At 43.5% G+C, this 72089-nt stretch overlaps 2 protein-coding genes, 1 long non-coding RNA gene and 2 pseudogenes across 3 annotated transcripts; 3 read left to right on the plus strand and 2 right to left on the minus strand.

Moving 5' to 3' along the window:
• The first annotated feature begins 3785 nt into the window (after positions 1 to 3785).
• On the plus strand, positions 3786 to 12147 carry LOC115132173 (glutathione synthetase). The gene is made up of 12 exons (XM_029664502.2): positions 3786 to 3945; positions 4426 to 4570; positions 7592 to 7813; positions 9335 to 9474; positions 9646 to 9762; positions 9931 to 10011; positions 10182 to 10259; positions 10436 to 10502; positions 10623 to 10817; positions 10943 to 11024; positions 11131 to 11320; positions 11550 to 12147. Exons 2-12 carry the CDS (start codon positions 4436 to 4438, stop codon positions 11671 to 11673), a joined length of 1431 nt encoding a protein of 476 aa, XP_029520362.2. The 5' UTR covers positions 3786 to 3945; positions 4426 to 4435; the 3' UTR covers positions 11674 to 12147.
• Positions 12148 to 12863: 716 nt separating this feature from the next.
• LOC115132615 (glutathione synthetase-like) lies at positions 12864 to 19003 on the plus strand (annotated as a pseudogene).
• Positions 19004 to 21707: 2704 nt separating this feature from the next.
• LOC115132616 (UDP-glucuronosyltransferase 1A1-like) lies at positions 21708 to 31622 on the minus strand (annotated as a pseudogene).
• Positions 31623 to 33977: 2355 nt separating this feature from the next.
• Positions 33978 to 38056, minus strand: LOC115132174 (serine/threonine-protein kinase pim-1-like). Its single transcript, XM_029664503.2, has 6 exons — positions 37656 to 38056; positions 37329 to 37435; positions 37130 to 37180; positions 36413 to 36779; positions 35860 to 36036; positions 33978 to 35728 (listed from the first exon to the last, which is right to left on the minus strand). The coding sequence occupies exons 1-6, from the start codon at positions 37735 to 37737 to the stop codon at positions 35547 to 35549; spliced, it is 966 nt and encodes a 321-aa protein (XP_029520363.1). The 5' UTR covers positions 37738 to 38056; the 3' UTR covers positions 33978 to 35546.
• A 10565-nt stretch (positions 38057 to 48621) lies between these two features.
• On the plus strand, positions 48622 to 51450 carry LOC115132810 (uncharacterized). Its single transcript, XR_003864122.2, has 2 exons — positions 48622 to 48668; positions 48969 to 51450. It is a non-coding gene; the product is annotated as an uncharacterized LOC115132810 (long non-coding RNA).
• The last annotated feature ends 20639 nt before the right edge of the window (positions 51451 to 72089 follow it).

Below are 72089 nucleotides of genomic sequence, written 5' to 3' on the forward strand. Positions count from 1 at the left end.
TCTACTATTATTCTGAAATTTCACATTCTTAAAATAAAGTGGAGATCCTAACTGACCTAAGACAGGGAATTTTTACTAGGATTAAATGTCAGGAATTTAAACAGAGTTTAAATGTATTTGGCTAAGGTGTATGTAAACTTCCGACTTCAACTGTATATATGGAGGATACAACCATCCCAGCTCTGCAGATTTTGCTGCGAAGAGACTGAATTTCAATAGTGAAGTTTTTGGTACTGTCCATATGTAGCTTGTTTTTGGTCGCAGCTCCAAGAATGATTGAAGAAGTGCAACATTTACCTGGAGCTAACTCTGCAGATAGCGCTTCTGGGTGATTTGAAAAGTCATCGTCAATCGATCAATAATATAATAATACTTATATGTCTATATATTTACCCAAAAAGATATGGGGGACTGGAAATGATAGATTGTAGCTTCCATCAATATAATTGTCTATCAGCAGTATTAAAGCTGATCTACCCCCCAAGAAAATAAAATATATATTTTTTTGTATAATTTTTTCCCCCCAATTTGTAAACTACTACTATGAAGAAGAAGAACTGCAGTATGTAGTGGTTGGGAGGGGGGAATATGGTAATAGTGCAGTTTTACAACCTGTGTAAGATACTAGAGTTGATTGCCCTTGGGAATGTAGAAGGTCAAGATAGGAGACAGATAATGTAGTTTGGGGATTGTAATGCTCATATTACACTCTGGGAGCTGTTTCAGGTTGATATCAGTTCAGATATAGAAACCGCTAATGATGGAGTAAGAGGAGCAATAGTAGTGGCCTCAATGCAGGTGATTACTATGGGTACAAGGGGAGAAAGGGCAAGGCAGGTGATTCCTATTGGTAGAAAGAGTAACGCAGTTCCCTGGTGGACTGGGACTGAGGAGTGTAGAGAAGCAGTGAAGTGTAGAACAGGGCTTCAGAATGTTGAAAAGGTCCCATAATTACCAGCACCTGATTCAGTATAAACAAGCACAAGCAGCAGTAAGGAGGATTGTTAGGACAGCTAAGAGGGATTATTGGCGCTAGTTCTGTGGAAACATAGGCAGTACCACTCCTGTGGGGGATGATTAAGAGGATGAGTGGGGTCTCCCTGTGCTGAAAAGTGGGGAGATTGTTGCAGTGAGAGATGTGGAGAAGGCAGAGATGTTAGCCCAGGCATTTGTGAAGCTGCACAACTCAAATAACCTGACAGAAGAGGGTCAGGGTGGGAGAGAGAGGGTCAGAGGAGAACATCCGGTGGTCCTGGATCAGAGCGAGATGGTGGAGGATACATTGAATGGCCCTTTTACGTTGGCTGAGATGAAGAGAGCATTAGCTAAAGCTGGGATAACATCTCCTGGGAAGGATGAGACGTGTTACATCATGATGGCTCATCTCAGTGACACTGCAATGGGGAAAGTATTGGGCCTTTACAATAAGGTGTGGCAGGAAGGGAAACTGCCTGAAAGTTGGAAGCAGGTTGTAATGGTGCCGATACGGAAATCGGGAAAGACCTTACTAGTCCTTCAAGCTATAGGCTGATAGCGTTGACATCTCACGTATGTAAACCTATGGAAAGGATGACTTACTTTCTGGAGAGTAGAGGACTAATATCACCAGATCAAAGTGGGTTCAGGAAAGGCAGGGGAACTATGGATCCTGTGCTGTGCCTTGAGTCAGTCATATGGAAGGCAAATAAGGAGGTGGTGGTGGTCGTCATTTTCTTTGATGTAGAGAAGGCTTATGATGTGGAAGGAAGGCCTACTTATCAAGCTGGATAACACGGGGGTTGGAGGAAGGGATTTTGACTGGAAAAAGGATTTTCTTTTTGGGTGATCAATACAAGTGAGGGTGGGGAGCTCTATGTCACAAAGCTATGAGGTAGATAATGGTAACCCCAGGGACGTGTCATTCGTCCTGTGTTGTTCTCCATTATGATTGACAATGTATTCTCCCAGGTGAGACCTGATATTGGGAGGTCATTGTTTGCAGATGATGGGGCGCTGTGGATAGAGAGGGATAAATGTTACCCATACAGCCAGAAGAGTTCAAGTAGCGATTAGTGAAGTTGAGCAGTGGTCCCTCAGGTGGGGCTTCAAGTTTTCAGTTGAGAAAATACAGACTGTGTTTTTTTCTAGAAGGAGGGTTGGGGAGGAAATATACTTTAAGCTGTATGGAAGGAATCTGGAGAGGGTGGGAGGGTTTTAGGTTCCTGGGGGTCTGGCTTGACACTCAAATGACACGGGCGGAGCATATTATTAACAGAGTAGCTTTCAAAGGAAAGAAAATATTGAATGTGATGCGTTGCTTGTCAGGAATGGAGTTGGGGGCAGATAGAATGGTGTTGAAAATGCGATATATAGCGCTGTTAAAGTTATCACTGGATTATGGAAGTATAGCACATGGATCAGCCGCTCAGGCGTCTTTAAAAAAGATAGATGTAATCCAGGCCCAAGCCCTAAGAATATGTTGTGGAGCCCTTAGGGCCGCCCAGGTAGCAGCGATGCTGGATGAGATGCTGTTAAAGTTAAGAAGACAACAGCTTGCCATGACATATTGGGTAAATCTACAATGACATACAGTTATGCATCCTACAAAAAAGGTACTCCTAGAGTGCTGGGAACATGAACAAAATCTTAATACAAGCTTTGGGTGGATAGGCAATGGCATGGCGAAAGAGATGGTGTTGTTTGGGAGGGAGTTTAGCCCCTCTGTGGTTCTTCCTGCTATCCCACCTTGGTTTCTCCCTCAGCCAGTGATAGATCTAGGGTTGCTTGAGAGGGTAAGATATGTTGAGGAAGGAGTAGATTCAGTTGTAAGTGAACATTTAAGAACACAGTACTATGCTTTCTTGAATATATTCACAAATGGATCTAAGGGCAGCTTTCAGTATTCCTGAGTTTGAGGTGGCAGTGACAAAAAGAGCAACAGATCATGTATCTGTTTACACAATGGCCATACTTATTGTCTGCAGAGTGGGTGGAGGAGGTGAGGCCAGATAGAGTAGTCATTTGCTCTGACTCCTGTGCAGCACTGATAAGCTTAAATACATTTGTGTCACAGAGCAGACATTATGTATTGTATGGGGTTTTGCAGTGCTTGTATAGTGTGAGACCGGGGGTATTTGTGATGTTCCTTTGGGTACCAGCTCATGTGGGAGTAGAAGGGAATGAGGAGGTGGATGTTATCGCCAAGCAGGCTCTTAAACAGCCTAATGGTGAGATGGAATTGTCAAGCAGTAAAGCCAAGTGGTCGATAAGAACAGTGGTCAAAAAGACATGGAAAGAATTGTGGAACAGGGAGAGAAAGGGAAGACACCTGTACACAGCAAGATCCAGGAAAAGGCGGGGTCAGGGGGGTCCTCAGACTGAGAGAGAAGGGAGGAAAGTGTCATCACAAGGCTGAGACGGACACACAAGGCTCAAAAGTACATTGAAATTGGTGGGGAAACATCTGACTGGGAGGTGTGGTCATTGTCAGGGGGAGATGGAAACAGTGGAATATGTTCTATTTCAGTGCCAGAAATATGGGAGGGATAGGGAGCGATTGTTATTAGATTTTAGGAGTAATGGGATCGAAGAGCCAGGATTAATTGAATTGCCGGATAAATCTTCAGGGGATATAGTATTGAATTTAATTACGTATTTCGTTTCCTTAAGGAGACGAAAACATTGGGCAGGATTTAGACCTTCGCTATCGCTGGTCCACACTCCAGTCCAGTTGGTGGCGGTAATGCACCTTAAAGTTGGTTGCCAACTGCCATATAAAATACACAGAAGAATACGTTTTCACTGTAGTGAGTTTTGAAGAGAACGGAAGAGGCGTAGTCTTTGGTTTGCTCCCAAGTCCATGTTTATCCGTGGTGTTCATTCTTGAAGGGAAAAACATCTGTTTTTTGGGGGGTGTTGCCATTCCAGAGCACATCATCTGAGCATAATCGGCGTATAGAAGGACAGGTTTGTCATTTAAAATGTGGTGGTGCATTTAGGTTGATAGCAAGCCAACGTGTATGTGGATGCTGCTGGTAGCTAACGTTAATTTAACTAGCTAGCTACAGTGTCTTGCTAACTTTAGTATGTAACGTTTTTTAATTTTTTAAAATTAACAACAAATCAATACATAAAGCACATGAGGGAACACAAGCATACATAGATTACAAACAATAGACAATCGAGCTAGGGGGTACAATATCACATTACAAGGACCTTAAGGGACATGCATATACTTACAATTCTAACAGCTTTTTTGTTAGTAGAGCATTTAACCGTCTTTAGTATGTAACGTTACAGCTCTGTATCAGCCCAATGTCCCGTCAGAATCCAGTTGCGGTCGAGGCTAATCTCAATGGGAATCCCTGTCTAAATAAAGGTTAAATCAATAATCTGCTTTGTCATGGTTACAATGCAAATACGTTATGTTGGTCTCACCTTGCACAGGTGAACTGCAATGGCCGCCAACGGGATACCAGAGGATGTGTTGATGGATAATGACCTTATAAAGGACTTAGTGGATGTGGCAAAAGACTCAGCCCTTTTAAACGGAGTGTTGATGCGGACTAAAGAGACACCCAACTCATCAGAGGTAAACCTTTATTCTGCTTGATTAGGCTAAACCGTTTAGACACCATGAACTGTTGTTTGATATGACTATAGAATTCTCTACTATAAGATGGTCGAAAATCACCTGTTTTGGTTAATTTAATTCAAAGGAGAAGTGGGAGAAGGAGAAACTGGGCAGCCATTGGAACTATACTGTTCAAAAAAGGGAGTTTGTAATGCCCAGCCATGCCAGGAATTCTCTCTTTTGAGCCTATGTTGTCTGACTGGATTTGTGGGAATCCAGAGGTGCAACTTTCACCGCGGGGGGATATGTATGCCATTGCATTTTTGTACCCCCCGCCCTCTCCCCCGTTTTATCATTGGAATGTGATACAGAACAAGGTAGCGGTGTGCTTTAGGAACATGCAGACACCTCAGAGTGGTCGGGTAGGCTGTTTGGAGTGGTTATCTGACTGGTAACCTCCACTTCTAAAACCAAAGTTGCGCCCCTGTGGGAATATATTCTGTCTCAGTGGTCATGTTACATGTTTTTCTGATTATTTTTCACTATACCAAGTATCTAATCTACCATCTTAAATGTTCAGAGAACAGAATGCCAAGACAGTTAATGCAATTCAATTGCTTACCTGTACATTGTACATGTCAATCTGTTGTGATAATCAGAGAAATCCCAATAACATCAAGTTAGTAAATTCATTCTAGGTTGCGCTCTGGTCGTTTTGTAAATTCAGGATGTTGTCAGATTGTCCTGTTGTAAATTGGGAGCGTTAAACTCTCGGAGCGTTCAGAGCACTCACTGGACGCTCTGGCCGAGGATTAGGGTTGATCCTAGCGTTTTGACCTCGGCGGCAATCTAGCACTGGGGCTGGGACTTTCCAGGTACCTCACGATCATGATATATAGGGCTCCCGAGTGGCGCATCGGTGTAAGGCACTGCATCTCAGTGCTAGAGGCGTCACTACAGACACCCTGGTTCAAATCCAGGCAGTATCACTACCGGCTGTGATTGGGAGCCCCATAGGGTGGCGCACAATTGGCCATGCGCCGTCCGGGTTTGACCGGTTTAGGTCATCATTGTAAATAAGAATTTGTTCTTAACTGATTTGCCGAGTTCAATAAAGGTTACTTTTTAACAAAATTTTATTAAACAAAGTTTGGACACACCTACTCATTGTTATTTTTACTTGTATCTACAGTGTAGAATAATAGTGAAGACATCAAAACTATGAAATAGTTCTCTTGGCATTCTCTCAACCAGCTTCATGAGGAATGCATTTCAATTAACAGGTGTGCATTAAAAGTTAATTTGTGGAATTTCTTTCCTTAATGCGTTTGAGCCAATCATTCGTGTTGTGACAAGGTATGGGTGGTATACAGAAGATAACCCTATTTGGTAAAAGACCAAGTCCTTATTATGGCAAGAACAGCTCAAATAAGCAAAGAGAAACGACGGTCCATTAAGACATGAAGGTCAGTCAATACGGAAAATCTGAACTTTGAAAGTTCCTTCAAGTGCGGTCGCAAAAACCATCAAGCGCTATGATGAAACTGGCTCTCATGAGGACCGCCACAGGAAAGGAAGACCCAGAGTTACCTCTGCTGCAGAGGATAAGTTCATTAGAGTTACCAGTCTCAGAAATTACAGCCCAAATAAATGCTTCATGTAACAGACACGTCTCAACATCAACTGTGCAGATGAGACTGCGTGAATCAGGCCTTCATGGTCGAATTGCTTCAAAGAAACCACTACTAAAGGACACCAATAAGAAGAAGAGACTTGCTTGGGCCAAGAAACACAAGCAATGGACATTTAGACTGGTGGAAATCTGTCTTTTTCTCGGAGTCCAAATGTGCGTGGCTTTGTGAGACTTAGAGTAGGTGAACAGATGATATGCGCATGTGTGGTTCCCACCATAAAGCATGGAGGAGGTGGTGTGGGGGTGCTTTGCTGGTGACACTGTCTGTGATTTATTTAGAAATCAAGGCACACTTAACCAGCATGGCTACCACTGCATTCTGCAGCAATAAGCCATCCCATCTGGTTTGTGCTCAGTGGGACTATTGTTTTTCAACAGGACAATGACCAAACACACCTCCAGGCTGTGTAAGGGCTATTTGACCAAGAAGGAGAGTGATGGAGTGCTGCATCAGATGACCTGGCCTCCACAATCACCCGACCTCAACCCAATTGAGATAGTTTGGGATGAGTTCGACCGCAGAGTGAAGGAAATGCAGCCAACAAGTGCTCAGCATATGTGGAAGACTGGAAAATAATTCCAGGTAATGCTGGTTGAGAGAATGCCAAGAGTGTGCAAACTGTCAAGGCAAATGGTGGCTACTTTGAAGAATCTCAAATATAAAATATATTTTGTTTAACACTTTCTTGGTTACTACATGTGTTATTTCATAGTTTTGATGTCTTCACTATTATTCTACAATGTAGAAAACAAGAGAAAAAAAAAACTTGAATGAGTAGGTGTGTCCTAACTTTTGACTGGTACTGTATATGGCTGTTCTCACGATTCTATACGTTCTTTGAATTGATACTGTGATTTTATAGCAATTTGATGTTCCAAACATTGCTCACTAAATATATCTGCAGCAGAGTCTTTGATCAGTTGTAGAAATAAGTGCTGGATTTTTTTAATTTTTTTTTATAGTTTTGGCAAAAGTACAGCCGATTAGCGCATGCTAACGCTACCTAGCAAATCAAAACTTTGAGTCAAAGTATCGCTATATCATCCAAAATAATATAAGCTTGCTATTTTGTGTCTGGAAGAAGCTTTAACACCTCACTCTGAACATTTTACTTGCCCTAGCAGAGCTAGTTAGGCTGTTTTCATGTTATCTAGAGCGTTGGTGACTAACTGGGTTACTGGCAACAATTGAATTCAGTTTCTTTGCCGATGTTTACATATCTGCTATAACAAGAGTTTAGGGCTTTCGCAAACTCCTCAATTATTCCACATTCTGCCACTCTCACATCAGTGTAAATTGCCATGGGGAATTTACGAAGGCACCCTTATTGTGTGTTTGGTTTCAGGTGGTGACCTATGCCCCGTTCACACTTTTCCCCTCGCCAGTGCCCAAGGATACCTTCTACCAGGCTCTAGCAGTACAAACACACTACAACAGACTGGTGGACAAGATCAGCCAGGACTCAAGCTTCCTGGAGGAGGCTCTAGCCACCACCATCAAAGTGGATGATTTCACTGGGAGGTTGTTCAATATATACAGACAAGTTTTACAGGAAGGCAAGACCCAGGTAGGGTATTATTGCTTTCGAACAAATCAAATGTTATTGGTTGCACACATTTTTTGCAGGTGTTGCGAAATGCTTGTGTTCCTAGCTCCATCAGTGCAGTAATATCTAACAATACACACATCTAAAAGTAAAATAATGGAATAAAAATATATATAAATATTAGGATGAGTGGTATTGACTAAAATACAGTAGAATATAGTATGTACATGAGATCAGATTTTATTGGTCATACACATGGTTAGCAGATGTTATTGTGAGTGTAGTGAAATGCTTGTGCTTCTAGTTCCGACAGTGCAGTAATATCTAACGATTCTAAAACGACTACCTAATACACACATCTAAAGGGATGGAATAAGAATATGTACATATACATATATGGATGAGCGATGGCCGAGCGGCATAGGCAAGATGCATTAGATGGTATAAAATACAGTATATACATAGATGAGTAATATATGATATGTAAACATTATTAAAGGACTAGTGATCCATTTATTAAAGTGGCCAATGCTTTTGAGTCTATGTAGGCAGCAGCCTCTCTGTGTTAGTGACGGCTGTTTAACAGTCTGATGGCCTTGAGACAGAAGCTGTTTTTCAGTCTCTCGGTCCCAGCTTTGATGCACGTCTACTGACCTTGCCTTCTGGATGTTAGTGGGGTGAACGGACCTTGGCTCGGGTGGTTAATGTCCTTGATGATCATTTTGGCCTTCCTGTCACATTGGGTGCTGTAGGTGTCCTGGAGGTCAGGCAGTGTGCCACCGGTTATGTGTTGGGGAGACCACACCACCCTCTGGAGAGCCCGGTTGCGGGTGGTGCAGTTGCTGTACCAGGCGGTGATGCAGCTCGACAAGCTGCTCTCAATTGTGCATCTGTAAAAGCTTGTGAGGGTCGTAGGGGCCAAGCCAAATTTCATCAGCTTCCTGAGGTTGAAGAGGCGCTGTTGCGCCACCTTTGCCACACTGTGTGGACCATTTCAGATTGTCAGTGATGTGTACGCCAAGGAACTTGAATCTTTCCACCTTCTCCACTGCATTCTCGTCAATGTGGATAGTGGCGTGCTCCCTCTTCTGTTTCGTGAAGTCCATAATCAGATCCTTTGTTTTGTTGAGGGAGAAGTTATTTTCCTGGCACCACTCTGCCAGGGCCATCACCTCCTCCCTGTAGTCTGTCTCGTCGTTGTTGGTAATCAGGCCTACTACTGTTGTCAACTGCAAACTTGATGATTGAGTTGGAGGTGTGCGTGGCCATGCAGTCATGGGTGAACAGGGAGTACAGGAGGGGGCTGAGCACGCACCCTTGTGGTGCCCCCTGTGTTGAGGATCAGTGAAGTCCAGGACCCAGTTGCACAGGGTGGGGTTCAGACTCAGGGCCCTGAGCTTAATGATGAGCTTGGAGGGTACTATAGTGTTGAAGGCTGAGCAATATCAGATGCTATGTTGGAATGCATTTCAAGTTGCAATAATCAAATACATTTAGGATGAGGTCAAAGACCTCGCTCATTTATTCATTGTACATTTCCAGTCCATAGTTTTGGGTCTGAATCGCTCAGACTACATGCTGGACCAGAATGGGGATGGGAGTGCCTCCCTGAAGCAGATCGAGATCAATACCATTGCTGCCAGTTTTGGTGGTCTTGCCTCACACACGCCAAACGTCCACCGGTATGTGAACCACAACAATACTGCTGGTTTTCCCTGCTGAAGGTTTTTATTCTCCTGCTGTAAAAGATACAGGACGATGGGAAAGGGAATTGGAGAAGTATGTTTGGTTTGAAGACAAAGTTGTAAACAATTGAATGCCCTGTGAATGACCCTGTCTGTCTGCATCAATAGACACATCCTGAAGGTGGCTGGTCGGTTGGAGGATAGCAAGCGTATCCTAGACAATAACCCTTCTGCAGGTCTGGCAAAGGGTTTAGCTAAGGCCTGGGAACTCTATGGCTCAGAAAGGTGGGTTTCTTGGTTAGGATTCAGATGTGTGAATGCATTTGAGATCCGTCAGTTTGTACAAAGAAAAAAAGGATACGGAAAACTAGGACGTTTTGTTGGTTGTCTATGTCAGTAACAGAACACAAAGTAGAGCTGAGCTTTTAATATGGGTAATTCTGTCATTTAAAGGGCAGTAGTCTTGTATCTGGTTGAAGAGCTCCAAAGAAACATCTTCGACCATCGATATGTGGAGAATGAGCTATGGAAGAGGTAAGGTAAAGAAGAGGTAATCAACTCTGACGCAATCATCCGATTTTTATCCTGTTGATGATGCTGTGATGGAGCCTCCTACTGCCACTTTTGTAGCCATGGTAGACAAATGTAGTTTACCATTGGTATATCAAAATGGCGTGACATAAAATATTTCTGCTTGTTTTCAGAAATATTCCTGTTATACGAAGACAGTTTGAAGATGTAGCTAAGACGGGATTCCTTGATCAGGATAAGAGGCTGTTCGTGTAAGTGTTACTTTCTTTTAAAAAGTTTATTACGGTCATTTGCGTGCTCAACATATACTAATGTTTTGATTTTGCAACATCTGTTCCTGATAAAAAAGACTGTTGAACATTGCCTTACTTTCAATGTAATGCCATGCTCATTGTTTCATTTAAAAAATAAAAACATTTTGTTGCAGAGATGGACGGGAGGTTGCTATTGTGTATTTCCGCAATGGGTACATGCCACAGAACTACACAGAACAGGTTTGAACACAATCATCTTCATTTTTTCTTCACGTTCTCAGAGTTTTGCTGTGGTTGTGTCATCATGAAAATGACGCAATCACTTATTATCATGACAATGTGTGTGATTTATTTTTGTAGAACTGGGAGGCTCGTCTCATGATGGAACGCTCTATGGCTGTGAAATGTCCAGATATCAGTACCCACCTGGCTGGCACTAAGAAAGTCCAACAGGAACTGGCCAGACCGGGTGTTCTGGAGAGGTTCTTTCATGGTGAACCTGACGTTGTGGACCAGATCCGGGCCACCTTTGCTGGGCTGTATACTCTAGACATGGTAAGAGAACAAAACCGGGCTCTTTGGACTCTTGATAATGTTTGCGTACATACCTCTTTCTTTATAAAGCCTTTCCTAGCAGTTTGCTTTTCTGCTTCAACTTTCTTATTCAATCTTACTAACAGGGACCAGAAGGTGACAAGACTGTGGCTATGGCTTTGGCAAAACCAGACCAGTTTGTCCTGAAGCCACAGAGGGAAGGTGGGGGTAAGAGGACCTCGGCTCTTTATTTCACATCTCTCGTGACCCTGACCTCTAACCTTATCATGCTGTGGCCTGTCTGCTAAAGTGTAGATTTTCTCTACTCCTGTAGGCAACAACCTCTATGGAGCTGAGATCTGTCAGGTACTGGAGGGTGTGAAGCAGAGCACAGAGAGGATGGCCTATATTCTGATGGACAAGGTTAAGCCCCGCCCTGTACACAACTATCTCCTGAGACTGGGGACGCCACTCAAACTCAGCACCTGCCTAAGTGAGCTGGGTGTATTTGGGGCCTACGTCAGGTACAGTCAAAGACCCTTCTGTATACATTCCTGTCTTGACAACTTTATAGAAATTGTGTATGTGAGTTGAAATGAAGTATACTGTAATTGGAGGTGGTATACATTTTGGCCCACTGAAAACTATTGCGTCAAGATGTGGTGATAACAATGTACTCCTGCAGAGTAATGAAGATGCCTTTGGTCTCTTCTCTGAATGGTTGTGTGTGTCATGATTTCTGTGTCCACATAGGCATGGGCAAGACATGGTGCTGAATGAGTGTGCTGGACATCTGCTGAGGACCAAAAGTGATGAACACTCTGATGGAGGTGTGGCTGCTGGAGTGGCAGTGCTAGACAATCCACTCCTCGTCTGACCTATACTGCCCTCTGTCACATTAATAGTGAAACTGCACAGAAAGATGGTAATAAGAAGAGTTCAACACACAAGTGCTCTTCTTTGACTGCAGAGACAATTGCTGCTCCCCATCTATTTTAGATGTTTATTTGATACTTTTACTGTAGAATCAAATGTGTGCTCTTAGAGCTTGTGCAGATCAGGAATGAGCCTGATGGACGAAGAATAGCTGTGTGCGGACACTATGAAGTCTTACTGGCGCAATACATTTCTATCACTGCTCGGTAGACTTAAACAGCCAAGAAATGAATGGAAACAGAAAATACAGAACTATGATTATTTCACACCAAAAACTAGTATTCCAGATGTTGAATTGGAGAAACTGTTTTAATCGGGAAAGAAGAGAACCATTGCGAGGTGATATCCCTAGAGTAAATGATAGTATTAAGATTGTTTATGGGAATAATAGTAATAAATTGTTTTATTACTTTCAGACTTTTGTTTTTTTGTATTTATTTTAATATGCATTTATAATATACTGATGGGATTTGATGCAGTGGGTTACTATATTGGGATTAGACAGATGGATAAAGGTATCTGACAGATACAATTCAGTTCCATTTTATGAACACCAGATGGGACATGGAAAAATAATGTATGTGATTTGCATATTCATGGTGGGTGTTATTTACTGTGGCTCAGTTGGTAAAGTATGGCGATTGCAACACCAGTACAGTAGGTTAGATTCCCAGGACCACCCGTATGTAAAATGCATGCACACATGACTAAGTTGCCTTGGATAAAAGCGTTTGCTAAATGGCATATATTATTACCTAAGCTGTAAAGGTTATGGCCCAGGTTCATAATCATTTTGCATTCTCAAACACTTGGATATCATGACAAACAGTAAACTAGTCAAACTGCTGCTTGGAGTAATTGTATGGCAGAGCTAAGGTATTCATAGACCGAAACCTTAAGAGCACCTCAAATGATTAGTGTCTACCATGGATTCAATAGCTTGCTCAACCATTCACTGAGGATTATATAACACATCTGCCATTAAGAGGATATCTTTACTTTGGGAAAAATGAATTGGTGTTCATGTGTTGCCTACAGACTATACTTTATGTACCTAGATCATTAAAAATCATTAATAATTAATAGAACTGCTATGGTGGTCCGGTGTGGCTCCGTTGGTAGTGCGTGGACCTTGCAATGCCAGGTTTGATTCCCATGGGGGACCAGTACGAACAAATATGAAAATGTATGCACTCATTACTGTAACTAGCTCTGGATAAGAGCGTCTGCTAAATGACTGAAATGTAAAATTACATTTTTTTCATAATTCAAACGGGATACAAAGAACAAAACAGTCACAGATAATACTCTAGAATAACATTTCACTTTCCCCCAGCTCATACACTTTAACACAGTTGGGTGGTCCAGATCTAAATATTTTCAGGGTACATACATCTACCCCTGTGCCACATTTGGTGCTTTTATGTACAATTGAGTCAAATTTTGCAGCTCAGCCATCCCACTAACATCTTGAACACAGGTGAACTGCAATGGCTACCAGTCTGAGTGGGGTTCCAGAGGAGGTGTTGCTGAACACTGAACTTCATAAGGACTTAGTGGAAGAAGCTAAAGACTTTGCCCTTCAAAATGGAGTCTTGATAAGGACTAAAGAGACCCCCAACTCATCTGAGGGAAAGAGTGCATCCCCTACTATAGAAAGATCTATTTTTTTAATAAAAATATATATATATTTAACCTTTAATAAAGTAGGCAAGTACATAATACGATCAAATCTAATTTGATTGGTCACATACACATGGTTAGCAGATGTTAATGCGAGTGTAGCGGAATGCTTGTACTTCTAGTTCCAACCATGCAGTAATATCTAACAATTTCACAACAACAAAGGAATGAACAAGAATATGTACATATAAATATATGGATGAGCGATGGCCGAACGGCATAGGCAAGCTGCAGTAGATGGTATAGAGTACAGTATATACATATGAGATGAGTAATGTAGGGTATGTAAACATAAAGTGACATTGTTTAAAGTGACTAGTGATACATTTATTACATTCCATTTTTAATTATTAAAGCAGCAGCCACTCAATGTTAGTGATGGCTGTTTAACAGCCTGATGGCCTTGAGATAGAAGCTGTTTTTCAGTCTCTCGGTCCCAGCTTTGATGCACCTGTACTGACCTCGCCTTCTGGATGATAGCGGGGTGAACAGGCAGTGGCTCGGGTGGTTGTTGTCCTTGATTATATTTTTGGCCTTCCTGTGACATCGGGTCGTGTAAGTGTCCTGGAGGGCAGGTAGTTTGCCCCCCCCGTTGTGCAGACCTCACTACCCTCTGGAGAGCCTTACGATTGTGGGCGGAGCAGTTGCCGTACCAGGCAGTGATACAGCCCGACAGGATGCTCTCGATTTGTGCATCTGTAAAAGTTTGTGAGTGTTTTTGGTGACAAGCCACATTTCTTCAGCCTCCTGAGGTTGAAGAGGCGCAATTGCGCCTTCTTCACCACACTGTCTGTGTGGGTGGACCATTTCAGTTTGTCCGTGATGTGTACGCCGAGGAACTTAAAATGTTCCACCTTCTCCACCACTGTCCCGTCGAGTTGAGAAGTAGCAGGTCAGCCATTGGACCTATGCTGGTGTGCTTAGCCATGAGAGGAATGTTGTCTGAGTTAGTGGGAATCTATTCTGTCTTGGTAGCACGGATGTGTAAATGTATTTTTTTAGACTTAAAGGTCCAGTGTAGCTGGGGTTTTTATTTTTTATATCTGTGTCAAATCATTTCTGGGTAACAATTAAGTACCTTACTGTGATTGTTTTCAACTAAAGTGGTAAAAAAAATAGCTTCTTAACAAAGAGCAATTTCTCACATTTTGCTCTGGCTGTCTGGGAGTGGTCTGAGTGGGGGGAAACTAGCTGTTATTGGCAGGGAGGTTTGGAACCCTCGCTCTTTTTTTGGTCTATTAACACATTTCTTGCTTGATGTCATCAGACAGGCCAAAACTACATGTATTTTCAAACAGCTCTTACGCCGCAAAGGCATTATAATAATTTAAAATGTCAGTGTTATTCCAACATCATAGTGTGAAAATGCACTGAGTATACTAAAGAAGACCTGTTTCCCATGACATAAACTATCCAGATGAAAGCTATGATCCCTTATTGATGTCACCTGTTAAATCCAATTCAATCTGTATAGATCAAAGGGGAGTAGACCGGTTAAAGAAGGAGGTTTAAGCCTTGAGACATGGATTGTGTGAGTGCCATTCAGAGGGTGAATAGCAAAACAAAAGATTGAAGAGCTTTTTAACAGGGTATGTTAGTACAATAGGTGCCAGGTGCACCGGTTTGTGTTAAGAACTGCAAAAGAACTGCAACACTGCTGCAACTCAATATTAGGAAGGTGTTCCTAATGTTTAGTAAATTCAGTGTATATAAAACACATGGAAATCATGTTTTCGACTACACTGGACCTTTAATTAAATTATTAGGATAGAATGCAAATCTGGGATTGGTACAGTCGTTTTTGGAATTAATGATATATAACCATTGATTCTAAAATAATATATTTTTAATGTCTCACTCACCCCATCAGAGCCCGAAATATATTCTTGCTTTATGCCATTATTTGTAAACAATATCTTTGTAAACACACTGTATTAACATGGCTATATAATTTTGATCTCATGGATGGTCAGTCCTTGAATTTATTTGAGGGTGGTTTTATTTCTCCAGCGCTGTCCCTCAGCTGTTTACCAAAAAAAGTGGTGGGTTGACGGCTTTTTTGTTTGAATCACAGATTGCCCCTTTACCGGACAAAATGCAAGTGTCCATCCAGATCAGGGCTCTCCAACCCTGTTCCTGGCGAGCTACCATCCTGCAGGTTTTCACGCCAACCTTAATCTAGCACACCTGATTCTAATAATTAGTTGGTTGATAAGCTGAACCAGGTTAGTTACAACTGGGGTTGGAGCGAAAACATACAGGAAGGTAGCTCTCCGGGAACACAGTTGGAGAGCCCTGATCTAGATATTGCACCTGGGTCACCTTTGCATCTCAGGACCGAATTAGCTCACTAAGCATTTACCGTTTAGCTTTCACCACACTAGCATGCTACACAATAACAGTTGAGACTATCACATGTCTAGAACTGTGTCTGTTTGCCGGCATACATACTATTTTGAATGTGTCCATTTTTATCTAAATTGAACAAATAGTCATCAGAGCTGCTGTTCATTTTGTCTGGGTTCAGGTGGTGACCTATGCCCCGTTCACACTTTTCCCCTCGCCGGTGCCCAAGGATACCTTCCACCAGGCTCTAACAGTACAAACACACTACAACCGACTGGTGGACAAGATCAGCCAGGCTGGAGAACGTTCTAGCCAGGTTATACAGAGAGCTGTATGACCAAGCAGAAAAGACTAGTGCAATAGAGGGATTGTAGCCTATTTATTTTAACAGCACTATCAAAGTGGATGATTTCACTGGCAGTTTATTCAACATACACAGACATGGCATACAAGAGGGGAGGACCCAGGTAGGTTTCGTAGTTTTAATGAATCTTTTACTGCATTGGGTTAAATCAGGGTCACACAGTGTTTCTTGGTAGTCTTGAACAAATCTACTTTGAAACAAAAGTATACACCTCACACACATGGTTATGGGTTTAAAAAAAGACACCCGTACCATGTCAGATAGAGTTGAAATGTATTATAATTTTGAGTTTGCATCCCAATATTACAGTTTATATACATCACAGAAGATATAAATACAACAAAACTGCTTGACATAGAAACACTGGCTTTTCGGTTGATTTTTGAAATAATGTTTATTAATTATGAAAAATATGAATAACATGAGGTCACTAGGTCGTTTACTGCAGGAAAGGGCGACAGGGCAATTCCACCACTTTTCACTGGGGAGGACCCAGCTAGGGTGTTGTAGTTCTATTGAAATGTTAATGAACTATATCAGATATTAAGAACATTTGTATTCATCTAATTTAGGAACAATTAAGATAGGATGTTCACACTACTTTCTGAAAAATGTCCATAGTTTTGGATCTGAATCGCTCAGACGACATGCTGGACCAGAATGGCTCCCTGAAACAGATCGAGATCAACACCGTGTTTCTGCACGTGAACCAGATGTTCACACAACTTAGTTATCAAGTTATTTCTTTAAATATCCCCTGTGGAGTATTCTTTCTAAATAAGGCCTATTATTATTTCATCATTAGGCACATTCTGAAGAGGCCTGGTCAGCTGGATGAAAGCAAGCATGTCCTAGACGACAACCCTTCTGCAAGTCTGGCAAAGGGACTTGCTAAAGCTTGGGACCTCTACGGCTCGGAGAGGTGGGTGTCATAAGGTTTTCACATCACTTCAAATGTAAACGATTCAAGCTCCAACTGGCAAGGTTAACCATCTAACTTTCATTCACTGCAGGGCAGTGGTCCTGTTTCTGGTTGAAGCATTTTTGGCCATAGATATATTGAGAATGAGCTATGGAACAGGTAAGTTTGATTGGATTCCTTGGTGCTTATTAGTCAAGTGAATTATTATCTGTTCTCGCACAATGAAGTCATGAGTGTCCACATATTGACTGCAAAATGTTTTTTTTTGCAGACAAATTCCTGTTATATGAAGACGGTTTGACGATGTATCGAAGATGGGATTCCTTGATGAAAACGAGGCGATTTGTGTACGAGCTATAGTAACTTTTTGTGACCAGATGGATTGTTAGATTTCTAACAAACATGTAATTATGTTACTGACATGAAGCTTGTTTGCATTTAAGCAAGTGAAACTCATTCTCTCTGCAGAGATGGAAGAGGTTGCTATTGTATATTTCCGCTATAGGTACATTCCTCAGAACTACACAGAACAGGTTAGATGGTAACATCCTGTCATTGTACCTCACCTGTGGTGGCAGTTAGCCTCGTGGTCAGAGTGTTGGGCCAGTAACTGAAAGATTGCTGGATCGAATCCCTAAACTGACAAGGTAAAAATCTGTCATTCTGCCCCACTGCCCCACTGTTCTCCGGTTGGCTGTCATTGTATGTAAGAATTTGTTAACTGACCTGCCTGGTTAAATAAAGGGCTAACAGCTTTTATTTAAACCTTTCTCAGTAGTCAGTGTATCATTGACTGTAATGTATGTAGCCATTAAACTCACAGACCACTTCCCAGTTCCTCTATCTATGATGATGATACTGTTGGATTGGATTTGGCCCTTTGATTCAGCAGTAATAATCTTCCCTGTATGATTTTGTGTAGAGCTGGGAGGCTCGCCTCATGATGGAGCACTCTCTGGCTGTGAAGTGTCCAGATATCAGTACCCACCTGGCTGGCACCAAGAAGGTCCAACAGGAACTGGCCAGACCTGGTGTTCTGGAGAGGTTCTTTCCTGGTGAACCTGATGTTGTGGATCAGATCCGGGCCACATTTGCTGGGCTGTATACTCTAGACATGGTAAGAGAACCTGGCTAAGTGTTTACATATTACCTCTTCTCTTTACAATGTTGTTGTAAATAGTTTCATTTATTTTTCAATGACTTTACTTGGTCACAACAGGGACCAGAAGGTGACAAGACTGTCTATGGCTTTTGCAAAACCAGACCAGTTTGTCCTGAAGCCACAGAGGGAAGGTGGGAGGTAAGATGACCTCTTTCTTTCTTCTTACAATGGGTACATTAACTAAAGGTTGCCTGGTGCCCTGGGTGAGCTGAGATATCACTTTAAGACCATTGGAATTGTCTATAATGTACAAACTCTACCCACTCTATGTCCCAGGCGAGGTAAAACGAATGCACCTAGTCTCTCGTGACCCCTGACACCGTCATGCTCTGGCCTGTCTGCTGATGTGTATAATTCCTCCTCCTGTAGGCAATCACATCTACGGAGCTGAGATCTTTCAGATACTGAAGGGTGTGAAAGATGACATGAGGGCAGCTTATGTCTGGATGGACAAGATCCAGCCTGTGCACAACTACATCCTGGAACGGGGAACTCTGCTAAAACTCAGCACTTGCATATGTGAACTGGGCACATTTGGAGCTTATGTCAGGTATACACACAGACAGACATGCATATTTTTGTCACAATATTATTAATTGACTGATACAGAAATGTTCTGGATGGTGTTGTGGTGGCAGAATTTTCCACAGCAGTGTTATTTGTGTTTGCACTGATGTCTGGATTTGAATTCTCATAGGAGCAGTCACATTGTGCTGAGGACCAAGAGTGATGAGCGCTCTGATGGAAGTGTGGCTGCTGGAGTAACAGTCCAAGACAACCCTCTCTTCGTCTGACCGACACTGTCCTTTATGATACTAGTGTATTTAGATACTAGTCTATAGATGAAGCCAATGGGTCCATACTATCCAAGGATGAGTGTAATGTCTGTCATCCATCTATGCCCATCATGTCTGTAGGATGTACGTGCTGTTATGTTGAATTTGATGTGGAATTGTTCACATAGCCTGTCTGACGGTACAGATTAAGTGAATAGCAGATCTACAAATCTAATGAAATGCAGGAATCGGACCAAGTGAGAAAAGTAGAAATAATCATCAGTTTTCATTAGCACTTTGCTGTTGATTTCTTCGCAACTTATTCAAATGACTGGCAGGGATCAACCAAGTTTAATAATGTAGAATTATGATGAGTTCAAACAGGGGTCATTGATTTGGAAAGTATATCACAATAACTGCTATTTCTCAAACATGGAGAATGGTATTAGCATGTATAAAATGCAGTTCCTTAGTTTGAACACTAGGTGACAGTAAACGGTAAGATATTTCCGTAGAGAATGATAAAGACATCAGCACACAGGCAGTGCTATTGAGGCAATCTCCATTTTGAAGTAGTATCTGATCTTTTCAGCTATCTTGATTTGGCTGAAGTGGGGAGGCTTGGGCAAGTTGCAGTCAGGGGTGCAGGGCTGTTGACCAAGGTAGGGGTAGCCAGTTGGAAAGCATGGTCAGCCGTAGAAAAATGCTTATTAAAATTCTCAATTATTGGGGATTTATCGGTGGTGACAGTGTTTCCTAGCCTCAGTGCCGTGGGCAGCTGGCAGGAGGTGCTTTTATTCTCCATGGACTTTAGTGTCTCCCAGAACTTTTTGGAGTTAGTGCTACAGGATGCAAATTTATGTTAGAAAAAGCTAGCCTTTGCTTTCCTAACTGCCTGTATATATTGGTTCCTAACTTCCCTGAACAGCTGCATATCGCGGGGGCTGTTCGATGCTAATGCACTACGCCATAGGATGTTTTTGTGTTGGTTAAGGGCAGTCAGGTCTTGGGAGAACCAAGGGCTTTATCTGTTCCTGGTTCTACATTTTTTGAATGGGGCATGCTTATTTAAGATGGTGAGGCACTTTTAAAGAATAACCAGGTATCCTCTACTGATGGAATGAGGTCAATATCCTTCCAGGATACCCGGGCCAAGTCGATTAGAAAGGCCTCCTCGCTGATGTGTTTTAGGGAGCGTTTGACAGTGATGAGGGGTGGTCGCTTGACCATTACGGACGCAGGCAATGAGGCAGTGATCACTGAGATCCTGGATGAAGACAAGCAGAGGTGTATTTGGAGGGCAGGTTGATTAGGATGATATCTATGAGGGTGCCCGTGTTTACGGATTTGGGGTTGTATCTGGTGGGTTCATTGATAATTTGTGTGAGATTGAGGGCATCAAGCTTAGATTGTAGGATGGCCGGGGTGTTAAGCATGTCCCAGTTTAGGTCACCTAACAGCGTGAGCTCAGAAGATAGATGGGGGGCATACAATTTGCATATGGTGTCCAGGGCACAGCTGGGGGCAGAAGGTGCTTTATAGCAGGTGGCAACGGTTGAGTTGGCAAACAAACTGAAAAGGGTGCATACTGCCACCTAGTGTGTTTGAGCAGGTATTAAGCCAAGGTTGGCAATTTACTGCCACGGAATTAATTAATTAGCTGATCCCTCCTGATGACCCAGATGGAATCATGTGATTCTTCCTTCACCCATAGGAAGTCCCACCCAGTTGACTACTTTAAAACGGTGGAAGCCCTCAATGGCAATTTCCATGCCAAAACAGGTTTCATCCATCTCGAGTCCTATATCTAACTATAATCTAACTATATCTAACAAAAAATAAAATGTCAAAGGTTTTTCAGAATGATTATGAAAAACCAGTATCTCTCATCATTCTCATTTGGGCCTTTTGCAGAGGTCAAACAGTGGGCATAACACTGTGCTTATCAGTGAATGGATAGTTTTTGAAAACGATACCAATATACTTGAGATATGCAACTGTTGTATTAGCCATCAAAATACTCATGTATGGTCTCAATCCTGATCCTTATAAGGTAGCCTATGCCTATGCCTATGCCTATGCCTATGCCTATGCCTATGTTTATGCCTATGCCTATGCCTACGTTTAGCCATTTGTTTCTTTGTTCATGATCTACCAACTCTCTGAGGAGACAATGGGGCCAGATTGACTATCCTTTAAGAACAAACACACACAACAGCCACTTTGACCTGGATGTTATCTCGCCCTCTCTGTCCCTGGCAGTGCTGTTGTCTACTCTGCCTGTGTGTTTTATCCTGCTGTCATCAGAGCTCTTTGTTATTGTTCGCTCGGTGCCACACATTCCAGGAGTTGGGTCATCAAACAGACGGACACACAGGTCACTCCCAATGGGCTGCATTTCCCGCAAGGCTCTGGCTGTATTCCACTTTACTTCCTGGACTGCAGCAGTGGAAAATGAACTGTGTTTGTTCCCGACAAAAGTTGCTCTAGGGGTCAGGATATGTATTATTCCAGTGAACACTAAGCAGACAGTTTTTGGTCATAGGTTTCCTTTCTCAGAAATGGCTCCGCATGACTCCCAAAAGCTGACAAAGAATTGTACCTATTTTCTCCATGAATGACTCCACTGTTTGTTTCCTTGCCAGTGTGCTCACATTCTTGGACAAATTATTGGCAAAGGTAGTTGAGAACGCTTGAGAGAATGGTTGTAGTGGATTAGCCTTCAACTCTGATCACGGACTAAAAGCAAACTATTGGAGTTAACAAGCTGGTTACACAAGTGGCCCAGATAGCTGGGCACTGTGGTGAGAGTGGCAGAGACTGCAGACAGAGGCGCCAGGTCAGGAAGGAATGACAGGAAGTGGGTCATGACAGGGTGGAAGTGGGTCACAGTGCTCCAGCTCTGCATGAGAGAACAGGGAAGGACAACAGCACTGAGACAGGACTCGGAGTAGCTTCCCTGCCTTACTCACTTTCCTGCTGCAATCCCTACACCACTCTGTTTTGTCCATAGACTGTAAAAAATAAACTGTCAAATCATTTAGTGATTCCTCTTAAAGCAGCAGTGGTGGAAACACAGTTGCCATGACAACAGTTATAACTAAGATGATGAGCAGGGTGAAGAGATCCAGGCAGGGGTACTGAATCCAGCTGCCCTCACATGACCTGCTCCTTTGTGCCTCTTAATAAACTCAGTCCAGAAGATCGCCAGGTTAAAGGGATTATCAGGACAGTTCTTATGTACGGCCCAAAGCTTCCTAGTCTACTCCTTGTACGTTTTGTCATTGATTATCTTATTAAGGGCCTTCAGAATTTTGTCTGAGGTCACATCATTAATACTGAGGACTTTTCCCATGCCTTGTGCTGCCATGCGCTGCACGTTGCCACACTGGTCACCAAAAAAGGGCATCATCACCATGGGCACACCGTTGCAGATCCCCTCGTGGATCCCATGTGGATCCCTCCATGTGTGATGAAGGCCTTGACGGTGGGATGGCCCAATGGACCGTTCTGGGGGAGCCAGCTCATCACCTTGACATTCTCTGGAGGATTTTCAGGCACAGCTCCAATGTATCTCCACACAACTCGTTGAAGAACCTGCCGGAAGACATCAAAGAACTGTTGAGCTTTCTCAGCTGGCGGTGAGAAATCGAAGTGCATGAACCAAATCGATGTCTTGCTCATCAGCTGTGGAATAGTCGTCTCCCTATGTAGGACATCTGAGGCGATGGCATTGACTCCTGAGTACAGGTATCTGCAAGACGGGCTCAAGCAGGGCCAACAGGAAGTTGACACTCTTCTGTCTCAAGGTCATGTGGTCTGTGTAGTGTAAGGGGACATAGGAGGCAGGGAATGGGCACTGGCTGGCCTCAAACTCTACACCACACAGGGGGAAGTTATGGATGAAGAGAGAGTCTCCAACGATGATACCAACAGGCTAAAAGGGATCGGTTTGCATCAGCTTCTTGTTATATAGGAGGTTTGTTACAGGCATGCTGGATGTAGTGCCTAAGCACTGTCAGGGTTTGCATCAGCTTCTTGTTATATAGGAGGTTTGTTACAGGCATGCTGGATGTAGTGCCTAAGCACTGTCAGGGTTTGCATCAGCTTCTTGTTATATAGGAGGTTTGTTACAGGCATGCTGGATGTAGTGCCTAAGCACTGTCAGGGTTTGCATCAGCTTCTTGTTATATAGGAGGTTTGTTACAGGCATGCTGGATGTAGTGCCTAAGCACTGTCAGGGTTTGCATCAGCTTCTTGTTATATAGGAGGTTTGTTACAGGCATGCTGGATGTAGTGCCTAAGCACTGTCAGGGTTTGGTAGTAATGCCACACAGGGAGGTCAGGGTGATGTAGTGCTGTGAAGGCCCCTGCTGCTACCCCTGAAATCACCACCACCACCCTGTGTCCCCTCCGTCCAAGCTCCTCCACCACGCTCCTCATCCCAGTCCAGTGGCTGCCGTTCATCACAAGCAGCTTCCCAATCTGAGGGAAGACCAGATGGAGGCAGAGCAGCTGCCCTCAGAAACACTCCTCCTTCAGCCGTAGGATAGAGTGGTCACTACACTTGGTTACACTACAGAATAGAGGGAACTATACAGACAGTCAGTCAGAATCGTGAGTGAAAAGTAGCCGACAATTGACAGTGTAGTTTCACTGTGTTACTGTGGATTTAATTACATTTTTAAATAGAAAAAAGTTCCGTCAAGAGTTTGGGAGAAGTTTGAGAGGAGCATACACGTTACACACATTAAAATTGAAGTGGAGTTTAGGATGATGTGTTGCAATGGGCTGAATCAGAATCAGCCGTTTGCATTTACCGATATGCCCAGTTTACTCCCTTTCCTGAAAACAAATGCATATTGGGAATGTTAGTGTTTCCTAATATGTTGTTTGATTTTTGAAGAAAGGCCACCAGTCTTGTCAGTAATGCCAGTTGTCAGCATATCAATAAAGAACCCTTCAGGGAACCTCCCCCACAGTCTACAAACAGGGCTCTGTCATGGGTGTAAAGTCCAGCACAGACAACAGAGCAACTAGAACACCAAGGGATTTGGATGTCTCTTTTTCTTTAGCTTCAAAGCTCTGTTACTACGTTATCTCTCTTTATTGCGTGTTTTCCCCCTGATACTAGCACATTTCCTTGTCCACGTGTTCATGCCAGTGATTTGGCAGAGGACCTTTAGAGTAGATCTGTTAAGTGCAGATAATATTGTTGCATCCCCCTGGAGACAAAGGTCTGTGCCAGCGTGCTTCACTCCTTTTTCTCAGTCATCCCAGTGTGATAACATCCTGTCCTAACGACTGGAGCGGCTGGCTGAGAGGAGAAAGACAGACAGGAACCCATCCGGCCCATCACACTACCATTGACCTGAATGTGTTCTGGAGGTAGGCTGTAGCCTCAGAGGAACAAATGTGTTACAGCCACACGAGTCAAGGTTCAATTCCTGTTGTCAACTTTTAAGTTCTTCATTATTGTAAATTGGAACTTTCCTAACCCCAACTTCCTCTTCCACTATCTTAATGAGTAATAAAAGACTTGAATGAAACTCTCAAAAAGCCTAAGAATTCAGTTACAGGGGCACATTCCTTGGAAGACTTTGTATACGTGGTACTTATCATAAATAGCCATGTAATTGTATGACAAAGTACATGTTAGCTTGACTGTGAAAACCACAAATGGAAAACAACAAGCAGAAGCAAGTATTGACACATCAGCATCTCCGCAACTACTCTCACAGGAATGAGGAAGTGAGTGATGCACTAGTTTACGGGAAATTAGTGGGAGGGGTTGATGGGAATGCATGGGGGTGGTTATGGGGATGACTATGACAAATATTTCAACAGAGAGAGAGGAAGAGAGAATAGTAAGGTAGAATGCCATAAACAATTGTAGCCAGAGGAAGCTGGTAGGAGGAGCTACAGGAGTACAGGCTCATTGTAATGGCTGGAATGGGACCAATAGACAATAGACTATAGACCAATAGACCTTCCAACAAAGACTATTCTAGGGTTGAATATGGTGTTTTGCTGATGTGTCCAGCATGCCACCAAAAGCCGTTCTAAACGTAATGTTCATACAGCTTAGGAGTTCACTGTCATTCAAAACTCTGAAAACTCTCTCAGGACTCTATTCAATCTATATTGCTGAAGTGTTACAGATTGCACAATAGAAATGTAAAAGTCATTTCTGATTGAGCCGGCATATGCAGCCTTTACCGTGAACGTGGTCTCCGCTAAAGCGAGAACATTACCTTTAAATTTCAATCATGCTGTAACTCTGAACTTCCATGACACGGATTGAATAGAGCCCTCGGTGAGGTTTCCAAAGCAATTGTACATAAACAAAGATCTAAAAGACAAGACAACCCGTCAATAACATCTCCTCTTGTATATAAACAATGTTATTTACAAATGGATGAGTCCAAGGGGTGAGTCAACAGGCTCATGCTGACAGTTGCCGTTCAGACTATTGATGTGTGTCTCCCTCCCTCTGCCTCAGAAGGGGAGTGACAGGAATCTGCTTGTGGTCTGGTCACCACGCCCTCCCCTCTGCTCTGCGCTCCATGTCATCCTGTTTGCCTGTTTGCTTGAGAGAGAAAGCTGACCTTTCCCTTAATAGCCAATCTGGCCAACACAATGTGTGGAGCTGTGAGTCAGGCAGCAGGAATGCAGCACTCCCCGCAGGCGGAGATAGGGACACTGCAGGTAGCGCCCGCCCCAAGGAGTTAGGGTCACCCTGAGACGTTTCATTCCTGCCTTGGAAACCTCTGAGGCATGCTGTAGGCAAACACTGACTTAGTCATCTCCCACACTATAGCCAGCCTTCCTCTCAGGCAGCTCTCCCATGTACTGGCTTGTTGCAGTAGGAGGGTTGCTGGCTGGCCAACCGTTGGATCCGTCACAGATGTGAAAGTGCTGGGGTGGATAGCTGGGATAGCTGTCCGCCCTCTCTAATTAGTCTGACTCATTCACAAAAATGTGAGAACAACTGCCATGCCTTGAACAAGTGCAGCTAGAAACTCTGCGGTACAGTTGATTATATCTAACATTCACAGAGGAGAGTATAAAGCATGAGATGTGAGCCAAATAAAAATTGCAGCATTTGATACACTTATGGTGGGAAACAGTTTTGAATGTTTTTTTTAAGAGCAGACGCTTTGCAGAGTGTATTTGAGATCCAGGCCACACATGCAGGCAGTGATGAGGACCAGGATCACTGACTAGTATAACACCCTGCTATACAGGGAGAGACGGATCACACTGACCTTACAGAGCACTGTGCTCCAACGGAATGACTTCCACTCCCTCAGTGCAGTGTGTGTGTGTGTGTGTGTGTGTGTGTGTGTGTGTGTGTGTGTGTGTGTGTGTGTGTGTGTGTGTGTGTGTGTGTGTGTGTGTGTGTGTGTGTGTGTGTGTGTGCAAAACTTGACAGGATCACATCAGTGATTCAACAAACTCAAGTCGAGTATAGCGGGAAAATAAGCGACAGGTGAGCGAGCGAGTGAAAAACAAATGTTTTGGGCAGCATACAAAACATACCTTGTGAAAGCACATCCCTTAAAGTAAATGTTAAGCAGCTAATTATACAGGGGTGTTCCTGTGTTCATGTTGTGTATGATGTCCAAAACAATCGACAGCCAGGACTCGTCAGGCCATATTATGACTATCAATTTTGGATTGTTGCCTGTGTTTGGAAATATGGTATATATGCGTGTTTCTTGAGTTCTTCAGAAGAAGTTCTTGAGAAAGATTTGGGAGGCGGGGGTTCCTGCAACAGCTGGAGTTTCTCTCTGTTTCCCAATAACTGTTTTGCAAGGAGTGGTATACAGGAATGAGCATGTAGAAGGCAGTGGAGGCTGCTGAGAGGAGGACGGCTTATAATAATGGCTGGAAACGAGTGAATGGAATGGATGTATTTGATACCATTCCACCAATTCCGCTCCAGCCGTTTCCACGAGCCCATTCTCCTTAATTATGGTGCCACCAACCTCCTGTAGTAGCTGCAAATAATCAGCCATAAACAATGGTCAGAGTTCAACAGATATAATTTAAGATGAACAATACTGTTAACACAACACTATTAACTCATGCATTTTCCGAGAGCGAGAGAGCGAGTCGAAACAGCAGGTCCGAGACAAGGTAGATCATCCGGTGTAACAGGTGAGGGTTCCACAGCCGCAGGCAGAACAGCAGCAACTGTATCAGCAGCACGACCAGGTAGACTGGGACAGCCAGGAGTCGTCAGACCAGGTAGTCCTGAGGCATGGTCCTAGGGCTCAGGTCCTCCGGGGGGGGGAGAGAAAGAGGGAGACAGAAGAGAATTAGAGAGAGCATGCCTAAGATCACACAGTACAACAGGTAGGACAGGAGACATTGAGGTCACACAATACACCAGAGAGGACAGACTGTCCCTAGCCCACCGGGGCATAAACTATTGCGGCATAGATACTGGGGACTGAGACAGGGGGGGGTCGGGGAACACTGTGGCCCCATTCAAAGATACCCCTAGACAGGGCCAACCAGGCAGGATATAACCCCACCCAATTGGCCAAAGCAAAGCCCCCACACCACCAAATGTATATCAACAGGACACAAACTTACCACCCTGAGACAAGGCTGAGTATATAGCCAACAAAGATCTCCCCCCCACACAAGCCCAAGGGGTCACAAAACTTGACAGGAAGATCACATCAGTGATTCAACAAACTCAAGTCGAGTATAGCGGGAAAATAAGCGACAGGTGACATACAATGCATTCAGACATTTCGTTACATTACTGCCTTATCCTAAAATTGATTTTTTTTAAAGAATTATTCATCAACCTACACACAATACCCCATAATGACAGAGCCAAAACAGGTTTTAGAAGAAAAAAAATTGCAAACTGAAATACATTATTTACATACAGTTGAAGTCAGAGGTTTACATACACCTTAGCCAAATACATTTAATCTCAGTTTTTCACAATTCCTGACATTTAATCCTAGTAAAAATTCCCTGTTTTAGGACAGTTAGGATCATCACTTAATTTTAAGATTGTGAAATGTCAGAAAAATAGTAGAGCGAATGATTTATTTCAGCTTTTAATTCTTTCATCACATCAATTTTGGCCCTTCCTCCTGACAGAGCTGTTGTAACTGAGTCAGGTTTGTAGACCTCCATGCTCGCACACGCTTTTTCAGTTCTGCCCATACATTTTCTACAGGATTGAGGTCAGGGCTTTGCAATGGCCACTCCAATACCTTGAGTTGCCATTACAAAGTTGTCCTTAAGCCATTTTGCCACAACTTTGGAAGTATGCTTGGGGTATTTGTCCATTTGGAAGACCCATTTGCAACCAAGCTTCAACTTCCTGACTGATGTCTTGAGATGTTGCTTCAATATATCCACTTAATTATCCTGCCTCATGATGCCATCTTTTTTGTAAAGTGCACCAGTCCCTCTTGCAGCAAAGCAAAGCACACCCACAACATGATACTGCCACCCCTGTGCTTCATGGTTGGGATGGTGTTGTTCGGCTTGCAAGCCTCCCCCTTTTTCCTCCAAACACAACGATGGCCAAACAGTTCTATTTTTGTTTCATCAGACCAGAGGACATTTCTCCACAAAGTACGATCTTTGTCCCCATGTGCAGTTGCAAACAGTAGTCTGGCTTTTTTTTATGGCGGTTTTGGAGCACTGGCTTCTTCCTTGCTGAGCGGCCTTTCAGGTTACGTCGACATATGACTTATTTTACTGTGGATATAGATTATTTCCTCCAGCATCTTCACAAGGTCCTTTGCTGTTGTTCTAAGATTGATTTGCACTTTTCGCACCAAAGCACGTTCATCTCTAGGAGACAGAACGCGTCTCCTTCCTTAGAGGTATGATGGCTACGTGGTCCCGTGGTGTTTATATTTGCGTACTATTGTTTGTACAGATTAATGTGGTACCTTCACGTGTTTGGAAATTGCTCCAAAGGATGAAGCAGACTTGTGGAGGTCTACAATATTTTTCCGGAGGTCTTGGCTGATTTCTTTGGATTTTCCCATGATGTCAAGCAAAGACGCACTAAGTTTGAAGGTAGGCCTTGAAATACATCCACAGGTACACCTCCAATTGACTCAAATGATGTCAGAAGCTTCTAAAGCCATGACATCATTTTCTGGAATTTTCCAAGCTGTTTAAAGGCACATTCAACTTAGTGTATGTAAACTTCTGACCCACTGGAATTGTGATTCAGTGAATTATAAGTGAAATAATCTGTAAACAATTGTTGGAAAAATTACTTGTGTCATGCACAAAGTAAGATGTCCTAACCGACTTGCCAAAACTATGGTTTGTTAACAAGATATTTGTGGAGTGGTTGAAAAACTAGTTTTAATGACTCCAACCTAAGTGTATGTAAACTTCTGACTTCAACTGTAGGTGTTCCTTTTGTCCAGGTGAGAAAGGGCAGTGTGGAGTGTGATTGAGATTGCGTCATCTGTGGATCTGTTGGAGCGGTATGCAAATTAGAGTGGGTCTAGGGTGTCCGGGAGGATGCTGTTGATGTGAGCCATTACCAGCCTTTCAAAGCACTTCATGGCTACCGACATGAGTGCCACAGGGCGGTAATCATTCAGTTAGGTTACCTTCGCTTCCTTGGGCAACCTAAGTGTATGTAAACTTACGACATCAACTGTAAGTACTCAGAGCCTCTGCTATGAGACTCGGGCGCTCAGGTGCATCCTGTTTCCATGGATCCTCCTTGAGATGTTTCTACAACTTGATTGGAGTCCACCTGTGGCAAATTCAATTGATTGGACATGATTTGAAAAGGCACACACCTGACTATATAAGGTTCCACAGTTGACAGTGCATGTCAGAGCAAAAACCAAGCTGTGAGGTCGAAGGAATTGTCCATAGAGCACCGAGACAGGATTTTGTTGAGCTACAGATCTGGGGAAGTGTACCAAAAAACATTTCTGCAGCACTGAAGGTCCCCAAGAACACAGTGGGCTCCATCGTTCTTAAATGGAAGAAGTTTGGAACCACCAAGACACTTCCTAGAGCTGGCCGCCCGGCCAAACTGAGCAATTACAGTAGAAGGGCCTTGGAGAGGGAGGTGACCAAGAACCACTCACTCTGACAGAGCTCCAGAGTTCCTCTGTGGAGATGTGAGAACCTTCCAGAAGGACAACCATTTCTGCAGCCCTTCACCAATCAGGCCTTTATGGTAGAGTGACCAGATGGAAGCCACTCCTCAGTAAAAGGTACATGACAGCTCGCTTGGAGTTTACCAAAAGGCACCTAAAGACTCTCAGACCATGAAAAACAAGATTTTCTGGTCTGATGAAACCAAGATTGAACTCTTTGGCCTGAATGCCAAGTGTCTCGTCTGGAGGAAACCTGGCACCATCCCTACGGTAAAGCATGGTGGTGGCAGCATCATTCTGTGGTGATGTGTTTCACCGGCAGAGACTGAGAGACTAGTCAGAATTGAGGGAAAGATGAACAGAGAAAAGTACAGAGAGATCCTTGATGAAAACCTGCTCCAGAGCATTCAGGACCTCAGACTGGGGCGGACGTTCACCTTCCAACAGGACAACGACCCTAAGCACACAGCCAAGACAATGCAGGAGTGGCTTCAGGACAAGTCTCTGAATGTCCTTGAGTGGCCCAACCAGAGTCCGGACTTGAACCCGATCGAACATCTCTGGAGAGACCTGAAAATAGCTGTACATTATGAGGTATTGTGTGTAGATTGAAGAAACAAAATCGATTTAATCCATTTTAGAAAAAAGGCTGTAACACAATGTGGAAAAGTCAAGGGGTCTGAATACTTTCTAAATGCACTGTATGTATGAATATGGTACAAAGATAATTGTGTTAACATATTTTGGAAAAGTTTACATTGCACAGTATATACTTACAGAAATAATCAACCTGAGAGAAAATTGGGTTATTTTATTCTCAAACAGTCCCTCACTGTAGATTGGCTTTGTCCTGCTATTGTGATGACTCAATCCAAAATGCATATTTTCCCCATTCAAAGGAGCTCCATAGGTGAGGAGTGAATGAGTCATCGATTCTCCATCCATGCAAATACAACACCCTTATTTGACTCTCATTGTAAAACAGGTTTGCATGATTTTCCCTTCCTCAGTTCAGCGAATGAGTAGGCTCCTTCATTGACTGAGTTCTATCAGTCCCATCACAAGGCAGACAGCAGCACTTTATGGGGAAAAACAAAAATGGTGGCAAGATGAAAGGTTTCATGGCAGAGATTCCATGTTTCCATGTTTGTGTATCATATTTGACATTATAGACTTTGTTGGAGTTAAAAATACATTGCCTTTCTGTATGATGTTAATATTCAAAGCAGCCACCCACATGTCAATTGTAGTACACCCCCAGATTCTCAGAACTTATATAACTATGCCATCTAAAGGAAATGTTCTGTGGTTTTGATGATATCTCTACTACAGGCAAATGTTTTCCAGGTAGAGGATGCATACAGATAGAGGGTTAGACAAGTGTTGAGAAATATGTCAGTGAGATAAACCAAAGTGCAATGGCTTAAAAACCACAATACAGTGTTCGTTTACAGTAATACCCAGGCCACATGGTCATACAGGTCCTCTAGCTGGGCTTTGGACATGTACTGAAGCATGCATAAGCCAATAAGGTATAGTGAGCAAGGATAGGCAGAGGATTACAGAGGCTTGGGGAGCGTGACCCCCATGGCGGGTGGGGAGAGAGGAGGGGCCAGGTCGGCAAAGCTGGGGTCTGGAGAAGGGGCAGGGCAGAAGACCACATGCTGGGCCATCTCTGCTCAAGGAATTAAGATGAGGGCATGCCTGGCTACGTAGGTGTATTTGAATACTTACTAAACAAACCACCTAAATTTGTGACAAAATTGTCTACCTAGAGGTACATAGATGTTGTCTCTACTGAAATACAAAATGCGAATGCTTACAGATATGGACTACTAGACCTTCGTAGATGCATCTACTCTGCCTTCTGAGATGATGTTTGTAAAGTTGTGATAACAGATTTGCAGACTGAGGCCAGGACCCCCGCGGTATAATCGCCTTTTATTAAACGTAACCTGCTTTCTAGATAAACCCTTAAGAACATAAATCAAAGTTTTTTAGCTTGACTTATAAAGAGACTAATGAAATCTGGACCATGTCTCCTTGTCAACTTTGCACACTGCTGCTCATGCTCCCGTTTGATTTGATTTCTAACAACATTTTGACCCTTAGGTCTTTATCAGGCATCCATATCCCAGGTGGGGGTGAAAGGTCCTATATATAGGGGTGGTACTCAGTGACATCACTTCCTGAAACAGGAGGTAAAAATATATAACATAGGTTCACAATATTAACATTCAATGTATCGAAATATATGATCATACACATGAAATGTGATCAATATGTACTGTAATATACACTACCGGTCAAAAGTTTTAGAACACCTACTCATTCAATGGTTTTTCTTTATTTTTTACAAATTTCTACATTGTAGAATAATAGTGAAGACATCAAAACTATGAAATAACACATATGGAATCATGTAGTAACCAAAAAAGTGTGAAACATATATTTCATATTTGAGGTTCTTCAAATAGGCCACCCTTTGCCTTGATGACAGCATTGCACTCTTGGCATTCTCTCAACCAGCTTCACCTGGAATGCTTTTCCAACAGTCTTGAAGGAGTTCCCACATATGATGAGCACTTGTTGGCTGCTTTTCCTTCACTCTGCGGTCCGACTCATCCCAAACCATCTCAATTTGGTTGAGGTCGGGGGATTGTGGAGGCGAGGCCATCTGATGCAGCTCTCCATCACTCTCCTTCTTGGTCAAATAGCCCTTACACAGCCTGGAGGTGTGTTGGGTCATTAATAGTCCCACCAAGCCCAAACCATATGGGATGGTGTCGTGCCTTGACTATCATGAATGTGTTTGACTGTTATTCTATAAAATAATTACATACCACGTTCAATTATTATGCAATTAAATTAATCATATAACAATTAATTAAGTAGTAATCTGGGGCACCACGGGAAAACGTATTTAACGAGTTACTATCTCCTGAATTAAACTCTTGTAAGGTATATTCATATCTATAGATAAGTCACTTATTAATGTATTTTTACCACGTCTCATTCTGAATGTCGCATAATCCTATAAATCTGCATAAACCCTAGTCTCCATGATGAATCAGCGATACACAAATTGGCTTAATTATTTATTTACTAACTAAATAATCACACAGAATTACATGAACACACAAACAGAATAGACAATCTACACATAGGTTACTACATAATGCAATTACATACTACATAATGCAGTTGTTGAGATGTCTGTTACTTGAAATCTCTGAAGAGTTTATTTGGGCTGTAATTTCTGAGGCTGGTAACTCTAATGAACTCTACAGAGGTAACTCTGTCTTCCATTCCTGTGGCGGTCCTCATGAGAGCCAGGTTCATCATAGCGCTTAATGGTTTTTGCGACTGCACTTGAAGAAACTTTCAAACTTCTTTACATTTTCCGTATTGACCGACCTTCATGTCTTACAGGACTATTTGCTTATTTGAGCTGTTCTTGCCATAATATAGACGTGGTCTTTTACCAAAAAATTTACCAAATTTTACCAAATCTTCTGTATACCACCCCTACCTTGTCACAACACAACTGATTGACTAAAACACATAAATATATGACAGGTGTGGTTCACCTACAACTCCAGAAAGTACCTGGATGTGCGTATGTTCGTCAGCTTTTGTCCTTGTCAACTTTGACATATGGTAATAGTCTACACCCCACTTCTTACACACGAAAGAGTTGAGCTATGTGAACTCTTGAGCAGGTGTGGAGCAGTGGTGGCAACTTCTCTTGTTATTCATTCACGTCAATCTAATTCACACCTGAAATAGGATTGGGTTTTAAGCTATTTTTTCACTTGTGTTTGTAATTGAAATTACCAGGCTCCTGAAGTAAAACAAGTGGGGGCCAAAAGTCAAGGTTCAAAAAATATTTATTGAAATCGTATAAAAATAGTTCATATAATTTACAATTCTAATTTGGATGAAAACAAAACAAACTAAGCTGCAATCATGCAACAAGAGGTGAAAACAATGTTGATGTATGACACATACTTGCTTACTCAGAACATTGTCAATTCATCCAAATCAACAGCAGACACAACTAACAGTTACCATCAGTAGACTTTCAACATACATTAAAATGGAAGTGCTTTGAAGGTTATTTACACACACATACATAAACATCTGCTCAGAAGATTTCAAGCCATAAATATGGTCAAAATACATTTAAATAATCTGTGGGCCCTTCAACAACTGTGGAATGAAATATACAGCCGAAATTCTCTATAAATAAATAAATAAATCCACACAGCTCGAGTGAGAAATCACACAAATATTATTCACAATAGCCTTATTCCTAGCCTGTAAGGTGAAAGATAGACATGTTTACTCGAACAAAAAAGCATTTAGTATTTTAGTGTGGCGCTTTGCATTACTGTGTGCATTCACGTCTGGGTGAGTGGTAGTTGTGTGTAGACAGGCGTTAAAAGCTCGGAGGTGGATGCAGGAGAGTGAGGTAAGTCTTCCGGTTTTTGTTTGCACAGGTTTGTGTGTACTATAGGAGGTTCTCTGGCTGCTGTCGGTATTGGAAAATGGCAAAGGATTTACTGATCTAGTCCTATAAGACAAAAGCAGGAAATAAAACCTTGTAAAGTAAAAAAAGAAGAAAAGTGACATGTTGGCTTCATGAAATTCAAGTATTTCCAGGGTCCCCAACAATCTGACACACCAAAGGCACTTCGATTTGCTCCTCTTTGCTTCCTGTGACACCCACTCATCAGTGAGGCGGGGCAGAGTACAATGGCTGGTTGGTAGCTAGCTAGTTATGTAACAAAGACGGTCCACTTGTTCATGCCTTCAGCAGAACAAATCACATGAATAGGGATGGACTTCGTCCTTTCTGGTGTACATACTCTCACACCACAGCCAATATTACAGAGCAAGTCCTTCGTAGGGGTGAGAATGGCTTTTGATATTACAGTGTCCAATTAAGTAGCCATTAAAGATGTTACGTTTTCATCCAAAGTCCAAAAGGAGAGTGAACAGGTGGGGTCTGGCCACAAGAGAAAGAGATATTTAAATTAAAATGTAACTTCCTTCTGTATAGTCCATATTGTCTTTGGTGTACAGCCACGTCAGTCCTCTGTTCTACTAGTCTCAGTCAGTGCAGTGATACAGTCATTGGGCCACCACGGTGGTGAACGCAGTAGGCTCGTGACTGATGCTGTGCAGTCTGATCTCTGTGCTCTGCTCTACTAGTCTCGGTCAGTGCAGTGATACAGTCATTGGGCCACCACGGTGGTGAACGCAGTAGGCTCGTGACTGATGCTGTGCAGTCTGATCTCTGTGCTCTGTTCTACTAGTCCCGGTCAGTGCAGTGATACAGTCATTGGGCCACCACGGTGGTGAACGCAGTAGGCTCGTGACTGATGCTGTGCAGTCTGATCTCTGCTCTACTAGTCTCGGTCAGTGCAGTGATACAGTCATTGGGCCACCACGGTGGTGAACGCAGTAGGCTCGTGACTGATGCTGTGCAGTCTGATCTCTGTGCTCTGCTCTGCTGAGGACACACTGCTCTGCATCCATGGGTGATTGATGATGTCCTCAAACGATGGCCTCTCAGCAGGCCTCAGGGACAGGCACAACTTTATCAACTGCTGGCACTCTGGAAGAAGAATGGGATAATGGTTAGTCAGTGCTTAGACTGGTCACCCAATGACTAATACATGAGCAATATATTTCACTGGTGTAGCTTATTAGGTTTTAGGATGTTTTGTTCCAGTTATTGGGGCTCACCTGTGGAGATTCTTCGTCTGAAGAGCACCTGGCCTTGTACAATCTCCTCGTCCTGCTCGAAGGGGATATCTCCACACACCATGTCATACAGCAGGACACCCAAAGACCAAACAGTTGCTGACCGCCCATGGTACCGATGGTATTTGATCCATTCAGGTGGACTGTACACTCTAGTGCCTTTTGATAGAGAAATAACAATAACGGTTCAATTCAAAGATGTGCTCAATTCCTATGAAGAAATACTAGCACAGAACGCTTTCAAAAATGGACACAAAAAATAAACATTAAGGACTGATTAAATAAATCTGTGATTATATGGATTAAACATTGATAAATAATCACTGCGTGCCTTCTATTGAGGTCAAGCGCCAGTGAGCGTGACAGTAGGGTGTGTGAGAGTGAATGTGTGGGAGGAGAGCCTGACATGTGACAATGTTTATAAACTTTGAGTTGTAAAAATGCACTTTCCCTCCAAAGGGTGGCGCCAAAATCAACACATCCAGCTAACCACTAAAACGGACTATGATTAGAGTATATCAACGAGGATGCTTACCATCGAAGTCGGTGTAAACAGTGTCTTTGAGCAATGCCCCGGATCCGAAGTCAATAAGCTTCATTTCGCCCGTCTGAAGATCAATGAGGATGTTTTCATCTTTGATGTCCCTGTGTACAACCCCACAGTTGTGGCAGTGTCGTACGGCTTCAAGAACCTGACAGAAAAAGTTCTTTGCCAGCTCCTCTGGTAAAGCACCTTTCTCAGTGATGAAATCAAAAAGGTCCTTGACCTTCTCCGGCCTTTCCATGACAATAATAAAGCTGTCAAGACGCTCGTACCAGTCCAGCATCTTTATCACGCCCCGAGCTCCATTCCCAACTTTCTTCATGAGTAGAATCTCCATGGGGACACGAGAGCCATTTGGCTGAAAATAAAATTGAAATCTGGTTAATTTCTGCCGCCAATAGTGGGAAGGCAATAATAAACATGTCGTCCCCCACGAATGATGCAGCTCCCCCCGGGCCAATTGTGATATGGCATGTGACCAACATTTCTGTTAATTACTATAGCTCCCGTCTTGGGTCACAGTTTAATTTTGTATGATGCCAGATCTCTATGGCAATATGAATCATTCACCCGTTTCATTAAAATCGTGCCAGTGCGGTCTTGAGATATCGCTTGTGACGAACGAATGGAGCCAGATCCACAGTCCCCTGGATAACAACATACTATACATGTATTCAAACTAAAATGCACAACCAAAAGCATCCTTACCAGCTCTCCCCACTCCGAGACCCGATCCTTAGCCACATGTTTGACAGCAACCTGCGTGTGAAAAAAAAAGGATCAAATCAATTAAACCTGATATTAGACGAGAAAATATGCAAAGATATGAATTGATTAGCCAACTTGTATTTAAAAGATATATTTAAAGAATGCGACGGTTGACAATAAAAATTTAAGAAATACTAACCAGTGCTCCATCTGAAATTCTTGTGCCAGAATACACAGTTCCAAAACCGCCACTTCCCAGCACAGAGCCAACCTGGTAAAGCTTCTCGAAAGGCTCCCTCTCTTTCCCTGTAAATATACAAGAACATACGATTAATACAACTCTTCCACATAGTTAGTGTAATGTTACATGTGTGAATACAAATATTTGAAATACACGAAAGGGAAACGGTTACTGTAGATTAGGTCAAATGGAAAATACAGTATTGGTAGCCTAGTAGCAAGGTAGCATTAATGTTACTCGTTAGCTAATAGCGAACCTCCATTTACAAGACAAGCGTCATCTAACCTTGGTGAACTTGAAGCTGGATTTTCGCCGGCATATCAACGGTGGAGATGTGAGCGAATGAGTTTAATTTAGACAGCAGCATTCCTGTAATCCACGAAATTGACGATTTATTCTACAAATATTCCGATCTGGGATCCAGTTCAACTATATCTGGCGCGTGACCCACGTTGCTGTAGGAAAAAAATGCGGCACCAATCCTCGTCTCATCCGGATCTTGCGAAAACTCGTTATTTGGTCCTTAAACGTAAACGCCTTCGTATCCAGTGAGTTGAAATATCGAGTAGCCCAATGATACAATATGACTATTGATATAGTCAATTACTTGTAAACAGTAAGCCAAATTGTAAAAGAAAAACAGCACCTCACGTTTTGCTAGGACACCGGCTCTTTGAATTTGAGGAAGGGCAGGGAAGGACAAATATATATCCATAGTAAATGGGAGTAGCCACCACAAGGTCGATCGTCATTCTGTTCTCCGCCCACCACGCAGTCTCCACCAATGGTAACCATTATAGACTATACAAACGCACGTCAATCATATAATAAAAATAAAGAATTAACGTGTAACCGGCTAGACTAGCCGTGGCGGGAATTAAAACGCGCCAAAAGAAGCCACATTTTCCTGCAGTTTAAAAGTAAACGCAAATTCAAGATCTAGGTGGAGCTAACCACTTGAATGAGAGATGCAGTTTGCCCATTAATGCGTGGTTACTTGCTGTTACTCAGTTATTATATTGTTTCATGCTTCAGTCTTTGGTGCAACATAGTTTTGAAAAAATAAAACAAAATATCAAATTAACTGCCTTTTACATTATATGAAATAGCTGATTTTGGCTACCCTAAATTAGATTAAGAGATTTAGAGTGTTTATTAGTGATATGCACAGGGTTGGAGATGTACATCCAGGGTACAGTTCTGTACAGGGTACAGCTCAGCTCCAACAGCGCAGGTCAAAGGGAGGAATGAAACAATACAAATAATAACAAAAGGACAGGGAAAATGTGTGTGTGGGGGGGGGCAGGTATCTGACTAGTGGTGTGGCTAATTATAAAATGTCCATTTGAAGGGGGCAGGGTAATTGTCCATTGAGGTTGGGGGAGGGGATGTCCATGGGGGACCGGCAATGTGGGAGAGGGGAGGGGTGGGAGTATGTAGCTGACTAGTGGTGGCTAGTCAGCAGCCTGATGGTCTGGGGGTAGAAGCTATTGGCCAGTCTTTCAGGTTTTGCCATGATATTCCTATACTGCCCACATCTGAGTGATGAAAGTGGGCAGAACAGTCCGTAGCTCGGGAGGCTAGGGTCCCAGATGATCTTCTTGGCCTTCTTGCGACACATGGTGTTGTAGTAGTTGTCCTGGAGGGCAGACAGTGAGCACCCAATTGTGGTGGAGTTTCCGTACCAGGCTGTGAGGGCCCTCAAGGACAGGCCAACTTTCTTCAACCTCCTCCTGTCCGTGTGGTTTGACCATTTCAGCTCCTCAGAGATGTGTACGCTGAGGAACATTACGTTTTTGACCATCTCCACAGCGGCCCTGTTGATGAGGATGGGGGCATGCCCAGCCTGGTTTCTCCTGAAGTAATTAATCAGATCCTTTATTTTGCTGATGTTGCTGGGGAGGTTTATCTTGCACCACGCCGTCAGATTGCCTTCCTCCTCGTCCTCTCGTCATTGTTGGTAATCAGGCCTACTACTGTGGTGTCATCAGCAAACTTGGAGTTAGACCTGTGTGAGGCCACGCAGTTGTGGTACACAGGGAGTACAGGAGGGGACTGAGGATGCACCCTTGTGGGGCCCCCATGTTGAGAAGGGAATATTTTGCATACCTTCACCACCTGGGCCATCATTAAGTCCAGGATCCAGTTGCATAGGGAGGAGTTCAGTTCCAGGGCCGGTGAGCTTAGAGGGCACTATGCTATTAAAGGCCAAGCTGTAATTGATGAACAACATCCTCACATATGCATTCCTTTTGTCCAGGTGTTGTGAGGGCAGTGTAATGGAGATTGCATCGTCTGAGAATCTGTTGGGGTGGTAGGCAAATTGGAAAAGATTGAGTGTGTTGGGGAGGGAGGAGTTGATGTGGTCATTGACTAACCTCTTAAAGCACTTCATGATGATGGAAATGAGTGCTACAGGTTTTTTTTTTTTTATGTAACTTTTATTTAACTTGGCAAGTCAGTTAAGAACAAATTCTTATTTACAATGACGGCCAACCCCGGGCCAATTGTGCTCCACCCTATGGGACTCCCAATCACAGCCGGATGTGATGCAGTCTGGATTCGAACCATGGACTGTAGTGACGCCTCTTACACTGAGATGCAATGCTGCGCCAGTTGGAAGTCATTCAGTTTAGTTACTTTCCTTTACTTTGGCACATTGATGATAGTGGACATCTTGAAGCAGGTGGGGATAACAGCCTGAGCTAGAGAGAGAGATTGAAAATGTCATAAAACACAACAGCTAGCTGGTCTGCACATTCTATAAGGGCGTGGCCGGCAGACTTGCGAGTGGTAACACGTTTGAATGACTTAAGTACGTCTTCCGTGGAGACCGTAAGCACAGCTCTTGTTGTCCTAAAGGGCTCTCCTCAGCAGCTCAGAGTTGTTATACTTGAAGCGTGAGAAGAAAAAAAAAGTGTTTACCTGGTCCAGTTGGGCGGCGCTGGTATCCGTGGACATGTCTTGCTTGTTTTTTTGTCATCTGTAAAGGCTATTCCAGAGTTCAGCCTATATGCATTATGTTATCCTGATGTCATGCTCTGCTGCAAGATTAGATTTTTAGGTCTTTACAAAAACAAAGTTCTGTCGCAGGGATACAATGAAGGCCTAGCCCTTTCTGTATCAGGATCTATGATTTTTAACCCCTGCTATAGGCTAGCCTATTCTTTTCACATTTGGACACTGACACTGACATGCCTAATGAGTTGAGAACGAATCAGTTCTTATTTGAACAATACATGTGTCTACTCGACAGTAAAGTGCTATGTAAAATAGCCGCATACCATGCATTCTTTCAAGTTGGGTGGCTGCATTTAGTCATTCGCAGGATGTGGAAAACTCGAGATGAAATAAATCCATAATTATGCTACTATCAGGCTTAAATGTAAAAGTTTACCTGAAACACAAATATGAAAAATTATGATTTTGTCATGTTGTGCCATATGGTAATTCAAAGCAAATAGCCCTAATTATCAAGGCGAGGCGAGGCGAGACAAGGCGAGACTCAGATGCAGACACAGGAAGCAGATGGTTGGAGTCTTACAATGTTTAATAATTCAAAGAGGTAGGCAAGAGAATGGTCATGGACAGGCAAAAAAGTCAAAACCAGATCAGAGTCCAGGAGGTACAGAGTGGCAGACAAGCTCGTGGTCAACGCAGGCAGGTACAGAGTCCAGAAACAGGCAAGGGTCAAAACCGGGAGGACTAGAAAAACGAGACTAGCAAAAAGGAGTACGGGAAAAACACACTGGTTGACTTGACTAAACATACATGACAAACTGGTACAGAGAGACAGGAAACACAGGGATAAATAAGTGACACCTGGGGGGGTGGAGACAATCACAGGAACAGGTGAAACAGATCAGGGCGTGACAGTACCCCCCCCGGGAAGCTACCTGGCGTTCTACCTGGCGCATACCTGGCTGACTGGGGTGTCGGTGGTAGAAATCGACGATGAGGGCTGTGTCCAAGATGTCTTTAGCCGGGACCCAGCACCTCTCCTCCGGGCCTTAAGCCTCCCAGTAAATCCGGTACTGGAAACCCCTGCCCCGTGGTCGAACCTTCAGGAGGTGTTTCACCGTATACGCTGGCTGGCCACCGATGACCTGGGGGGGAGGGATGAGCCTGGAGACAGAAGACAATGGACAGTGAAACAGGCTTAATCCTAGACACATGGAAGGTAGGGTGAATACGGAGGGTACGGGGTAACAAGACTGACAGCAGTGGAACTCAGGTCTCTGGAGATGGGAAAAGGACCAATGAACTGGGGAGACAGCTTGGGGGACTCTACCCGAAGGGGCAGATCCAGAGTGGAAAGCCATACCCTCTGCGGTAGCGGGGAGCTGGTGTCCGGCGATGGTCCACTTGTCGACGATACCTGGAGTTGGTCTTGAATAGCTGCCCTGGCTCTTCTCCAGGTACGTCGCCAGCAGCGGACAAACATTTGGGCCGAAGGTACGCTGACCTCCTGCTCTTGTTCCGGGAAGAGTGGAGGCTGATTTCCCTTTCGAGTGCTCCATGGGGTGAGTCCCATGGCAGAACTGGGAAGGGTGTTCCGGGCATACTCCACCTAGACCAGTTGACGGCTCCAGGTAGTGGGATTGGTTGAGACCAGGCACCTTAATGTGGTCTCCAGGTCTTGGTTTGCTCGCTCCGACTGACAGTTTGGGGATGGAATCCGGATGACTGACTGGCCGACAACCCAATAAGGGTGCAGAATGCCTTCCAGAACTGAGACGAGAACCCGATCGGAGACCATGTCTCCCGGGAGTCCATGGATCCGGAAGACATGCTGCACTATAAGCTGGGCCGCCTTGGCAGAAGGTAGTTTAGGGAGAGGGATGAAATGGGCGGCCTTGGAGAACCGATCGACTACCGTCAGAATGATAGTGTTGCCATCAGACGGAGGGAGCCCAGTGACAAAGTCTAGAGATATGAGACCAGGGACGGATGAGGGGCCGGTAGTGACTGGAGGCCAGAAGGAGCTTGCTGTGGAGTCTTGTTCTGAGCACACTGTGCATGTGGCGACGAAGGCAGAGACGTCAGGGACCATTGTGGGCCACCAGAAACGTTGTCAGAGGAAGGCTAGTGTACGACAGGACCCTGGAGGAATGAGCCTGTTCCAGGACCCGGGACCGGACTGGATTAAGGACAAACCTTGGTTAGTCGGGCCCCCTTCAGGTCCAGGCTGGGAGCATTGTGCCTCGCGGACCAGGTTCTCAATACCCCAATCTACAGTGGCAGCAAGGCATGAGGTAGGGAGAATGGTTTCGGCGGTTGAGGGTGTGGCAGAGAAACTGTATAGGTGGGAGAGGGCTTCACATTTTGACCCTGGGCGGTAGGAGATAGTGAAGTTAAATCTGGTGAACAGGAGGGCCCACCGGGCCTGCCTGGAGTTGAGGAGCTTGGCTGTACGGAGATATTCCAGGCTTTTATGGTCGATCCAGACCAGGAATGGCTGTTCTTCGCCTTCCAGACAGTGCCTCCATTCTTCTAACGCCATCTTCACCACCAGGAGTTCTCGGTTGCCAACATCGTAGTTCCTTTCAGCAGGATTGAGACGATGGGACAGGAAGGCACATGGATGAATCTTCTGGTCCTGGGCAGATCGCTGGGACAGGATGGCCCTCACTCCAACATCCGAAGCATCCACTTCCACCACAAATTGACACGAGGGGTCCGGATTGATAAGGATGGGTGCTGTTGTGAACCGATACAAAGGCTTTGTCGACAGCTGGAGACCATTTGAACGGTACCTTGGGATAGGTGAGTGCCGAGAGGGGGGCCGCCAGGGTGCTGTAGTCCTGAATGAAACAGTGGTAGAAGTTTGCAAACCCAAGAAACCATTGCAACTGCACCCTGGACGTTGGTTGAGGCCAATTCACCACTGCTTTGACCTTTCCAGGATCCATCTGAACATTGTCCTTAGCAATGACATATCCCAGAAAGGTGATTGTAGAGCGGTGGAACTTACACTTCTTGGCTTTCATGAACAGTTGGTTCTCCAGGAGGCGCTGAAGGACCTGTCTGACATGAAGAACATGTCCTTGTGCAGATCGTGGAAAAAAACCTGGTCGTCGTCAAGATACACAAACAAACTGGTTTAGCATGTCCTGAAGCACATTGACGAAAGTTTGGAAAACAGTGGGGACATTGGGGAGTCCAAATGGCATGACCTGGTACTCATAATGTCCACTGGCTGTGTTGAAGGCTGTCTTCTACTCATCCCCCTTGCGTATCCGAACCAGGTGGTAGGCATTTCGAAGGTCCAACATGGAAAATATGGTGGCCCCCTGGAGAGGTTCAAACGCAGAGGAGAGGGGGTAACAATTCTTGACCGTAATGTCATTAAGTCTCCGGTAGTCAATGCACGGATGCAGGGTCTTGTCCTTCTCCACAAAGAAAAACCCTGCACGAGATGCAGACGGACGGCCCCAGTGGCCAGAGACTCCTCTATAGCTTTGGCCTCTGGTCCAGACAGAATACAATCGACCCGAGGTGGTGTAGTGCCTGGGAGAAGATCAATGGTACAATCATAAGGATGGTGCAGGGGAAGGGAAGTAGCATGTGCCTTACTCTCTTTCTCTTTCTCTCTTTCTTTCTCTCTCTCGGAGGACCTGAGCCCTAGGACCATGCCTCAGGACTACCTGACATGATGACTCTTTGCTGTCCCCAGTCCACCTGGCCGTGCTGCTGCTCCAGTTTCAACTGTTTTGCCTTATTATTATTTGACCATGCTGGTCATTTATGAACATTTGAACATCTTGGCCATGTTCTGTTATAATCTCCACCCGGCACAGCCAGAAGAGGACTGGCCACCCCACATAGCCTGGTTCCTCTCTAGGTTTCTTCCTAGGTTTTGGCCTTTCTAGGGAGTTTTTCCTAGCCACCGTGCTTCTACACCTGCATTGCTTGCTGTTTGGGGTTTTAGGCTGGGTTTCTGTACAGCACTTTGAGATATCAGCTGATGTACGAAGGGCTATATGAATACATTTGATTTGATTTGATTTACTGAACACTTCCAGGAGGTCATGGTATTCTGTGGGGATAGCAGAGACATCCACAGTCTTGCTAACATCCTGAGGAAGGCGACTTGAGGAAGGCTGTGCTGCTTGAAGGCAGTGGCAATGGCAAAATGGGCTCCAACTCAGGATGGAGCTTGTGGTCCAATCACTGGATTGTGCTTTTGAAGCCAGGAAAGTCCACAAACAACAGGAAAATGGGGAGATGCAATGAGGAGGAACTGTATGGTCTCACTGTGGTTAACAGAAACCCGTAATTGAACGGGCACAGTACATTGGGTGACCCCTATAGAGCGGCCGTCCAGGGCCCTAGCATCCATGGAGACAGAGAGAGGCTGAGCGGAAATACCAAGCTCCGAAGCTATCGTGGCATCCATAAGACATTCAGCCTCCGAGTCAATGAGCACTCGGATAGACTTAGATTGGGATGTGCGGGTGATGGGAATTAGGGAACTCCCAGTCTGACTCATCATAGTACTAGTACCCACTAGAGACAAGGGTTTCCTAATAGGGCAGGTAGCTATAAAAAATGTCCTGCCCCTCCACAGTACAGACAACAGTTATTATTCATCCTTCGTGAGCATTCCCCAACTGATAACCTAGCTCTTCTCAATTGCATAGGCTCAGGAGTATCCAACTCACCCGTCGTAGATTCCCGAGAGGCCTCGGGTGGTGTCGAATCCTCTCTGAAGAGCTGCCTTCAGAAACCTCCGGATTTCCTTGGAGGTGAACACACCATAGCGGGTGCATGAGTGTTCCCAAGACCAGATCTCCTCTCACTCTTGCGTTCCCTTAGGCGTCCATCAATTTTAATGGTAAGGGTGATAAGGGAGTCGAGATCCAGCGACATGTCCCGAGCAGCCAGCTCAATCTTTACCTCTTCAGATAATCAGTGCAAAAAAGTATCGAAAAGAAACTCCGGATTCCAGGCACTCTCTGCGGCCAACGTGCGAAAATCAACCGCATAGTCTGCCGCACTACAGGAGTTTTGACGTAAGTCAAGCAGTTTACTGGTCACCTTTCTCCTGGAATCTCAAATACCTTTCTCACTTCTGCCATGAATTCCTCCAGATGAAAACAAATGGCGGATTGTTGCTCCCAAACTGCCGTAGCCCAGGAGAGCGCCCTTCCCGACATTAGGGTATAAGAGGCTATCTTCAATCTTTCTGAAGGCTGTAGCTCAAAAATAAGCAAGCACTGAGAAAGAAAACCCTGCAGGTACCAGGATTCACCGAATATCACCCTGGAGGTGGTAAGCGAGGTTCTCTGGATAGGCTGTACAAACTCACCACAAATAGGGGAAAAATTACTGGGTGATTGTTTTTCTCTCCAGAGGAGGCAGTTAGCCTCTGAGCTAACTCCCAGATTTGCTCCACAATAGCCTTTAACCCTTGGTTGTGGCGTTCTGTCAAGGACCTGAGCCCTTCCAAAAGGCCCTGTACCAACTCCTCATGTCTCATGGTGGCTCCCTGCAGGGAGACAGCGTGGCAGAGCTGGTCCAAGTCTGTCGGAGGATACACCGTGCACTTGGCAACCTTGGTTAGCTTTCACAGCGGTCGACCCGCCACAGGAGTCGCTGGTGCGCGATGAGTCAAGGATATCCCTACCGGCCGAGCCCTCCCTAACCCGGACGACGCTGGGCCAATTGTGCGTCGCCCCACGGATCTCCCGGTCGCGGCCGGTTGCGACAGAGCCTGGGAACCCAGTCTCTGGTGGCACAGCTGGCGCTGCAGTACAGCGCCCTTAACCACTGCGCCACCAGGGAGGCTGCGGTGGTTGTTTTGACTAAACATACAAGACGAACTGGCGCAGAGAGACAGGAAACACAGAGTTAAATACACTGGGTAAAATAAGCGACACCTGGAGGGGGTGGAGACAATCACAGGAACAGGTGAAACAGATCAGGGCGTGACACCAGTAAGAAATGTTCTCTCTATATATTTGCTCTATATATGAAACTCTAGCCTTCTATATATACATTTGCTATTAGATTTTTACAGAAAAGGAAGAAGCAAATGTGTATTTGTTAAAAAGTATAATTCTGTAGGGACATTGTTTATTTATCAATGCAAAGCACTGATGCACTGGACTGCATAAGATGTATTGTTTCACCAATTCAAATCAAATTTTATTGGTCACATACATATTTAGCAGATGTTACTAGCTAAACTAGTTTCTTAGAACACCTATTTCTGCTTATGTAATGTGAAATAACGTTGAACAGGTAGGCCTACTGGGCAACCTAATAAGGATCTCATATCTCACAGTCTTTTATGATTTTTTGGGCTCCCCCAAAGTTTTTTGGGGTATTTTAGTTTTTGGTCGAAAAATGTGTTTAATTTAGAAAACCTGTCCCCAAGTATTACCACTAATTTAAAAAATAGATATTACCATGTCTCAATGTAATCAAGGTTTGGAATTATTGTTATTTTCAAATACAATCTCTTTTTGGGCTTAGTTGTGGTCAATTTGAAGTGTACATTCTAATTGTGTTCCGGCCCCCTGACCATCTGCTCTGATCGACCCCGGCTGATTCATGTTGCCTACCCCTGCTTTAGGGTGTCCACTGTCCAATGCTACAGGGTAGAGGGCAGGGCCTTTAATTTTATTTCATACTAAATTGGCCAGGGCATGTGTTTAGGAGTGTGAGCAGGCGTGCGAAAACGGAGCTGCAGGAGGGCAATGTAATGCCAGTGTAATGGCCGCACTTCTCAGTGACACTACTAAGGAGCCCGATCAGCAAAGCTCGAGTGACAGTGAACATAGTGCCCCATCTGTCAAAAGCGACACTGTCTTTTATTAGCTACTCTTGGAAGCATGCAGTATTCCATCTGCCATGTCCAATGTCCAAACTCAATTCCCTTCACCCGACCATGAGGTGTCATTTGATAACCTTCTTTCCATAAACCTGCTCAGATATTGTTCCTGACAGTGGTGGTTTTTCATGATGCGCGGGTTGACTCATAACCCACAGCCCCCGATGTCATATCTGCGGTTTGGGTGGGTTTAGGGTCATTAAATATTGTGTGGATGAAGGGCGGGTAGGTGGCGGGCGGATTGAATAATGAGAAAACGATGCATAAGAATATCCATAAATGTATCATTCTTGTGCAATTCATATCTAAAGGCTTTCATCATTTTTATCTGTTGTTAGTGCGTAAACATAAGCTTCGGTGCCTAACTGTAAGCATGCCAAATACACTCCTACTGCCAAATGCTTTTGGGCAGAAAAAGGAAACATTGATCCGCTGAGGGAAAAACAGGGGAGAATGACTGCCCCCTCTCATTCACGAAAGTTGAAGGCTGACCACGGTATTGCAGGCATTGTTCGCAGAAAACAGGATCCCTCATTATAATGAATGGAAAAATGGCAAACTTTGTGGTTAAATCTTTGTGTAAATAAAAAACAATTCTAAAACAGTCATGGTACCAATAATTATTTGTAATACACCCGATGTTTGTCATGAACCAATTATTAGAATATCGCACACAGAATGAGTAATTTAGTTGCTAATAGCAGACTGCAGTACCCTGGTTGGCCTTCAACTTGAGTTACTCAATGAAAGGGGTCAGCACTGAGCAAGCCTGAAACGTCACTTCCTGGAGTTGCTCAAAATGCGCATTTTATGTCCCGATGAGACACCATCTTAACCGACTTCATTTGGCTCCAATGCGCTATTGAGTCTTCACATTGGAATGACTGGTGTCATGTGATCGATGGCTTAGTCCATTCATATATAGAGTCATTGGGCAAAAAGGACAATGTCGGAGATTATCTCAATAAGAAAATTGCTGAGAAATGGAGAGTTGAAAATAAAGAGAAAAAAACACAGTAGCCTGTTTGGAAAGATGATGATTGTGAGGCGCTATACAGTCACAAGACGGGGACTTCAAATATGGCAAGTCAAGGGAACTGTACTGTTCAGATGGGTTAAATGGAAAAGTAGCCCAAATTAAATCTGGACACTGACTGTAGGTCTAGAAGGGACCGCCTGTAAAGGTGTTATCTTTAACAGCATCAGAAAAGCTGATAGTATTTCAAACACATAAAATATATATATATCTGAAACATGTTGGGTCATTTTCACAGCTTCTAATTCCCTTAAAACCAGTGAAACTGATGTAATTTGGAAATTTTGCATGAAAAATCTTTATTGCATTTTCTCCCTGGTCCCTAAATGTCTTTGTGGCGTGAGGGAAGCAGAGATAAAAGAGAACTTTACCGATGTCAACTACATTGAAGCATTCATTCTATCGATGTATGACATACTTTCTGGTGAGTAAGGGTTTATTTAGTCTTTTAGGGCAACAAGTCATAGTAGAGAAGTAGAGAAGCTGCATGTATCTAATTATAGACAAGTTGACTAACATATTGTCTACCAAAATGTTGGAAATTATAAGCAGAAACATAGGCTTATCTAAATTAGGCTTAAGAAAGAATCCTGCTCCCCCTGTCAAAAAATAATTCTCAGACTTTCACTTTATCACGTAGTCGGCAGTTGCGGATGGGTTATAAGCAATTGCGGGCAGGTGTGGTTGAACAAACAGCATCACTAGTGCTTTCTCACCTCGATAGGTCACTCAGGGCCAAACACTTCTCTCTACAACAGAAATGATCCCAGAAAAAGAGAATTCCTCTGTGGAATATGTAGACTGTGGACTACCTCTGTGGATTATCTCCTCTACCTACTTGTTTGACAACAATGAAGAAAAAATGTAATATATTTTGCTTTCTTTTTGGGTCAAAAGAGGATGTTTTTTTGTTGCTTGTGTGAATATTTCTCAATATATTTATAATCTATTTGACCTTGTTATGTCATTTCCTCTTTATGCAATAGTAGATGCTGCAAGACTGTCAAATAGTCCATTTGTCACCATGACCCCAGAGCATGAACCTTCAGCCCTGCTCTGCCCTGACACTTTACCGACTGACAATCTAATGACATTTCCTGTTTTGGCTGTATGAATAAGATTTTTTCTGATGACTCTGGTTTTCTAAACATTGTATGTGCCCAATGTTACCTTATTTGGATTCATAAACTCTTATCAAGCTATTTTTTTCTTCTATATGACTCATCAGTTTATAATTGTGTTCCTATTTGTCAACATTGTTTCCCTCTTCTTTCATCCTGAAAAAATATGTGTTGAGAAAGTCAGAGGACCAGAAAGTCACTAACCCATCCAGCCCACTCCACCACACATTGTTTATGATATACAGTACCTCCCACTAAGGAGGTGAGCAGAACAATATTTTTAGAGGTGTATAAAAGGAAGAGAGTTTGGTGAGTGGTCTCAGTACCCCCAGTGTGACCTCTCTTCAGGTAGCTTGACCCTTCTAGTTAATGTTTTGAAAGGTCTTGACAGAAGGGACCATGGGAAAGACTCCTAGTGGACATTAAAGCCTGGGGTTATGTGGGAAAGGGCCTGTGAGTTCCCAGGGGTCACACAGGGTCAACTTTCATGTCAGCAGAGACATACCTGTCCAGGGGCACCAAGGCACTTTTCCAGGAAATTACCCTCACTTGTCTCAATTAGAGAGCTGCTACTGAAAGGCTGCCCTTTGTTGATGAGAGGAATGATGAAGTAATAAGACCAAACTCTCTCTGTCTCTGCTGCATTAAGAAAAGGAGGCTTTTAGCACAGGGTCACGATAAGATACCTTCCTTGTTGTCCTTTGCCCCTCTCCTTGAGGACATGTAGACATACTATTGCCAGGGGAACTTTTTATAAGCAAACTAATGCATGCCACATGACATAATATCAGTTAATTAAGTGATAATGCCCGAGAAGCTGGTGTTTAGAGGATATATTGGCATTATTTTGATGAATTTATTCATACTATTTCATCCTTCCATGAGATAGTCCCGACACAAATTTAGGGTTGCTACCCATTCGTTCTATCGGTTCGGGTGCCAGAGACGTGACCCAGTTGTTAAGTCTTTTTGTTCTGTATCTATAGATGCGACCCAGTCATTCGATTTAAATGTTCTATTGACATACTGGCTGGCAATGTTCTTATGCCTTGCTTTCTAGGTAGCCAACTACGGCTAACTTACAGTCACAACAAAAAGTGCCGCCAGAATAACAGCAGAGTAGCTGCTTTTGCGTTTGTTTAAGTTGTTTTCTACTGACATTTATTTGTATACATCCATCACAATGAGCTAATGAGGCGCGATCTTGCCTGACATAGAAAATGTGCTCTCTCGTCAGGCCACTATTGTTCAGAGGAGCTAGCCAACAATAAGGCTAACACAAGTACTTCAAACTGAAGCTGGAATGACTGAAAACTAGTTGCATTTAATTTAGTTTGACCTGTTTTCTATTGACATTTCTTTGTATATATCCATAAAAAATTATCCCAGCTGATTCATGATTTTGACTGGCTGAGAAAAGCTGTCTGCCTGTCTGTCTCGTCCTGAATCCTGACATGTTCATTACTATGGGACAGTTGGAGATTGAATTTCAATATTGGAACAATGTTGCAAATGTCAGAGAAACAGACAGCAAGGTTTATACAAATCTCTGCTGTTGAAAACCAAATGCTAGTCTTAAAGAAATAGGGGATAGTTTAGATGCTTTTTATAGTGGAAATCAAGTTTATAAATAGGCTGATGAGACAGTGGATTGCGCAGTTAGATGGAACAGAGTAAATAGGCATTTCAACGTCATAGATTTAACTGGTGGTAACTTGTGGAATAGACACCGGCTGGAATGCGGTTTTAACCAATTGGCATCCAGGATTAGACTCACCCGTTGTATAACATTTAATAACTATGGTGTTACCCAGTTAACAGTTTGTTAAACTAATAACAACATTCATTTCCGTCATGTGTTCTACTATTACTTCTAGTCATTGATTATATTATTAATTCACTTGTACATATAAAATAGTTAATAAAATGTAATGTCATTTATTTGTGGCAATAGACATTTGGGACTAATCCATTAGGTAAGATACTCATCTATGGGTTAGTGGTTTATGCTGTCTGTATTCTGTCATTTGTGATAAATAAATAAAATGCTTCAGCGATCACCAGCGCTTGGCTTTGCACCAATCACAGCATTGTCCTTCCTCCTCTTCTGTTTGAGTGTGAGGGTCAGGGAAAGGGAAGTGATCTTCTGGAATGTGATTGAGTTAGGCATGGCGAGGAATGTACTGAACTATGGAGAAGGAGTGTTCATCTCACCCCCCCACAGAGGTTAAAGAGGGTAGGGGAGTGGTTTATATATAATGTCACAAACTCCAACAAGGAAATGTTTAAAAAAACATGTGTTTACCCTTTCTATTTGCCCTTACTGTACATCAGAAAAACTCTTCTCAATCCATCTGTGTGACAGTTTTGTTTGTTGCATCCTTCTCCCCTCCCCCAATGTTTACCATTGATTTCCATGCTGTAGTGGGGTTTTCCCAGGCTGGGTCCTATTTGTCTATTCTCAGTATGAAAACATCCTTGTTGTGTGATGGTGATGTCATGCCCTAAAAACCACCGCATCCCGAGAAATCCCACACCAGGAAGTTCAGACGATGTTTTGACTTGATTATTAAAGCAGAGAACCGTAGCAGGGGAAATGATGCCGCATTGAACTAATTCACAGCATTCTAATTGCAACTTTTTAACATGTATTAACATGTATTAATATTATGTTTTTGGGGCGGAAGGTAGCCTAGTCGTTAGAGTGTTGGGCCAGTAACCGAAAGGTTGCTAGATTGAATCCCTGAGCTGACAAGGTAAAAATCTGTCCTTCTTCCCCTGAACAAGGCAGTTAACCAAATGTTCCTAGGCTGAATTTGTTCTTAACTGACTTGCCTAGATAAATAAAGATAACATTTTTTATTTTATTTTATTTTGAATGTACATAAAATAAACAAACTTAATTTAAAAAAAAAATCCTTATATATTCCAATGTATAATTAAGTGTGTGTTTTGTTGTGTACTCCAGATCTAGGATCTTAATTTGAGCCAGTTTGTTATAGCAGGAAAATAATCCTACGGCAACAGGACATGTGAATTATTATGTGGATTAAAATGAATGGACATTTTTGTAGGGGTTGATAGAGTTTTCACAAGGGAAAATCAAGTCTGAAATTTCAAAACTGCAGAAGACTTTGTAAACTTCAAATACACTACACGTTTTACATTTCCTGCATTGCAGGTAAGCTCTCTTTTCACAGGGTGATCAAATAAAGATCCTACAGCTGTATGTGCCATCTCCTTTTTCTCTCTCTTCTCCTTGATAGGTGGGTTAAACTTTGAATAGCTCAGCAGAAAACAACCCATCTCCTGAGCCTGCCTCTGACTGCTTTCTTTCCCCCGACACATGCTATGGGGCCACTCACAAGCACCATCCCACCCCTCCATTCACAGACCTGAATGGGGACCCAGGAGCCATGCTAATAGTTAGCAATGGCAGGAATAGCATGCAAAGTAGTCTGCTCTCCCTGTGGGAAGGGCGTGAGTTCAAGGACCACATTCTCAAACAGTATTTGTCATATGATTATGTTCTGCTGCCATATCATAATAGGCTTCCTCTTCATTCCTCCAGTTTCATTTTCCATCTTTCTGAATGGACTGAAAAAAAAGCATATTGTTTGTGTGGTTATATATTTTTTATGAACAAAACAGAACATACAACACCATTTATTGTGCACTCCTGCATCAATGTTCAGGAGGGTCAATAATGTTTCTCATATAATTGGCACCATGTTTAATGGCATGGCCCATTCTAATGAGGGATCTAATGAGGAATGTGGAAGTAGCGTTTATGTGGGGGGCCTCCCTTCTGAGTAAAGGGACCCATTTATTTTCTTCTGATCTGCCCTTCTCCCTGTTTATTGGAAGCACATGGCATCTCACTTTCTCTTTCCTTCCATTGACCAGCCTCTTTATGGTCAGGGTGACATTGAGAGTCTTTCTCTTGGTAAAATGGGAGAGGAAGCACATGGTGAATGTAATTGCAACACAAATCATCCTCCTTCCACTGTGGGCCAAAAGGTGCTGCTGGGTTAGGGGAGGGGCCTAATGAGAGAGGGGAGGGGCAATGAAGTGAAAAAACATTCATGTTAGTTTAATCTCAAGCATGTATATAAACTTGTTGATATGTTGGTTGATATAACTGATTTTATAAATGTAAAAACATTCACTTCACAAAATTTTAACATTTAAAATCTTTTGACTGAAAGAGATTAATGGTAAAAAAAAAATGCAAATGCAACATCGTCATAAGATGACAAATACAAAATGCAAATAGGGGAAATGTATGATATGAAATTGTGCTTGTGGCACAGTTCTGCTGGTGTTTCCACAGAACAGCCTGTATAAGTTGGGGTCCTGTGTGGCTCAGTTGGTAGCGCATGTTGTTTGCAATGCCAGGGTTGTGGGTTTGATTCCCATTGGGGTCCACCATAAAACTCTATGCACTCAGTATTGTAAATTGCTCAGAACATCTGCTAAAATGTAGCTTGGGAATGTTGAACAAACTATTAATGTGGTGGCATAGACACATTGTGATTCTTATATTTGGGATACAACATTTAGAGTGTGTATTGGTTGAACTCCCAAAGTTGTGCATAATTCTGGTGTGTGGTGACGGAAAACAATGCTACCACAATATAGCCGGCTTCACCCCAAAATAGTTTCCTTTCCCCTGCCACACATATGTAAACACATGCTTTAGGGCCCATCACACATACCCTCCCACCCTCTAGGAATCTCTACTTATCAGACGTATAGTGAAATCTGTCCATGCTATCAAATGAGCGTCTGAACTTTTGTCCAAACTGCACCATATTTGTGCTGAGTTAGACAGTGGGCTGCCATTAGACCACACACTTCACGTGATACTTCCTACCATGAAATCTACCACTGTCTACACAGCAGGAATAATCACTAAGCTCAGGGTCCTGGGTCTGAACCCCTACCTTTGCAACTGGGTCCTGGACTTCCTGACAGGACAACGCCAAGTGGTGAAGGTCGGCAACAACACTTCCACCACGCTGATCCTCACCCCCACAGGGGTGCGTCCTCAGCCCCTTCCTGTACTCTCTGTTCACCCATCACTGTGTGGCCACGCACATCTCCAACTCAATCATCAAGTTTGCTGACGACAACAGTGGAAGGCCTGATTACAAACAGTGACGAGACAGCCTACAGGGAGGAAGTGAGAGCTCTGGCGGAGTGGTGCCAAGAAAATAACCTCTCCCTCAATGTCAACAAAACGAAGGAGCTGATCGTGGACTACAGGAGACAGCAGAGAGAGCACGACGGGCCGTCCACATCGACGGGCCGCACTGAAGAGGGTCAAAAGCTCAAGTTCCTCGGTGTGCACATCCCTGATGACCTGAAATCATGCTTTTTACACAGACAGTTGGTGAAGAAGGCGCAGCACCGCCTTAAACCTCAGGAGGCTGAAGAAATCGTCTTGGCCCCTACGAACCCCTACAGAGGCACTGTTGAAAGCAACCTGCCGAGATGTAAATCAAATTCTATTGGTCACATATTTAGCAGATGTTATTACGGGTGTAGTGAAATGCTTGTGTTCCTAGCTCCAACGGGGGAGTAATATCTAACAATTCACAACAATTCACAACAATATACACACACATCTAAAGTGAAAGAATGGAGTTAAGAAATATATAAATATCAGGATGAGCAATGTCAGATCAGGACAAGCAATGTGGGAGTGGCATTGACTAAAATACAGTAGAATAGAATACAGTATATACAGTGGGGCAAAAAAGCATTTAGTCAGCCACCAATTGTGCAAGTTCTCCCACTTAAAAAGATGAGAGAGGCCTGTAATTGTCATCATAGGTACACTTCAACTATGACAGACAAAATGAGAAAAACAATCCAGAAAATCACATTGGAGGATTTTTTATGAATTTATTTGCAAATTATGGTGGAAAATAAGTATTTGGTCAATAACAAAAGTTTATCTCAATACTTTGGCCCATTCCTCCATGCAGATCTCCTCTAGAGCAGTGATGTTTTGGGGCTGTTGCTGGGCAACACGGACTTTCACCTCCCTCCAAAGATTTTCTATGGGGTTGAGATCTGGAGACTGGCTAGGCCACTCCAGGACCTTGAAATGCTTCTTACGAAGCCACTCCTTCGTTGCCCGGGCGGTGTGTTTGGGATCATTGTCATGCTGAAAGACCCAGCCACGCTTTCACTCAAAATCTCACGATACATGGCCCCATTCATTCTTTCCTTTACACGGATCAGTTGTCCTGGTCCCTTTTCAGAAAAACAGCCCCAAAGCATGATGTTTCCACCCCCATGCTTCATAGTAGGTATGGTGTTCTTTGGATGCAACTCAGCATTCTTTGTCCTCCAAACACGACGAGTTGAGTTTTTCCCAAAAAGTTCTATTTTGGTTTCATCTGACCATTTGACATTATCCCAATCTTCTTCTAGATCATCCAAATGCTCTCTAGCAAACTTCAGACGGGCCTGGACATGTACTGGCTTAAGCAGGGGGACACGTCTGGCACTGCAGGATTTGAGTCCCTGGCGGCGTACTGTGTTACTGATGGTAGGCTTTATTACTTTGGTCCCAGCTCTCTGCAGGTCATTCACCTTGTCCCCCCGTGTGGTTCTGGGATTTTTGCTCACCGTTCTTGTGATCATTTTGACCCACGGGGCGAGATCTTGCGTGGAGCCCCAGATCGAGGGAGATTATCAGTGGTCTTGTATGTCTTCCATTTCCTAATAATTGCTCCCACAGTTGATTTATTGAAACCAAGCTGCTTACCTATTGCAGATTCAGTCTTCCCAGCCTGGTGCAGGTCTACAAATTTGTTTCTGGTGTCCTTTGACAGCTCTTTGGTCTTGGCCATAGTGGAGTTTGGAGTGTGACTGTTTGAGGTTGTGGACAGGTGTCTTTTATACTGATAACAAGTTCAAACAGGTGCCATTAATACAGGTAACGAGTGGAGGACATAGGAGCCTCTTAAAGAAGAAGTTACAGGTCTGTGAGATTTGGTCTGGATGGTCTGGAGGTCTGGATTTTCTGGATTTTCTGGATTTAAACATTATTAAAGTGACTAGTGTTCCATTATTAAAGTGACCGGTGATTCCGTGTCTATGTATATAGGGCAGCAGGCTCTAAGGTGCAGGATTGAGTAACTGGGTGGTAACCGGCTAGTGATGGCTATTTAACAGTCTGATGGCCTTGAGATAAAAGCTGTTTTTCAGTCTATCAGTCCCTGCTTTGATGCACCTGTACTGACCTCGCCTTCTGGATGGTAGCGGGGTGAACAGGCCGTGGCTTGGGTGGTTGATGTCCTTGATGATCTTTTTGGTCTTCCTGTGACATTGGGTGCTGTAAGTGTCCTGGAGAAAAGACAGTGTGCCCCGGGATGCATTGGGCAGACCACACCACCCTCTGGAGAGCCCTGCGGTTGCGGGCAGTGCAGTTATCGTACCAGGCGGTGATACAGCCTGACAGGATGCTCTCAACTCTCAACTGTGCATCTGTAAAAGTTTGTGAAGCCACGGCCTGTTCACCCCGCTACCATCCAGAAGGCGAGGTCAGTACAGGCAATTGCACCGTCTGCAACTTCAGACGGTGCATAATCAGGGGCACACTGCCTGCCCTCCAGGACATCTGAAGCACCCAGTGTCACAGGAAGGCCAAGATAATCATCAAGGACCTCAGCCACTCGAGCCACGGCCTGTTCATTCCGCTACCTTCTAGAAGGATGAGACAGTACAGGTGATGAGAGACTGATAAACAGCTTCTATATCAGACGGTTAAACAGTCACCACTAGCCGACCTCCGCCCAATACCCTGCCCTAAAAGGCAGGTGGCAACCCTCGTTCAGGAAAATGAAACATAAGTGCACTCAGGCTATCTGGAAGGCCAAAGTTAGTTACTTTAAGGAGCAGGTCTCTCTCTGTGGGTCTAACCCCAGTTTAGAGTTTTGGAAAATGGTTAAAGACCTGAAGAATAAACCTTCCTCCTCACAGCTGCCCTTGTCCCTTAATGTTGATGATGTGGTTGTTACTGACAAGAAGCCCATGGCTGAGCTCTTTAACCACCACTTCATTAAGTCAGGATTCCTATTTGACTCAGCCATGCCTCCTTGCCCATCCAACATTTCATCATCTCCCACCCCTTCTAATGCATCTATCCCCGATGCTTCTCCCTCTTTTTCCCCTGCCCTGCTACAAAGTTTCTCCCTGCAGGCAGTCACTGAGTCCGAGGTGCTAAAGGAGCTCCATAAATTTGACCCCAAAAAACCATCTGGGTCAGATGGTTAAGACCCTTTCTTCTTTAAGGTTGCTGCCACTATCATCGCAAAGCCTATCTCCAACCGTTTTAACCGGTCTCTCCTTTCTGGGGAGGTTCCCATTGCTTGGAAGGCAGCCACAGTTAGTCCTTTATTTAAAGGGGGAGATCAAGCTGTTATATCCTAACTGTTATAGGCCTATTTCTATTTTGCCCTGTTTATCAAAAGTGTTGGAAAAACATGTCAATAATCAACTGACTGGGTTTATTGATGTCTATAGTATTCTCTCTGGTATGCAATCTGGTTTCCGCTCGGGTTATGGATGTGTCACTGCAATCTTAAAGGTCCTCAATGATGTCACCATTGCCCTTGATTCTAAGGAATATTGTCCTGTTATTTTTATTGACTTGGCAAAAGCTTTTGATGCGGTAGACCATTCCATTCTAGTATTTGTGTCTCTGAGGGGACTTTGGCTTGGTTTGCTTAACTACCTCTCTCAAAGAGTGCAGTGTATAAAGTCAGAAAATCTCCTGTCTCAGCCACTGCCTGTCACAAGGGAGTAGCCCAAGGCTCAATCCTAGGCCCCACAATCTTCTCAATTTACATCAACAACATAGCTCAGGCAGAAGGAAGCTCTCTCATCCATTTATATGCAGATGATACAGTCTTATCATCAGCTGGCTTGCATCCAACAAGCTTTCTCTACCCTTAACCTTGTTCTGAACACCTCCAAAACAAAGGTCATATGGTTTGGTAATGTTAGTCATTGTTACTAGCCAGCTACCACTCGATACTTTACCCTGCACCTTAAATACTGCTTTGCCCTATGTACTGTACATAGAGTCAATGAACACTGGTCACTTTAATAATGTTTGCATACTGTTTTACCTACTTTATATGTATATACTGTATTCTAGTCATGGTTCATTATATTTAACTACTGCTGCACACAACTTTTCTATTAATTTACTGTACTGTCAATACTGTCTGTACACACCATTATAAATAGACAGTACATTCATAAAGTATTCAGACGCCTTTACTTTTTCCACATTTTGTTAGGTTACAGCCTTATTCTAAAATTGATTAAATAGTTTTTTCCCCTGATCAATCTATTTCACAATATCCCATAATGACAAAGCAAAAAAAAGGTATTTTACAGCCTTGAGTTTTCTTGGGTACGACGCTACAAGCTTGGCACACTTGAATTTGGGGAGTTTCTCCCATTCTTCTCTGCAGATCCACCCAAGCTCTCTCAAGCTATTTTCAGGTCTCTCCAGGGATGGTGCCAGGTTTCCTCCAGACGTGACGCTTGGTATTCAGGACAAAGAGTTCAATCTTGCTTTCATCAGACCAAAGAATCTTGTTCCACATGTTCTGAGAGTCTTTTAGGTGGACTGTCATGTGCCTTTTACTGAGGAGTGGCTTCTGTCTGGCCACTCTACCATAAAGTGCTGATTGAAGGAGTGCTGCAGAGATGGTTGTCCTTCTGGAAGGTTCTCCCATATAATATTTGCAACTGTTGTCACAGGAGCATCAAGCTGCTTGGAGATGGTCTTGTAGCCTTTAACCTTTACCATGCTTATCTATTATTTTCTTTCTGATCTCCTCAGACAAATCTCTCCTTTGCTTTCTCTGGTCCATGTTCAGTGTGATGCACACAATGATACCAAACAGCACAGTGACTACTTTACTCTGGTCCATGTTCAGTGTGGTGCACACAATGATACCAAACAGCACAGTGACTACTTTACTCTGGTCCATGTTCAGTGTTGTGCACACAATGATACCAAACAGCACAGTGACTACTTTACTCTGGTCCATGTTCAGTGTGATGCACACAATGATACCAAACAGCACAGTGACTACTTTACTCTGGTCCATGTTCAGTGTGGTGACCACAATGATACCAAACAGCACAGTGACTACTTTACTCTGGTCCATGTCCAGTGTGGTGACCACAATGATACCAAACAGCTCAGTGACTACATTACTCTGGTCCATGTTCTGTGTGGTGCACACAATGATACCAAACAGCACAGTGACTACTTTACTCTGGTCCATGTTCAGTGTGGTGACCACAATGATACCAAACAGCACAGTGACTACTTTACTCTGGTCCATGTTCAGTGTGGTGACCACAATGATACCAAACAGCTCAGTGACTACTTTACTCTGGTCCATGTTCAGTGTGGTGCACACAATGATACCAAACAGCACAGTGACTACTTTACTCTGGTCCATGTTCAGTGTGGTGCACACAATGATACCAAACAGCACAGTGACTACTTTACTCTGGTCCATGTTCAGTGTGATGCACACAATGATACCAAACAGCACAGTGACTACTTTACTCTGGTCCATGTTCAGTGTGGTGCACACAATGATACCAAACAGCTGTGACTACTTTACTCTGGTCCATGTTCAGTGTGATGCACACAATGATACCAAACAGCACAGTGACTACTTTACTCTGGTCCATGTTCAGTGTGGTGTACACAGTGATACCAAACAGCTCAGTGACTACTTTACTCTGGTCCATGTTCAGTGTGGTGCACACAATGATACCAAACAGCACAGTGACTACTTTACTCTGGTCCATGTTCAGTGTGATGCACACAATGATACCAAACAGCTCAGTGACTACTTTACTCTGGTCCATGTTCAGTGTGGTGCACACAATGATACCAAACAGCTCAGTGACTACTTTACTCTGGTCCATGTTCAGTGTGGTGCACACAATGATACCAAACAGCTCAGTGACTACTTTACTCTGGTCCATGTTCAGTGTGATGCACACAATGATACCAAACAGCTCAGTGACTACTTTACTCTGGTCCATGTTCAGTGTGGTGCACACAATGATACCAAACAGCACAGTGACTACTTTACTCTGGTCCATGTTCAGTGTGATGCACACAATGATACCAAACAGCACAGTGACTACTTTACTCTGGTCCATGTTCAGTGTGGTGTACACAGTGATACCAAACAGCTCAGTGACTACTTTACTCTGGTCCATGTTCAGTGTGGTGCACACAATGATACCAAACAGCACAGTGACTACTTTTCTCCATTTAAATAGGCTGAATGACTGATCACAAGATTGGAGACGTGTGATACTACTTAAAGAAACTAATTTGTTTGAAATATCACTATAATCCAATTATTTCTTATCTTTTCTAAGGGGAACCAACAAATGTGTCCAGGCCATTTTAGAATATCTTTGTAGAATAAGCAATAATTAATCTCTTTTCACAACTTCTTTGCTTTATTCTATGGCATACCAAAGGCATTCAAGTATACATGATAAAATAGCTTTTAATTCCATCACATTTCAGGAGGAATGAAGCATTATTTCAATGAGCTGTAAGGGTACCAACGAATTTGAGCAGGTCTGCGTTTATATTCTGGACTCGTTCTGGTATTTCTTTCTTTCTTTCTTTTTTTACTTTTGTGAGTATTTGTATTGGTTTCTAGGTATTATTACTGCACTGTTAGTGCACAAGCATTTTGCTGCACCTGTGATAACATCTGCAAATCTGTGTACGCGACCTTTGATTTGATTTAAATAAGTGCGGTTTGGAAAAAAGTTGGATTCAGATGTTTGTTTGATAGAGAGGAACACATTTCACTTTATGTCTGATAAATAGAGTTCCTAGAGATTATACATATGCCTTAGTTGACATTCAACTTCATTTGGGATATTGTGGTAGTGTTATTTTCCGTCGACACCCACCAGAACGACGCACAACTCAGGGAGTCCAACCAATACACAGACTCCTGACGTTGTGTCCCAAAGCTAGGCTATTTTACTCTACTGCACCTTGCACACTGACTGCTCTGGCCAACTGTAAGTCGTACATTAGTCACTGTCACTTGGAACCTGAGTTGCAAAAATCTGCCTTCTTCTATGTCGCAGTAACCTTTACACTGTACCTCCTCAACTCCCTTCGTCCACCATGCCGACACTGTGTTACAGGCACTGATCCAACACAGCTATCCACACATCTTAAATAGCCACTAAACATGCCAATTGGCACGTTTCATTAGAATATTTTTTATTTCAGTCTTGGAGGTGTGTTTCCTGACCAATTCTGCATTTGGTTAATGATGTTTGTCCCCCATGAGACACTGTAGATGCGGAAGCCCATTTCACTACCTCAAAATCCTCAGAATGAATGTAAGATAACTAAAAAAATCTGTAATTCATCCCAGGATGTTTTAGTTGCACAGTTTTACGTCTAACTAAGGTGTCGGGTGCAGTATTTCTCAAGTAAAAAAATGTGCGACGTGTTGTCTTATGTAAACAAAGTCGCAGCTGGTCTGTCTCACTGTCTATGCTATTGGATAGAGCAATCACAGCAGCTGTTCACCTCATGCTAGTGGGCAAATGGACATCTTCAAATCAAAACCCAACCTTCATTTACCCATTGTGAAGCACGAATGTTCCAAACTCTGTTTTAGACCAGACTGACTTCATGACCAAAATTATCCTATTTACACTTTGTAGTACATTTTGACAATAGAATAACTGTTTCTGGCTCATATCGATGTCACATAGGCCATTTTCAAAAGGATTTTCAAAGGCAGTCGCTCTTTAAGTGCTACTTAACATGGATAATGTTGCCTAACACCTAATCTAAACAGAATATAAATGATCTTTAAGCCTCAATGCCAATAACTTATACGGATGTGTAATTTTCCTTCCATTCTCAATATGTCATGATGCCCTCTTGTGCGCAGCCTTCCATAAACAAAGGCCATTGATTAAACAAAGATGTGGGAGAGCCAGAGTAGTCCCAACCCATGTTTACATTCTGGTGGCTTGACGTCAGCACAGGTAAACAGCCTGGCGTATACACACGGACATAAGGAAGAACAGTGTTTACTTTCCTGTACAAAGAAAATTATGGCACTTACCATATATTACGAGAGAGAGAGAGAGAGATACAGTTTAGAGACATAGAGTATACACAGTAGCAGTCAAAAGTTTGGACAAACTTACTCTTTCAAGGGTTTTTCTTAATTTGTACTATTTTCTACAATGTAGAATAACAGTGTAGACATCAACACTATGAAATAACACATGGAATCATGAAGTAATCAAAAAAAGTGTTACACAAACAAAATTATATTTTATTTTTGAGATTCTTCCAAGTAGCCACCCTTTGCCTTGATGACAGCTTTGCACACTCTTGGCATTCTATCAACCAGCTTCATGAGGTAGTCACCTGGAATACATTTCAATTAACAGGTGTGCCTTGTTAAAAGTTAATTTGTAGAATTTCGTTCCTTCTTAATGCGTTTGAGCCAATCAGTTGTGTTGTGACAAGGTAGGGGTGGTATACAGAAGTAGCCCTATTTAGTAAAAGACCAAGTCCATATTATGGCAAGAAAGCTAAACTCAAATTAGCAAAGAGAAACGACAGTCCATCATTACTTTAAGACATAAAGGTCAGTCAATCCAGAAAATTTCAAGAAATTTGAACTTTTCTTCAAGTGCAATCGCAAAAAACATCAAGCGCTATGACAAAACTGGCTCTCATGAAGACTGCCGCAGGAAAGGAAGACCCAGAGTTACCTCTGCTGCAGAGGATAAGTTTATTAGAGTTACCAGCCTCAGAAATTGCAGCCCAAATAAATGCTTCATAGAGTTCAAGTACCAGACACATCAACTGTTCAGAGACGTGAATCAGGCCTTCATGGTCGAATTGCTGCAAAGAAACCACTACTAAAGGACACCAATAAGAAAAATAGATTTTCTTGAGCCAAGAAACATTAGCAATGGACATTAGACTGGTGTAAATCTGTTCTTTGGTCTGATGAGTCCAAATTTCAGATTTTTGTTTCCAACCGTTGTGTCTTTGTGAGACGCAGATTAGGTGAACGGATGATCTCTGTATGTGTGGTTCCCACAGTGAAGCACGGAGGAGGAGGTGTGATGGTGTTGGGGTGCTTTGCTTATGAGACTGTCTGTGATTTATTTAGAATTCAAGGCACACTTAACCACCATGGCCTCCACAGCATTCTGCCGCGATACGCTATCCCATCTGATTTGCGATTAGTGGGACTATCATTTGTTTTTCAACAAGACAATGACCCAACACACCTCCAGGCTGTGTACGGGCTATTTGACCAAGAAGGAGAGTGATGGAGTGCTGCATCAGATGACCTGGCCTCCACAATCACCCGATCTCAAACCAATTGAGATGGTTTGGGATGAGTTGGACCGCAGAGTGAAGTAAAAGCAGCCAAGAAGTGCTCAGCATATGTGGGAACTCCTTCAAGACTGTTGGAAAAGCATTCCAGGTGAAACTGATGGAGAGAATTCCAAGAGTGTGCAAAGCTGTCATCAAGGCAAAGGGTGGGATAAAGGGACAAATTCACAATGGCACCAAAGGAGATGGCCAACGTTTTACCAGTTGTGCTATTGTGTATGTTTTTTCACATTATTTGTAACTTATTTTGTACATAATTTTTCTGCCACCGTGTCTTATGACCGAAAATATCTTCTTGATATCAGGGCAGCGATTACTCATCCCGTACTGAATGAATTCTTCTCCTTCAACGAGTCAGATGGGAAGGATTTACACCAGACACCCGACAAGCCCCTCATCCCCATCATTCGCAGGAAGAAAAGACGGATGGATATATTGTGGACATCGGTCCGGGTGTCTTGTAAGGATCAGTCACCGAGAGGGAAATCTAACTTTACCATCGGTCCTATTAGCCAATTTACAATCTATCGATAATAAAATAGACAAACTATGAGCACGTACAGTATATCCTACCAACGGGACATTAAAAACTGTAATATATTATGTTCCACAGAGTCGTGGCTGATCGACGACATGATTAACATAAAGCTGGCGGGTTTAAGCTTTTTGACAGGATAGAACAGCGGCCTCTGGTGAGACAAGGGGAGGCGGCCTATGCATATTTGTAAACAATAGCTGGTGCATGAAATCTAAAGAAGTCTCGAGGGTTTGCTCGCCTGAGGTAGAGTATCTCATGATAAGCTGTAGACCACACTATTTACCAAGAGTGTTTACCTCTATATTGTTCGTAGCTGTCTATATACCACCACAGACCGATGCTGGCACTAAGACCGCTATCAATGAGCTGTATATGACCATAAGCAAACAGGAAAACGCTCATCCAGAGGCGGCTCTCCTAGTGGCCGGGGACTTTATAACAGGAAAACTAGAATCGGTTTTACCTCATTTCTATCAGCATGTTAAATGTGCAATCAGAGGGAAAAAACTCTAGACGATATTTACTCCACACACAGAGATGCGTACAAAGCTCTCTCGCCCTCCATTTGGCAAATGTGACCATAATTCTATTCTACCTACAAGCAAAAACTGAAGCAGGAACTCGGTCAATAAGAAAGTGGTCAGATGAAGCAGATGCTAAGCTACAGGACTGTTTTGCTAGCACCGGCTGGAATATGTTTTGGATTCTTCTGGTGGTATTGAGGAGTACACCATCGATGACGTCGTCCCCAAAGTGACCGTAGGTACATACCCCAACCAGAAGCCATGGATTACAGGCTACATCCGCACTGAGCTAAAGGGTAGAGCTATCGCTTTCAAGGAGTGGTACTCTAAGCCGGAAGCCTATACGAAATCCCGCTATTCCCTCTAACAAACAATCAAATAGGCAAATCGTCAATACAAGACTAAGATTGAATCTTACTACACTGGCTCCGACGCTCATTGGTTGTGGCATCTACCAGACAAGATAAATTACTTCTATGCTCGATTCGAGGCAAGTAACACTGAAACATGCATGAGAGCACCAGCCGTTCCATACGACTTTGTGATCACGCTCTCCATAGGTGATGTGAGTAAGACCTTTAAACAGGTAAACATTCACAAGGCCGCAGGGCCAGAAGGATTACCAGGACATGTACTCTGAGCATGCGCTGAACAACTGGCAAGTGTCTTCACTGACATTTTCAACCTGTCCCTGACTGAGTCTGTACTACCAACATGTTTCAAGCAGACCACCATAGCCCTTGTGCCCAAGAACACTAAGGTAACATGCCTTAATGACTTCCGACCCGCAGCACTCACGTTTGTAGCCATGAAGTGTTTTGAAAGGCTGGTCATGGCTCACATCAACACCATTGTCCCATAAACCCTAGACCCACTCCAATTGGCATAATGCCCAACAAATCCATAGGTGATTGCAATCTCTATTGCACTCAACACTATCCTTTCCCATCTGGACAAAAGGAACACCTATGTGAGCATGCTATTCATCGACTACAGCTCAGCGTTCAACACCACAGTGCCCTCAAAGCTCATCACTAAGCTAAGGACCCTGGGACTAAACACCTCCATCTGCAACTGGATCCTGGACTTCCTGACGGGCAGCCCCCAGGTGCCCATGCTCAGTCCCCTCCTGTACTTCCTGTTCACTCATGACTGCAAAACCGTAATCAAGTTTGCCGACGACACAACAGTGGTAGGCCTGATCACATTCAACGATGAGACAGTCTATAGGGAGGAAGTCAGAGACCTGGTCGTGTGCTGCCAGGACAACAATCTCTCACTCAACATGATCAAGACAAAGGAGATGATTGTGGACTACAGAAAAAAAGAGTACCAAGCATGTCCCCATTCTCATCGACTGGGCTGTAGTGGAACAGGCTGAGAGCTACAAGTTCCTTGGTGTCCACATCACCAACAAACTATCATGGTCCAGTCCTGAAGAACACACTACAAAGCCAATTCCCCCCCAGGAGACTGAAAAGATTTGTTAAGGATCCTCAGATTCTCAAAAGGTTCTGCAGAGCACCATCGAGAGCATCCTGACTGGTTGCATCACTGCCTGGTATGGCAACTGTTGAGGCCTCCGACCGTAAGGCACTACAGAGTGTAGTGTGTATGACCCAGTACATCACTGGGGCCACGCTTCCTGCCATCCAGGACCTCTATATCAGGTGGTGTCAGAGGAAGGCCCTAAGAATTGTCAAAGACTCCAGCCACCCTAGTCATAGACTGTTCTCTCTGCTACCGCACGGCAAGCTGTATCGGAGCACCAATTTGAGGTCCAAAAGGCTTCTTAACAGCTTCTACCCCCAAGCCGTAAGACTCCTGAACAACTAATCAAAGGGCTACCCAGACCCCTCTTTTACGGTGCTGCTGCTACTCTCTGTTTATAATCTATGCATTGTCACTTTATTAACTCAACCTATATGTACATATTACCTCAATTACCCCTGCACATTGACTCTGTACCGGTTCCCCCTGTATACAGCCTCCCTTGTTATTTTACTTCTGCTGTTTAATTATTTCTATTTTCTATTTAACACTTATAAAACATTTTTTTGTGACATGTGACAAATAACATTTGATTTGATTTGGCTACTTTGAAGAATCTAAAATCTCTTTTGATTTGTTTAACACTTTTTTGGTTACCACATGATTCTATATGTGTTATTTCATAGTTTTGAAATCTTTGCCATTATTTAGAAAATAGTAAAAATAAAGAAAAACCCTTAAATGAGTAGGTGTGTCCAAACTTTTGACTGCTACTGTATATATATATATATATATATACAGTATATATATATATATATATATATATATATAGAGAGAGAGAGAGAGAGAACAAGAAGTTATTATGTGAGTGTATGAGAACGTAAAAGAGATCAAGTTAGTAGGCCAGTGCTGTCAGCCCAGGCTGAGCTGGAAACCTGAGCCATGATCAGACGTCAATGGCTGACACAGGAGATTCCCATTTGGCTCTGGCGGCTTTCTTAATCATCCCCCATTTCCAGTCTCTCTCTCTCTCTCTCTCTCTCTCTCTCTCTCTCTCTCTCTCTCTCTCTCTCTCTCTCTCTCTCTCTCTCTCTCTCTCTCTCTCTCAATATCCTCAGATCATTCATCCTGATCACGAAGAGGGCTGTGCATTGATAGAGAATATTTCTACTGGCCACTTTAGCGCCCCTTTAACGTCTAAAGGATACGCTATTATTCAAAATGGCAGCTGTGGCATGTTTATTTTTTTGGGGGAAGGATTGGAATCACTGTATGTTGTAGTAGCACCATACTGGCAATGCGTGTTTTACATTCTCCCAACCATTTGTGCTATTTTGTCATTTTTTTTGCATTTCGTGTAACTTATTTTAAAACTTATTGTGTACATAACATTGCTGCTACCGTCTCTTATGACCGAAAATAACTTCTGGACATCAGAACTGCGATTACTCACTGTGGAAACTTTTTCTTTTACTGAGTTCAGCGAGAAGGATATCCTGCTTTCACTGGAACAGGCCCAGATCAAGGCCTTTAGCGTGAAGAAAAGATGCAGGAAAGGAGACTGCAGATTGGGCAGTGTTCTGAGAATCTGTAGGCGAGCGAGTAAACTCCCACTGCCATCCGTTATGTGCAAACATTGGCAAATAATTTTGATGACCTACGATTAAGATTATCCTACAGACGGGACATCAAAAACTGTAACATCTTATGTTTCACCGAGACATGGCTGAAACGACAATGCGGACAATATATAGATAGTGGGATTTTCCATGCACCGGCAGAACAGATACGCTACCTCTGGTAAGACAAGGGGTGGGGGTGTGTGTCTTTTTGTCAATAACAGCTGGTGCGTGATGTCTAATATTAAAGAAGTCTCAAGATATTGCTCGCCTGAGGTAGAGTACCTTATGATAAGCTGTAGACCACACTATCTACCAAGAGAGTTCTCATCTATATTATTCATAGCCATTTATTTACCACCACAGAACGAAGCTGGCACTACGACTGCTCTCTACCAACTCTATAAGGCTATAAGCAAAGAAGAAAATGCTCATCCAGAAGCGGCGCTCCTAATGGCCGGGGACTTCAATGCAGGCAAACCTAAATCAGTTTTGCCAAATTTTTACCAGCATGTCACATGTGCAACCAGAAAAAAAAATCCTAAACCATCTTTACTCCACAAACAGAGATGCATACAAAGCTCTCTCCCGTCCTCCATTTGGCAGATCTGACCATAATTCTATCCTCCTGATTCCTGCTGACAAGCAAAAATTAAAGCAGGGAGCACCAGTGACTCGCTCAATACGGAAGTGGTCAGATGACACGCATGCTACAATACAGGACTGTTTTGCTAGCACAGACTGGAAAATGTTCCAGGATTCATCTAATGGCATTGAGGAGTACACCACCTTAGTCATCGGCTTCATCAATAAGTGCATCGACGACGTCGTCCCCACAGTGACTACACATACATATCCCAAACAGAAGCTATGGATTACAGACAACATCCGCATTGAGTTAAAGGCTAGAGCTTTCAAGGAGCAGGAGACTTATAAGACATCCCGCTATGCCCTCAGATGAACCATCAAACAAGCAAAGCATCGATACAGGATTAAGATTGAATCCAACTACACCGGCCCTGACGCTCGTCGGATGTGGCAGGGCTTGAAAACTATTACGGACTACAAAGGGAAACCCAAGCGCGACCTGCCCATTGACGCGGGCCTACCAGACGAGCTAAACGCCATTTATGCTCACTTCAAGGCAAGCAACACTGAAGCATGCACGAGAGCACCAGCTGTTCTGGATGACTGTGAGATAACGCTCTCGGTACCCGATGTGAACAAAATTTTAAACAGGTCAACATTCACAAAGCCGCTGGGCCAGAAGAATTACCAGGATGTCTTATAAGTGTCCGTGCACTCAAAGCATGCACGGACCAACTGTCAAGTGTCTTGACAGTTTTCAACCTCTCCCTGACCAAGTCTGTAATACCTGCATGTTTCAAGCAGACCCCCATAGTCCCTGTGCCCAAGGAAGCGAAGGTAACCTAACTAAATGATTACCGCCCCGTGGCACTCATGTCGGTAGCCATGAAGTGCTTTGAAAGGCTGGTCATGGCTCACATCAACAGCATCCTCCCGGACACCCTATACCCACTCTAATTCGCATACCGCTCCAACAAATCCACAGATGACGCAATCTCAATCACACTACACACTGCCCTTTCTCACCTGGACAAAAGGAACACCTACAGTTGAAGTCAGAAGTTAACATACACTTCAACCACTCCACAAATTTCTTGTTAACAAACCATAGTTTTGGCAAGTCGGTTAGGACATCTACTTTTTCCAACAACTGTTTACAGACAGATTATTTCACTTATAATTCACTGTATCACAATTCCAGTGGGTCAGAAGTTTACACACACTAAATTGACTGTGCCTTTAAACAGCTTGGAAAATACCAGAAAAATGGCATGGCTTTAGAAGCTTATGTTAGGCTAGTTGACATCGTTTGAGTCAATTGGAGGTACCTGTGGATGTGTTTCAAGGCCTACCTTCAAACTCAGTGCCTCTTTGCTTGACATCATGGGAAAATCCAAAGAAATCAGTCAAGACCTCCGGAAAAAAATTGTAGACCTCCACAAGTCTGGTTCATCCTTGGGAACAATTTCCAAACGCCTGAACCGTACCACATTAATCTGTACAAACAATAGTAAGCAAGAATAAACACCATGGGACTACGCAGCCGTCATACTTCTCAGGAAGGAGACGTGTTCTGTCTCCTAGAGATGAATGTACTTTGGTGTGAAAAGTGCAAATCAATCCCAGAACAACAGCAAAGGACCTTGTGAAGATGCTGGAGGATACAGGCACAAAAGTATCTATATCCACAGTAAAACGAGGAAGGAAGAAGCCACTGCTCCAAAACTGCCAGAAAAAAGCCAGACTACGGTTTGCAACTGCACATTAGAACAAAGATCGTACTTTGTGGAGAAATGTCCTCTGGTCTGATGAAACAAAAATAGAACAGTTTGGCCATAATGACCATCGTTATGTTTGGAGGAAAAAGGGGGAGGCTTGAACGCCGAACAACACCATTCCAACCATAAAGCATGGTGGTGGCAGCATCATGCTGTAGGGGTGCTTTGCTGCAGGAGGGACTTGTGCACTTTACAAAGTAGATGCCATCATGAGGAAAGAAAATTATGTGGATATATTGAAGCAACATCTCAAGACATCAGTCAGGAAGTTAAAGCTTGGTCGCAAATGGGTCTTCCAAATGGACAATGACCCCAAGCATACTTCCAAAGTTGGGGTAAAATGGCTTAAGGACAACAAAGTCAAGGTATTGGAGTGGCCATCACAAAGCCCTGACCTCAATCCCATAGAAAATGTGTGGGCAGAACTGAAAAACCGTGTGTGAGAAAGGCAGCCTATTGTGGGAAGCTTGTGGAAGGCTATCCAAAATGTTTAACCCAAGTAAAAAATATATAAAGGCAATGCTACCAAATACTAATTGAGTGTATGTAAACTTCTGACCCACTTGCAATGTGATGAAAGAAATAAAAGCTGAAATAAATCATTCTCTCTACCATTATTCTGACATTTCACATTCTTAAAATAAAGTGGGGATTCTACATGACCTAAGACAAGGAATTTTTACTCGGATTAAATGTCAGGAATTGTGAAAAACGGAGTTTAAATGTATTTGGCTAAGGTGTATGTAAACTTCCGACTTCAGCTGTATGTCAGACTGCTGTTCATTGACTACAGCTCAGCTTTCAACACCATAGTGCCCACAAAGCTCTTCACTAAGCTAAGAACTCTGGGACTAAACATCTCCCTCTGCAACTGGACCCTGGACTTCCTGACGGGCCACCCCCAGGTGGTAAGAGTAGGCAACAACACGTCTGCCACGCTGATCCATAACACTGGGGCCCCTCAGGGGTGTGTAATTTTTCCCCTCCTGTATTCCCTGTTCACCCACAACTGCGTGGCCAAGCACGACTCCAACACCATCATTAAGTTTGCTGACGACACAACAGTGGTAGGCCTGATCACCGACAACGATGAGAAGGCCTATAGGGAGGAGGTCAGAGAACTGGCAGTGTGGTACCAGGACAACAAGCTCTCCCTTAATGTGAGCAAGACAACAAAGCTGATTGTGGACTACAGGAAAATGCGGGCTAAACATCGACGGAGCTATAGTGGAGCGGGTCGAGAGTTTCAAGTTCCTTGGTGTCCACATCACCAACGAACTATCATCCAAACATAACAAGACAGTCATAAGGAGGCCACGACAAAACCTTTTCCCCCTCAGGAGACTGAAAAGATTTGGCATGGGTCCTCAGACCCTCAAAATGTTCTACAGCTGCACCATTGAGAACATCGTGATCGGTTGCATCACCGCCTGGTATGGCAACTGCTCGGCATATGACTGTAAGGCGCTACAGAGGGTAGTGCGAACAGCCCAGTGCATCACTGGGGCCAAGCTCCCTGTCATCCAGGACCTATACAATAGGCGGTGTCAGAGGAAAGCCCATACAATTGTCAAAGACTCCAGTCACCCAAGGTATAGATTGTTTTCTCTGCTACTTCATGGCAAGCGGTAGTGGAGCGCCAAGTCTAGGACCAAAAGGCTACTCAACAGCTTCTACCCCCAAGCCATAAGACTGCTGAACAAT

This window comes from Oncorhynchus nerka, linkage group LG7 (genome assembly GCF_034236695.1).
Source record: "Oncorhynchus nerka isolate Pitt River linkage group LG7, Oner_Uvic_2.0, whole genome shotgun sequence".
NCBI lineage: Eukaryota > Metazoa > Chordata > Actinopteri > Salmoniformes > Salmonidae > Oncorhynchus > Oncorhynchus nerka.

Coding starts and splice junctions, on each gene's coding strand:
- LOC115132173 (XM_029664502.2), top strand. CDS start 4,436: ATGGCCGCCAACGGGATACCAGAGGATGTGTTGATGGATAATGACCTT. Junction 10,012..10,181: donor GAGAATGAGCTATGGAAGAG/GTAAGGTAAAGA, acceptor GCTTGTTTTCAG/AAATATTCCTGTTATACGAA. Junction 10,503..10,622: donor CACAGAACTACACAGAACAG/GTTTGAACACAA, acceptor TTATTTTTGTAG/AACTGGGAGGCTCGTCTCAT.
- LOC115132174 (XM_029664503.2), bottom strand. CDS start 37,737: ATGCTGCTGTCTAAATTAAACTCATTCGCTCACATCTCCACCGTTGAT. Junction 37,181..37,328: donor GAATTTCAGATGGAGCACTG/GTTAGTATTTCT, acceptor TTTCACACGCAG/GTTGCTGTCAAACATGTGGC. Junction 36,037..36,412: donor TGTTTACACCGACTTCGATG/GTAAGCATCCTC, acceptor CTCTATCAAAAG/GCACTAGAGTGTACAGTCCA.